We start from the raw sequence: 63,707 nt of genomic DNA, 5'->3' as shown, positions 1-63,707 counted from the left end.
CTTCCTTCCTTCCTTCCTTCCTTCCTTCCTTCCTTCCTTCCTTCCTTTCCTTCTCCTCTTTCTCCTCCTCCTCCTCCTCCTCCTTCTTCTTCTCCTTCTAGAAAGATGGAGGGGCAGAGAGAGAGAATCTCAAGCAGGCTCCATGCCCAGCACAGACCCCAACTCGGGTCTCAATTCCACGACCTTGAGATCATGACCTGAACCAAAGTCAAGATTTGGGTGCTTAATTGACTACACCACCCAGACTGACTAAGCCACTCAGGCGCCCCCAAAGTCAGTCGTATTTCTATATACTAGCAATAAATAATCCAAAAATGGAATTAAGAAACCACTCCATTGAGCACCCGGGTGGCTCAGTTGGTTAAGCGGCTGCCTTCGGCTTAGGTCATGATCCTGCAGGCCTGGGATCAAGTCCCACATCTGGGCTCCCTGCTCAGTGGGGAGTCTGCTTCTCCCTCTGCTCCTCTCCCCGTTTTCTCTCTCTCTCTTTCTCTCATTCTCATGTGCACACGCACACAAATGAAGTAATTAAAATCTTAAAACCCACTCCATTTACAATAGCATCAAGGAATAAAATACTTAGGAATATATTTAACCAAAGAAAGGTAGAGGGAGCCTAGGTGGCTCAGTCAGTCTGGGTGGCATAGTCAGTTAAGCATCCAAATCTGTCTTCGGCTCAGGTCATGATCCTGGAGTCCTGGGATCGAGCCCCGCATTGGGCTCCCTACTCTGCGGGGAGTCTGCTTCTCCCTCTCCCTCTGTTGCGCGCTCTCTCTCTCTGTCAAATAAATTAAAAAAAATTTTTTTTTAAAAAAAGGTAGAAGTTATACACTGAGAACTACTAAACACTACTTACAGAAATTAAAGTAGATCTAAGTAAGTGGAAAAACATCAGTGTTCATGAATTGGAAAACTTACTAGTGTAAAGATGGCAGTATTCCCCAAAGTGATCTATAGATTCAATGTAATTCCTATCAGAATACAGCTGGCTTCTTTGTAGAAATTGATAAGCTGAGTCTTAAATGAATATGGAAACTCAAGGGACCCAGAATAACCAAAACAATCTTGAAAAAGAGGAAGAAAGTTGGAGGATTCACAGTTCCTGATTCCGAATCATCATACAAAGCTCCAGTGTGAAACTGGCATAAGGATAGATATATAGAATAATAGAATCAAATTGAGTGGCCAGAAATAAACCCATGTAGCTATAGTCAACTGACCTTTGACAAGGGTGCCAAGACCATTCAGCAGAAAGAATGGCGTCTTTAACAAATGGTGCTGGGACAACCAGATATTCACATTGGATACAATGAAGTTGGACCCTTATGTCAGAGGAGAGGGAGAAGCAGGCTCCCCACGGAGCAGGGAGCCCGATGTGGGGCTCGATCCCAGGACCCCCAGATCATGACCTGAGCCAAAGGCAGACGCTTAACTGACTGAGCCACTCAGATGCCCCTAAAAACCATAGAATTCTTAGAAGAAAATGCAGGGGTGCATCCTAGTGGCCTTAGATTTGGCAATGATTTCTTACATAAGATGTTCTTAAGTGTCTGCCTTCAGCTCAGGTCATGATCCCAGGGTACTGGGATCAAGCCCCGCATCAGGCTCCCTGCCCAGTAGGGAGTCTACTTCTCCCTCTCCCTCTGCTGCTCCCCCTGCTTGTGCTCTATCTCTGTCAAATAAATAAAATCTTTAAAAAAAAATACCAAAGTACAAGCAACAAAAGAAAAAATAAATATAAATTGGACTCGATGAGAAAGAAAACAACTTTTGCATCCAAGGACACTACTAAGAGAATGAAGAGTCCAGAATGGAAAAAAATATATATTTGCAAATCATATCTGATAGGTGTCTAGTATCCAGAATATATAAAGAACTCCTACAACTTAACAAAAAGACAACTCAATTAAAAAATAAGCAAAGAGGGGCCCATGAGTGGCTCTGTCCGTTAAGCATCCCACTCTTGAATTCAGCTCAGGTCATGATCTCAGGGTCCTGGGATCAAGCTCTGTGTCAGGCTCCATGCTGGGTGTGGAGCCTGCTTGGGTTTCTCTTTCTCCCTTTCCCTCTGCCCCTCCCCACAAGGCGCTCTCTCTAAAAAAAAAAAAAAAAAAAAAAGGCAAAGAACTTGAATAGACATTTCTCCAAATGTAAACAAATGGCCAACAAGCACATGAAGGAATGTCCACTATCAGGAGTCATCAGGGAAATGTAAATCAAAACTACAATGAGATACCACTTCACACCTGCTAGGGTGGCCAGAATTGGAAAAAAAAAAAAAAAAGGGAAGTCTCAGTAAGGATGTGAAAAAATTGGAACTCTTGTACATTTCTGATGGCAATGTAAAATGGTGCAGCTATTGTGGGGGGAAAAATGTGGTTCCTCGAAAAATTAACCATAGAATTACCATGTGACATAATTCCACTCCTAGGTGTGCATATCCCAAAGAATTAAAAACAGGTACTCAGGGCGCCTGGGTGGCTCAGTTGGTTAAGCGACTGCCTTCGGCTCAGGTCATGATCCTGGAGTCCCTGGATCGAGTCCCTGGATTGAGTCCCGCATCGGGCTCCCGGCTCGGCAGGGAGCCTGCTTCTGCCTCTGACCCTCCCCCCTCTCATGTGCTCTCTCTCTCTCATTCTCTCTGTCTCAAATAAATAAATAAAAACAATCTTAAAAAAATAAATAAATAAATAAAAGCAGGTACTCAGATACTTGTTCAAGAATGTTCCTAGCAGCGGGGCGCCTGGGTGGCTCAGTTGGTTAAGCAACTGCCTTCAGCTCAGGTCATGATCCTGGAGTCCTGGGATCGAGTCCCACATCGGGCTCCCTGCTCGGCGAGGAGTCTGCTCCCTCTGACCCTCCCCCCTCTCATGCTCTCCCTCTCTCATTCTTTCTCAAATAAGTAAATAAAATCTTTAAAAAAAAAAAAAAGAATGTTCCTAGCAGCACTATTCACAATAGTCAAAACGTGGGAGCTCAAATATCTCTTATTGGATGACTGGATGAACAGATGTGGTATATACACATGCAGTGGAGTAGTGTTCAGCCATAAAATAGAATGATGTATGGATTCAGGCTCCAGCATGGAGGAACCTCAAAAACATGCTTCGTGAAAGAAGCCATAGTGAAAAGGTCACGTACTGTATGGTTCCCTGAACATGAAGCACATCCAGACCAAATAAATCCAGAGATGGAAAGCAGATTACTGGTCGTCAGGGGATGGGGGAGGGAGGAATGGGGTTAGTGCCAGTGGGGAGGCAGTTTCCTTTAAGGGCGAGGAGAATGTATGGGAACGAGTTGTAGGTACAGGCTGTACAACATTGTGAGTGTACCCGATGCCACGGCATTGTCCGCTTTAAAATGGCTATTGGAGGGGCGCCTGGCTGGCTCAGTCCATGAAGTATGGGACTCTCGATCTTGGGGTTGTCAGTTCAATCCGCACTTTGGGTGTAGAGATGACTTAAAAGCTTCAAAAAATTTAAAAAATAAAGTGAATGGCTCATTTTGTTACGTGAATTTTACCTCTAAAGAAAAAATGTTGGGGCGCCTGGGTGGCTCAGTCGTTAAGCGTCTGCCTTCGGCTCAGGTCGTGATCCCAGGGTACTGGGATCGAGCCCCGCATCGGGCTCCCTGCTCTGCGGGAAGCCTGCTTCTCCCTCTCGCACTCCCCCGCTTGTGTTTTCTCTCTCACTGTCTCTCTCTCTCTCTCTGTCAAATAAATAAATAAAATCTTTAAAAAAATAAACAATTGCTAGGGGCGCCTGGGTGGCTCAGTTAAGCGTCTGCCTTTGGCTCAGGTCATGATCTCAGGGTCCTGGGTTCAATTCCTGCATCAGGCTCCCTGCTCAGCCGGAGTCTGCTTCTCCCTCTCCCTCTGTCTCCCCAGCTCATTCTCTCTCTCTCATAAATAAATAAAATCTTTAAAAAAAAAAATTACTAGAGGGGTGCCTGGGTGGCTCAGTCATTGAGCGTCTGCCTTCTGCTCAGGTCATGATCCCAGGGTCCTGGGATCGAGCCCCGCATCGGGCTCCTGGCTCAGCGGGGAGCCTGCTTCTCCCTCCCCCACTCCCCCTGCTTGTGTTTCCTCTCTCACTGTCTCTCTCTCTCTCTCTGTCAAATAAATAAATAAAATCTTGAAAAAAGAAAAAAAAATGTTGAGCTCATCAAACCACTTTGTCAACAGTGCCGAATGTTTACGATCTCATTCAGTTCTGACAACCAACCCGGTGAGAGTGGATTGCCCCCTCCCCACCATATTGTCCTCCAAGCTGAATTCTAATTCATCTATATAAATTATACCTGCACCAGATAGTGTTTTGAGAGGAGGCAGGAGGTACCTAGACCGTAAGTCTGTTTGTTGAAAACCAACCTCATTGGTCTCAGTGTCCTTGTAAAAGATAAAGGAAGTGACCCAGTAATTTTTCCTTTTTTAAAAATATTTTATTTATTGGTTTGACAGAGAGAGAGAGCACAAGCAGGGGGAGCAGCAGAGGGAGAGGGAGAAGCAGGCTTCCCGCGGAGCAGGGAGCCCGATGCGGGGCTGGATCCCAGGACCCTGGGATCATGACCTGAGCCGAAGACAGACGTTTACCTGAGCCACCCAGGCGCCCCCCCAATACTTTCGCAATGGTCCAAGAGCTATCGGTATTAAATCAGTGTAAAGCCACACCGTGGATTTCCCACTCCCATCTGTTTACGAAATGCTCCAAGGAGACTACTTCCAAAAAATGCTAAAAGGCTTATCTGTTGGTTCTGAAGTTCTACTTGAACTTCACTGTGCCTGTCTAATCACTACTGGACACACTTCTAGTGAGCAAGGACCACTTTCAGCCAGGTTGTTGGGCAGTGGAAATGGTTTTTTTATGATCCAAAATTTAATTGGAGAGGACTTGTAATACTGTGCCCTTTTTTTCTTGAGAGGGGGAGGGGCAGAGGGAGAGAGAGAGAATCCCAAGCAGGCTCCATGCCCAGTGAGGAGCCCAAGGCCAGGCTCAGTCTCACGACCCTGGGATCATGACCTGAGCCGAAATCAAGAGTCGGACACTTAAGTGACTAAGCCCCCCAGGCGCCCCAGACTATGCACTCTTTTACTTTTAGTAATCTCTACATATAATGAATGTGGGGCTTGAACTTACAACCCTGAGATCAAGAGTCACCTGTTCTCCCAACTGAGCCAGCCAGGTGCCCCTGATGTACTCCTGAATGAGGACTTTGCTCATTACACTGTGGTGTTTACCCTTTAGCAACTGTATTAATTTCATAAAAACCCCAATGAAATCACACAGGCCCACAGTAGGATTACATGAAGCTGACATCAGGCTGCCATTCCTAAGATCTTTCTGCTTGGGAGTAGCGGGGATTGCCAAATTCTGTAAACCGTTTCATTTATTTTTCTGAAGATTTTTATTTATTTGAGAGAGTGCAAGCAGGAGGGGGGAGAGGGAAAAGCAGACTCGATGCAGGACCTGATCATGACCTGAGCTGAAGGCAGCTGCTTAACCAACTGAGCCACCCAGGTGCCCCTAAAACTTTTTTTTTTTTAAGATTTTATTTATTTATTTATTTATTTGAGAGAGAGAATGAGAGAGCATGAGAGGGGGAGGGTCAGAGGGAGAAGCAGACTCCCTGCCGAGCAGGAAGCCCGATGCGGGACTCAATCCCGGGACTCCAAGATCATGACCTGAGCTGAAGGCAGTCGCTTAACCAACTGAGCCACCCAGGCGCCCCACTTTTTTTTTTTAAGATCTTTTAGTTATTTGAGAGAGAGCACAAGCAAGGGAAGTGGCAGAGGGAGAGGGAGCAGACTCCCCACTGAGCAGGGGGCCCCCTGGGATCATGACCTGAGCTGAAGGCAGACGCTTAACCCACTGAGCCACCCAGGCACCCCAACCCCCAAACCTTTTTAAATAAAGGTGCTCTATATAAAGTTCATGGCCATTGGTGTCTCACAGATCTGTGTATTGATTTGGGTTATCTTTGATAGATGACCCTAGAAGTTACTGAACGTTCCCCTCTGGTTTCTCCTCTGCAAGTGGGAAATGACAGAAGACAGCTTGCAGTTTATTCCTGTCCCCTCAGGAGACAGAAGGGCATCCCTTTGTGCAAGCCAAGGAGTTACGCCCATCTCGGGGAACGAGGGCCTCGTTTAAGCCAAGTTGAGAAGTAAAATGATTCGTGTCCTTCCACATTGGGTGAGGGGGAAGAACCGCTGTGAAATTTAGATCGGTTTAAGGATAGGCCTTGGATTACATTTACAAGAGAGACAAACCAGAGCAGTTTCATAGTTCTGTTATCCTTTTTGAGACTACGGATGTTCAATGCCACCAGCCTTTTTGCCTCAAGAGAAGAAACTTCAGAGGGCACGCACAACCGGTGACTAAGGCCCATCTATGTAACAGCAGTGACGACGGGCGCAAACAATTCAGAGACACCATTTTTTTGCTTACTGAGCAATTTATTGGTTTCTAATTCTTATATGGACTTTTCATAAATATTCATCTCACATCTCTAATAAAGGTCCTTGAGAGCAGGGCCCATCTCTTACTTTTATCATGAATTAGCACCTGGTACACAGGAGATGCTCGAGTCTTTTACCATCTAGTAAATTCCCTCTGGCCAATGCTTCCCCCAGTGAGACGGTTCAAGGGTTTGCAGGGAAAACAGACCCAGCAGTATCATTTCAAGAGGGAAGTCATCTTCCACTTCTTTGGATTATATGAGAGTGTAACTGTTGTTGCTTGCTACCCTTTAACACATGCTACCTTTCCTTGCCCACAGATTCAGAAACCTCCAAAGGAATAGTATCCATCTGAAATGTGTTTATTTCACTATATTCATTTCTTACAGATAGCATCTATCTATAGCAATTTATGTATCTTCCATTCGTGGGAGTGACACCAAGTTGTTTTTGTGTTGTTTTTTTTTAATATATTTAAGTAGTAGTAACTCAATTTAAAGGGAAAACAAAAACAAAAACCCCTCAAGTAACAGAGGTGGAACACAAATGAGGTTAAAAAAAAAAAAAAGACCAACACAAAAAACCTCCAAACAAACTATAAAGGTGATTCGCCGAAGACTGAAGATTGGGAAAATAATGCCCAAGGCAAAGCGTCCTCTTTCTTGAGGGGCAGTGGGAGGGCGTCCAGGGGTGCAGGCCTATCAGATTCACGAGTCTCGTGAGGCCCACACACCATACGCGGTATGCTACCAAAGCAGGTCAAAAACCGAAGCCAAGCCCATTCTTAAAACTTAAAAAGAAAAAAAAAATCCTGTATAAAGCAAGATATATCCCAATACTGAGCTGTTCTCAGAAAAAAAAATAAAAATAAAAAGGGCGTTCAGCCACTTGCTGTATTTAACAAGTGAAGTATCATCAAAATCTAATTAGCCAACTTTTATTATTTCATCTGCAGCGCAGAGACTTCACAGCCACTTGGGGGAATGTACAACTTCTGCAGCCTGCGAACCAAGGCCGAAAAAGCCATACAACTCTAGAAGACAAGCCCACGAGGTACACTTTGTTGAAGCAAGTGGCCGGGTCTCCTCACCGAAGTTTCCAGCATGTTCCAGTAACACACACCCTAGTTCTGCTTACAAACAAAAGGAGAAAAAGAGCAATGCGTTATGAAACCCATCCCTTGCAACAGGGACGAGGGTCATTCTGTGGGAAGGACAGCTTTGGGTTCTGCATCAGTCTGTTCTGCTTTGGCTTCAGTGACGGCCGGGGCCGGGGCCGCGACCCCCACAGTGCCTTCTGCCTCTGCTGCGGCCGCTTGCACTTCCCGTCCGGCCTCTGCGGCTTCCCCTCCGGCCTCCGCTTCAGTGCTGCCCTTCTCGGAGGCCCCGCCACCCGGCGTCTCCACTTCCAGCGGCTGTTCAGAGTGGGGACCGCGAGGGGCCTGGGCCGCGTCCACAGGGCCTTCCCCTTCGGCCAGCGTGTCACTGCCTTCCGGAGCCGGCGCTCCTTCCCCATCTACCGCTCTCACTGCTGCCGTAATGACCTCGGCCAACACCTCCGCGGCCACCTCCTCGGGTGTCTCCTCCTTCTCCTCGCCTCCTAAATTGTCATCCCCTTCGATTTCTGGATCGACAGCCTCACTGGTGAAAGGGTCTTCACCCTGGCCAAGAAGAGCAACATGTCAGTGCAAAGGGGAGACTGAAGGGGGCCCAGGTTGCTGGGAATCCGTGTTTTTAGGCTGAAGAGCCAATGAGAGAAACACGTCCCACTACAGGTGAGTGTTCCCATGGGCGCTCAGCGCCTTCAAATTCAGAAAAGGTTCTCAGAAAAGCCTCACCGCAACCGTTTTCGCACCTTTTGCCTTTTAGCTTTTATTTTCTTACTTAGTTAGCTAGGACCTAGAGCAGAATGAGAAAGCAGAATCAGGGGCTATTCTTTTTTTTTTTTTTTTTAAAGATTTTATTTATTTATTTGACAGAGAGAGACACAGTGAGAGCAGGATCACAAGCAGGGGGAGAGGGAGAGGGAGAGGGAGAGGGAGAAGCAGGCTTCCCGCGGAGCAGGGAGCCCGATGCGGGGCTCGATAGCAGGACCCTGGGATCATGACCTGAGCCGAAGGCAGACGCCCAACAACTGAGCCACCCAGGCGCCCCTCTTGTTTTTAATACTAGTAATTTTGATATTCGCAATGGGTTTTTTTTTTTTTTAAAGATTTTATTTATTTGAGAGAGCAAGAATGAGAGACAGAGAGCACGAGAGGGAAGAGATCAGAGGGAGAAGCAGACCCCCTGCCGAGCAGGGAGCCCGATGCGGGACTCGATCCCGGGACTCCAGGATCATGACCTGAGCCGAAGGCAGTCGCTTAACCAACTGAGCCACCCAGGCGCCCTGCAATGGGTTTTTGAAAGATGTACTTCTCCCCCCTCATTCAAAGACTTTTATTTTTGAATGAAGTATTTACAAATATTTATTATTTATTTTAAAGATTTTTAGTTATTTATTTGAGAAAGAGAGAGAGGGATGCCTGGGTGGCTTAGTCGATTAAGAGTCTGCCTTAGGCTCAGGTCATGACCCCTGCTCAGTGCGGAGCTGGTTCTCCCTCTGCTGCAGCTCCCCCTGCTTGTGCTCTCTCGCTCTTTCTGACAAATAAATAATATAATCTTAAAAAAGAGAGAGAACAAGAGAGCGAGCATGGAGGGGAGAGGCAGAGGGAGAAGCAGACTCCCTGCCAAACAAGGAGCCCGATGTGGGACTCAATCTCAGGACCCTGGGATCATGACCTGAGCCAAAGGCAGACGCTTAAGGGACTGAGCCACCCAGCCGCCCTGATTTACAAATATTTAATACAACTGCCCCCGTTTTGCACTTTTTATTCAAGCATATAATAATGAAGAAAAGTTCAAAAAGACCTAGGATTTCTTAACCCAATTGAAACAAAAAAGCCTCGTAACAGGAAGTTAAGACTATTTTAAATTTTAGTTTCATTTAAGCACAGCCCTGGTTATAAGGGTGCCCCATTTTGCAGATAAGGAAAGGAGACTCAGCAAGTTGCCCAAGGCCACACAACTGTTGAACACCAGTCAGGAGGAATCCAAGTCTGACTCTCAGAAGCCAAACTTAGGCTAAAAACGGTCTCTAGTTTAGAAAATGTAAACATTATCATCGGCAGATTAAGAAATAGGTTTTAAAATACAGTATTTAGGGGGCACTTGGCTGGCTCAGTCAGGGGAGTGCACAACTCTTGATCTCAGGGTCATGAGTTCGAGCCCCACATTAGGTGTAGAGATTACTTAAGAAAAAAAAATATCTTTAAAATAAAAAAAATGAAAACAAAACACTGACCAGTCACGGTTCTTAAATTGGTTATTCAGAGTCTATGCCTTTAACTGGCTGGCAGGAAGTGTCAAGTACTGAAGGGTTTAGTAACTGAGAAGTGGGCAAACGGGTCCTCGTAGTAGGGCCCTGACGGCGCTTAACTACACACTCCCCACATGGAAGTCTGGGGCTGAGCGTTTAGCACGTAGGGCTTCCCCAGAAGGACCCAGGGGCTCTCCCAGCTGGACTTCTCTCCAGGGTGCCCTCTTTGGGATTCTCTATTACTCTGCTCCCATCACTAAGGCTCAGTAGCTGCCGTACCGCTGGCTCTTCCTCCCCCCTCATGTTCTTGGCTCATGGCTACTGGTCTCTGCCAGCAAAACCTCTTTTTGGCTTCTTTCCTGGACAACCATTATCTAACCTGGATCTCCCTGTAAGCACCTCAGCATCACTTGCTCAGTATTTTGTGGGTATTCGAGGTTTCTCATGGTGAGCTTGCACCAGCAAACAGACCAATCAAGCAGGACCACGTCCCAGAGCCAGGGCGAGCAGGGAGGTGCAGAAAACCCACCCTGATACATTCCTGCACCCCGTCCATTCTTCTTAAGACTCAGAAATGCTAAACACTGCACTCTGCATGCAACTCCACACTCGCAGAGTTCATCCTACATTCCAGAACCTTTTCCCGTCTGCTGCACTCCTAAGCACAAACCTTGAGGTATTTTTCCAGCATCTTCACTATGTGTCTGTTGTTCAAAACACTCTTAGCCACATGGAGACTGGTCTTCTTGAACTGTTCAGCAGCCAACTGCAAAGGGAACCAAAGGGACTTTTACACATGGGATGCACAGAGGAGCAAGAACACCAACTAGCCAGGCTCCACTGAGTTGCCCTGGGATCAGCCCAAGACAGAACAAGGACTACCATCTCTCTCCACTGTGGCAAATCCCAAGATGCCAGACTCTAATAAGGAGAGAAAGAAGGCCCTGGAGGGATACCGGAACTGAGACCGTGAGGCAGTGCAGGAAAGTCTGATAAAAGATAAAAAGCACAGGCATGCCACGGACATTCGGGTCCCGCGTGCATGAACAAGGATGGAACAAGAACACTTACAGACGACGGGTGCTATGTGGGCTGGGTATGGCAGAAGGGCAAGTTTTTTCTTTTCAGTTTTCGGAGTTATAGTGACCTTACAAGTAAATTCAGCTGCAGAAGTAGGAATGCTGCAACCATTTGGCTCTTTTAGAGCTTGACCCATTCAAACGGTAATCCCTTGTCGGTATAGTGCTCTTCAGATGATCTTTCATAAGCTAGCAAGTGCGCGGGCAGGACTAAGGATAGGTGCTGAATCAGGGCTCAGCAAGCTAGAGCCTATGGGCCAAATGCGGCCACGCGCATGCTTTCTATCTGGATTCTGCTGCCTCTGCCCACCAGCAGCGGACCTGAGGTGGTAGAGACCCCGTGGCCTGCAAAGCCAAAAATGTTTGTGATTTGACCCTTTATAAAAGAAAAAAAAATCTGCGCATACCCTGAGCTAGCTACACACCTAGCCTCGGGTCCCATCAGCTAATTAGGACCAAATCAGTTAACTCTGGGTCCCCTAGGCCACTGTGTTCTGAATGGCCCTCAGCCTCCGCTCCCAGAAAATCCAGTTTGTCAGCAACTGGGAAACTTACCTGTGTGGTTTACCAAGGAACATTCTCAACCAGGAGAATTTCAGCTACTCTATTTAAGTCAACCCTAAGCAACACACTTTTTCACATTTTAGTAGAAACTGGGATCCCTTTTACAACCCATTGATGAAATCACAGACTTGGTGGACTCTGTTCTGTCAAGAGCTTCTAAAGATGCTAGCATTCCCCACAAGACACAGAAGGCTCTAGGCCCCACTGCTGGCCGCCTGCAGGTGCTCGCCCGGCCCGGCCCAAGGAGGGGACTCACCCTGCGGTTGTGATTGTGGTCCACCGAGTGCAGGTGCCGCTGGAGGAGCTGATGCTGTGCGGGGATCAGCATGTCACAAGCCAGGCAGTGAGCGGCCTCTATCTTCTTGAAAAAGTGCTCCTGGCCAATCCCTGTAGACACAACCCAAGTCTGGTGCGATCTGGGGCAGCAGGCAAGGGATGCTCTCCTCCTGCCCCCCAAAAGGGCCCCAATTTTCTGCCGGTAGTCCCGCAGGACCAGGTGAAGACCGAATCTGTGGGGGACATCACCTGCCCTCCAGCAGGAGCGTGCAGACAGAAGCACCTCTACACCTGGGCATCTGACTCTTCAACTTTTTTCATCCTTCTGGTCATTTTTATTCACACAAGGGAGGAAAAAACACCAGAAGGCTTCATGTCAGTCCAATATGCTGCCAGCAGAGCTGTGACATTCATTAGGCCACGCTCACGGGCTTCTTTCCATGGCCAGGCAGCCTGCCTGAGGATCTTCCTGTCCCATTCTCAGCAGCCCTGCGCTGGGCTGGCTTTGCACCCAGCCGCACGCCTTGGCAGCATGTGGAATAGTGTGCCCCAAGATCACAACTCACCTTTGAAAGGATCTGGCTTGGGTTTCGTGCTTTCCTTCTCCATCAACTCCTGACGCCGCTTCTCAATTTTCTTGTTCCTGTTTACGATGTACTCCTAGAGGAGATGGCACCGAATGAAACGAGGACAGCGTGGTGCGTGGGCCTACCTTTCAGCTGCCCCAAGGAAGGGAAAACGGCTCTCAGAGCAGCTCTGTGGGCGGAACTCATGGGGACTGCAATGGCCGGAGCGCTAGGCTCTCCCTCTGACCTGGGACTTGTTCGCTGTTATTCTGCAAAGTCCAGGCCTCTTATTTCCCTTCCCTTTCCCTTCTCTGTGAGGGATCCAATTCCTGCACGACCATCAGGAAACACTGTGATTGAGGACGAGGGTGCTTTACCTGGAGGAACTCCACCGTCTTGTCAGGGAGTTTGGTACTGATAAACCTCAGCGTCTCTTTGTGAAATTTGCTTTGTAGATGCTTCTGGATTTCTTCATCTTCAAAGCTACGAAACTTGCACACCGAACAGGCGAACTGAATCCTGGAAAAGGAAGACGGAAAGAATGATGACATAGGAATAACCAGCTCATCTCTGGTTGGAACAGAAATGGAAACAGGAAGCAATTTCTGTACCAAGACTTCTGACTTTGAGTGGGGCATCAGAGTAGCAGATGCCCCAGGTCCCTCCATCCTGAGAATGGGGATGCAATCTTGAAAGTGTTTTAGGAAAACGATTCATGCACCACACCAGCCTTTTTGGCCTAAAGGCCCACAAGAGAACACCCTAAGGTGGAGACTTTCCAAACTGTGGACTCCCTAAAGGCCCCCAGACCACTGCTCTGGGGGGCGTAGTACCTAACTCTGTAACTTCTTTCTGTAGCCACCAAGATAACACACGGGAGCCTCACTTTAATGTGAGGGAGAATTTCCTGAAGACTTTCCACCATCTAAAACTCACAAAACTCAAGATCAATTTTCTCACGGGACTCAACATTAAGACCCGTCATATCAAATTCTATGGCTAAAAACTGACCTCTTTGTTGCGTACTTTCAAAACCTCATAAATGCAATCATGCTGTAAGGCAAGGGGAGAGCAGCCCGCAGAGCCTTATGCCTCCAGAGTGGGGCGCTGCTTCCCTTGGCTCTGCCCAGGAGGCTTTGGTGTATCTGGGCTAACGACATGGGTCCCTTGACACTCAGGATTCCTCATCTACCAACTCAGACTTCTGCCAGCTCTCAATGCCTGGCTTCTGACCTCTGGACAAGGCACCACAAAACACCTGCTTTACATATACCCTCGACAAAGGAGTGAAAAGAAAAGCTCTGGGGCCCTATATGTATGAATGGGTATCAGGAAGCTACCAAAGAAATGCGGGGTTCGTGCTTCCTGCTGCATCTTTACCTCCCCTGTGACAGTCTCTCCAAGTCTCTCTGAGGGCCCTCTGTCCCTAGGGTGGAGTCTAAAGACTCCTCCTGGAAAAAAGTCATCTCAGTTCTCCTGGGGCATGAAAATAATCTGATCTAGCCATCATGTATTCATCTGTTTGAAAACAAGCATTTTGATGAATTTCTGTTTAGCACTTGGAAGCTCCTACCTTCTAATTCCTGGCTTTCTTGCTCTACTGTTGGCTTTTTTGCTAACATTTTTTTTTTTTTTTTTAAAGATTTTTACTTATTTGACAGAGAGTGAGTGAGAAGAAGCAGTAGAAGGAGAGGGAGGAGGCTCTGCGCCGAGCAGGGAGCCTGATGCGGGGCTCAGATCCCAGGACCCTGGGATCATGACCTGAGCCTAAGGCAGACGCCCAACCATCTGAGCCACCCAGGCACCTCAGTTTCTTTTGCATTTCTTTGCGCAGAAAAAGCACCACCCCATTTGAGCCTTAAGGGCAAGGATTCCCCCTTAAGTCAGGAGAGCCTGTGTGTGGAGAAAAACCACATGTGGTCAAGGCCTGAGCAACCAAGGGCTCCTGTGGCCACCAGTGGTTTACATTTCTAGTCAGCAGTCACCTGATCACTGGAAAGACAAGAGAGGCACATGGTGTGGTCACACCAACATCCTTTGCGCTTTTGCAATTCTTTTTCTATCTAGAGACAAAATCTGTAAGGTAACATCCATGCGTATATAATTGCCATGTTGAACTCTAGAGGTGGTCTGGGTTTGGGTAAGGCACCCAAAGCACCTTCTTAGCAGCTTTGCTGAATGAAGTTCACTTATCTGGGGTGACAGATCCAAGCCAGGGACAAGGAAACTCCCCACAGGGGAGGAGAGCAAGAGAGCCCCCTGCTGGACACATGTGGGCCACGGAGACCCCCTGGCAAGAACAGATGCCATCTGTGTTTCCCAGGTTTTGTCTCCTCACGACCTGACTCGATTTCCTGACAGACTCCAGAGGCAGATCAAACCGGGCTGCTCCTGCATTGTGGAGTGAAAACGGATGAGCTCTGGAGAACCCTGACACTTCCCACCTTGCCTGCCTCCTCACCTGTCAGCTGCTCGGTCTCGCATCCGGTCTCTCCTCCTTTGCTTTTCTCTTCTCTTCTTTACTTCATCATCCTCATCGTCCTTCTCCCCTGCAACAGAGAAGTTCCTTCGAGATGCCCTGAAGAGCCCGCAGAGGAGCTGAGCACCAGGGCCTTGATGGGGGGGGCCACAGCTCGGCCACCACACCCCGTACCTGCCGCTGCCTCTGCACGGCAGGGTCAGGACACCCTGAGGCACCAACAGTCTGTCAAAGGCTCCCAACAGGGATGGGCCTTTGATGAGAACCCGTGGGAGTTCCCAGGGAGTCACCTTACTTCCCCCCCATGGCCTGCTAAGGCTGGGATAGGCCAGGGACCCAGCCCGCCCATCCCGCTCACACCATGCTCTCTGTCCTTTCCTATCCTGCTTTTCCAATCCAGTGCCCTATCATTGGGTCTTCTCCCAAAGTCACTTAAGGAGAGAGAAGCAGTTCTTCCCAGATAAAGAGGCAGCAGCTGGAAGGCCTCAGAAAATAAAGCAAGCCACTCTACCGCCCTCCGTCCCACCTCCAGGTGGACCATGACGACTGTCCCGTCAGCCTCCTCTGAACTAGGGCCTCAGCAGGTCTGACAGTCCTTGCTGGCCCAAACTCTATCTTCCACTCACAAAAACCGTCCATCTAGGGTCTTCCCAGGGCTACGAGGGAAGCAGTCCTAGAAACAAAAGTGGGAAGAGACCAACTGGTCCTCCGTCGCCCCCTGGGGCCAGCGCAGGAGCTCCTCCGAGAGCCGTGCAGCCCAGCGTCCCAGCGTGAGGCCAGACACTGAGGAAAGGTTGGATAAGCATCTGAACTGTAACCCCTACCCCTGATGCCAGTCACGAGACTGTCCCACGAAGATGGCGACCGGCGTGCGCTGCTCAGAAGCCTCTCAAAAGGGCGTGTGGGGTTTTTGGCAAGAGGTCACTGCCTGAAACTATTACTGCTGTTTAATAGCAAAGTCATCCCGGGTAGGCAGCAGGACCTGTGCGCAATAAACATGTCACCTTTGCTTTAGCATTTGCCCTGCTGCACGAGCTGCTAAATGCTCTGTGTGGTCCCAAGCTACAGGCATAACTGCTTCAGTATTGAGGTGGGAAGACCTCGGTGGGTGGCTGAACACACGGGAGAAGGAGCATCTAAGCCAGGGGCCCGCAGATTTACGGGGGCAGAGCCACAAAGGAGTCGGCCTGTGATTCCTGGGGAGACCAGCTATGGGACAGACCCATGGGAACAGGAAAAGAAACAAATGGTTTTTGGGTGAGCTCAAGACCATGCTGTCTCATGCTACTTCTCCATGGCCCCTCGAAAAGGTTTAACTGCTCTGCTCTTGCTGCTTACTTTGGACTCTTAGGTCCCCTGGAAGGGCACTGGTGAGCCCTGCTGAGCAAGGATAGTCTCTGGAGGATCCCGGGCTTGGGTGTACCTGACAGGTCTCCCCTCCCCCCACCCCCAGCTCCCAACCGGGGCAGGTGTCTGAACTCCGTCCCACACGGCAGGGAGCACTGCCGCTGCCGGCATTCCCACCACAGAGGCTGAGGGCACAAGCCTGGGCTGGTAACCGAGGAAACTGCGAAAAGAAAGAAGCCCAGGAGAAGACAGTACAGGGACCTGCACTGGCCAGTAGGTAACAGAGAAGACGGGCTGAAAGGTGCCTTTTCTTTTCTTTCTTGCATTTCTGAGACTCTCCCTTCCCTATCACTGCAAGCTCTTGCAGACACTCAGAAATGAGGTGTCCCCCCCCCCCCCCCCCCCCCCCCCGAGCCTGCCATCAAGTGAGGCAAACAGACCTGTTTCCAGCAAGTGCCGGTCTAAGCATTGGAGTAAAGCCTCAAGGTGAGCACCATGGCCAAGGCCCACCCGGTGGCCATGGCCCCTCTTCTGCCCTGAGCTATCAGTCCCCTCCATCCAGGCCCCAGGCTTGCTCAGAAGGCCAGCCAGGCTGGGAGCTGAGCAGACACAGGAAAGCTCAAAGGGACACCAAACAATGCCTACCTCTCTGCCTCCCGGGGTCGAAGAACTCATCCTCCTGAAAAAGGGAACACACAAAGTCGGGACTATGAGGTGGAGTTTCCAGAACTCTCCACAAACGACCCAGCACCCTGCCACCACCTGGTCACAATGTGTCAGGACAAGTCCCAGGACAGTGGGAAAGGCTGAGTGTGTCCTGTCACTGCTCCTGGTTGCCTTCTGAGATTCTGTAATGACCGACGTGCTTTTTAATTAAAGTCACTGGCCCTTTCCCAGTTCTTTCTACAGCTAAAGAATTGCCCTTGGCAAATGTGCACCTGCACAGTTCTGCAGGTGGGAGTGCCAACAGCCCATCCATCAGCTCTATGTCAAGAAACCCCGACCGGTAGGATGCGAAAAGGGGCTTTACCACATTCCCCAGCCATCTGTACATATTTACCAAGGCTGTAACAAAACAGGTGTAGATTAAAAAATGCATCTAACTGAAAATCAGAACACAGCCCATTTCTTAGGCATTGCGCTCAAGATTAAATAAGTCACCAGCAGAGACACAGAAGACACCCAGACTCAAGATCTAAGCAAATCAAATAGGGAGCGAGTGAGACCCTCCCCCTCCCCCACCTGACTATCAGAAGCACTTGGTCGAAGCCTTCATACCCAGGTCTCCAGGCCCTACCCCAGACATGGATCAGAATGTGCAGGGGCGGCAAAGGCTCACCACCTAGTGCTCGTGCATGGTCATGGCTCAGAGCTGGCCTTTAACACCCGTCTCCCGTGGCTGGCCCTAAGGGCTGAGTGACGAGGAGCACCAGAGCACCAGCACAGAGCCGGCAGGACCGGAATCCTCAGTGCGTATTCGAAAGCCCCCGCCCACACAGCCCACTGCACTTGCCACGCGTGTGGCTATGCACGTCACTGAGGACTCAGGAATGGCTGGGGAGAGGGCTGGGGCTATTTTCAAGAAGAGGATTATCATGAGTGCAAAACTCTTAGAAAACTAGCTACAAGGCAGGCTACTAAATCCACTCGCAAAGCAGTTAAGTCTACCACAGAAGCTGCTCCTGCCTCTTTGGGAGAAAGAGGCTAAAGTAAAGAAGAAATCCCACACCAGAGAAACAAAGAAGGGTGACCAGTGAAGACAGACTTACACCCCTGAACTCTTCATCTCCAGACCGGAAGTCAGCAGCTCCATCATCTACCAGACACAAAGAAGAGGGAAAGTCAGCCCCTTGGGACTTGGCCCACTCTGTTTCACCCTCCCAGGCTCACTGTCCAGAGTGACCGCGCTTGTCCTGACTGCAGTGGGGGCCGAGGGAGCATGGGCAGGCAGAGCACCAAGCAGGAAACAGATTCATCTTACACCCACCCAGGGCCTACCGTTTTCAGAAAAATCTCCTTCGCTGTCAGCCCTGGCCAGTTTGGCATCCGGCTCATCGTAGATCTGCAACTGCTTCCGTTTCCTGCCCATGCCGTCTGGGCCACAGCGGTCAAACCCTCTCCGCCTGGGCTACGGACACAAGCACATCTGATGTACCGCTTACCCGGACCATTTAGACAGTCCAGAGAAACAAGAAGAGCGGAGAGGTTGCAAGATCAGAGAACAGAGGCAGAAAAGATCTTTTCAGAAAATAAAGGGAGATGACATAGTTGAACCCTGCCCGCTCCCCCAGTTTCATGCCGAGCAGAAGTCAGACACAAGAGGCCACATGTTATACGATTACATTCGTATGAAAGGTCTGGGAGAGGCAACTCTACAAAGACAGAAAGCAGATTAGCACTTGCCAAGGCTGGAGGCGAGGATGGGGAGTGACTGCTAATGGCAGAGGTTTGTGTCTTTTCCAGTTGGTGGAAATGTTGTAAAATTAAATGGTGGTGAAGGCTGCACAATTCTGTACATTTTTTCTAAAATTCGATTGTGCACTTAAAAATGAGCAAATCCTACAGGATACAAATTTGCCTCTATTCAGCTGTTTGAAAAGGCAGATTAGAACTTCCCGAAGGCTTACCCGATCCCTGATCCGGGTCTGTGACCGGCCACATCCATAGGACACCGAGTTGTCATAACCGCCAGCCCCCTGCATGCTCATCACACCGAAGTCAGGGGCCATGGACTGGGAGAACAGGGAAGGAGGTGGCCGGCTGGGGGAGGGGCCTCCCAGGCCCCGCCCACCCACATAGTTCAGCTCAGTCCAGGGAGCAGACAGGGGCTCGGAGGAGGCTGCAGGTGGCATGTAAGGGTCGCTGCGCATGAAGGTGCTGGGAGTGCTCCGGTCCTGGAAGCGGCCCTGGCCCTGGCCCCGGCCCCGCATGAAGCCATCAAGGGAGCCCCGCTCACGGGCTGGGTCCCGGCAGTCGCTATACTGACTGCTAAAGCCACCATTTCGGTCAGGCCCCAGATCAAAGTCATAATCGTAGCTATAGCTGGGGCGATAGGAATGGTGCTCGGGGAGGCAAGACCTGGAGTCATAGGACTCGAACGACTGGAAGCGGAAGGAGCTGCAAAGGAAGCATAACCGTCACTACAATCCAGGTACAAGCCCAAGTGTCCTGCAAAGCTGGGTTCCCTATGTTCAGAACAGCACACCACCACATAGCCCCCCTCAATGCTTGAAGGCACAACAGACAAACCCCCTTGAATGCTGCTGAATGAGCTACATGGAGCCTTGGCTACAAGAACGAGAGGGTCTACAGGCACCTGATGCAGAAATGAGAAGTCTAGCGCTAGCAGCACAGTTTAGCTAAGCCCCACCACCCCGGACACCAACTAGTCCCATTACAATGCCTCTGCCCCAGTAACTGCCCAACTCATCTACTCCACACTCAAGAGGGAGCTGGGGAAAAGCCCTCCCTGGAAGAGGGGCTGCCCACTGCCAACTGCACAAAGCCGGGGCGTTGGGGGGGATCCCCAGGGAAGGGTTCAGGTCCATAATCACCTCTCCCGGTCCTGCATGCCCTCCCCACCGCCGCTGCTCCCGCCCCTGCCTCCTTCCTTGGACATCATGTCCAAACGCTGGTTGATCTTGGCAATGAGGGAGTCGGAATTGCTGGTGCACGGCTCTGGGCCATAAGAAGCCATGTGCACAGCAGGGCCCCCAGCTCCCAGGCCATCGCTGGCTTTGGTGGCCTCCCACGAGGCTGGGCCATAGCTGTAGGTCGCTCCTGTGGTGACGCTGGTGTTCTGGGCGCCATAATAATTGTAGTTTTCATAACCTGCCGTAGGGAGGAAGAGCCAAATCAGATCTCAGTAGCCACAAGGTCAGTCTATGGCAGCCACGTCTGGGGAGAAGCACCCACTACCCATACAGAAGGAAGAGTGTCAAGGAATCCAGTGTCGCTGGCATCACCCCACATCGTGCACATCACCTGCCAAAGGGCAGCAAGAGAAGGGCAGGTGCGCAGCCTCAGCAGTGAGCCGCGGGCTTTCCGTGCCAGATCCAAAGTCTTGTTCCCACCCAAAGCCAGAGGAGGCTGAGAGCCCACGAGTGGCAGTGGGGGCTGCCACTCCAAGAACACAGCCACAACCCCCAGCCTCCAGCAAGTTCTCCTTGAGAATGCCTGGACCCCCCAGCCTTCAGGAGAGCTAGGGGCACAGCTAGAATGGGAGATGGGTATGGGAAGTCCCTGCATCCCAGCCCTTCTGGGTGGCTGACCGGAGGAACGTCCTGCCCACCCACAGACACCCAGAGGCCTACCTTGCCAGCTGGCCACACCGGTTCCATAGGCACCTTAGAGGGAACAAAAACACACAAGAGCTTTGTATACAGAGTGAAGGTACCTGAGATAGCCCCTGCCAATCGTCACCTCCACTATCTGCAGGGCCAGGACCGCGGGCAGCTGTGGCACTGCTGGGGGAGGCACCCCTGGTTGTCCATTAAGGCCAGGAATGGCTGGGCCCACTAGCTGTAAAACTCATTTCCTACGGTGTACTCAGCTAAGCATGACCAAGATTCTCTCAAAGACAAGCCTCATCTCCCCAGCAGGACAAGCAGAAAGGACGCTGCAGCGTCCCCAGGAAGTGTCCAGTGTGGGCCACCAGCCAAGAGGCCAGATCCCCTGGCAGAGCCCTTCAAAGTGCCAGTCCTCGCCAGTAGCCAGAACTCAGGCACCACTAACACAGACAATACATCAGTGGAAAATCATGTCCCCAACTCAACTGAACAAGGGGACATTATGTACCCTAGTGACATGGAAGGCCTCCTCCTGGCAAACTTGGTGATGGGTGAAAAAGTGACCCCACCACCCGCAGTGGTGCTAAGGGCAAGTTCCAGGCTCAGCAAACAAAGAGAGCCCTCATCCCATCCCCTGGAACAAACGCTGGCAAAAAGCAGAAAACCTCACCACCAGGGAGGACATTCTGGTCCTTCAAACATACAGAGCATCATGATCTAGATCCCAGAGCAGGAGCAGCAATCATGCCCCCATGCCAAATCTAGCCCATTGCCTGTTTTTGTACGGCCAACAAGCTAAAAATGGGTTTTACTTTTTTAAATGGTTGGGAGATTAAAAAAAAAAAAGAAGAATATTTCATGACATGAAATGCATTCTTTGCATCGTCCTTTATATACTTGTCAAAACTCACAAAACTGCGCAACCAATGACTATTAACTGTGAATCATAACTAACAACAGAGTATCAACACTGACTTGTTACTGACAATAAATGTATCCCACTAACGGAAGATATTAATAATAAGGGAAACTCCTGGGGTGAAAAGTAGAGGGGGGCATATGGAATCCTGTACTATCTGCTCAATCCCACAAGTCTAAAACTATTAAAAAATAAAGTCTATCAATCATAAAAATCTTCCATTAAACCCTCGGCTATTTACTTAGAATAACCCAAATTCCTCAAATAAAGACTATCACATATGAAAATTATATGGTATACAAATTTCAGTGCCCTAAGTAAATATCACCGGCACACAACCACATCTATTTCTTTATAAACATCTGTGACTTTTGCATTGCAGAGACTGTGTAGCTCCCAAAGCCAAAAAAATTTTACTATGTAGCCCTTTACAGAAAAGGTCTCCGGATCTTCCGGCTAGTCCCAGTCCTTTTGTCAGCCTCTCCAGGTCACAGTTCACCATCCCTAGGTTTGTCATGGTAGTTCCTCAGATCACACCTCTGGGGGTGGAATCTGTGCCTCCCCATACGGTCTCACCTTGGGTGTTGGTGGGTCCAGCACTCCATGCCCCATAGCCTGTGAAGAGAAGAACTGTGAGTTAGGATCCTATTTGTCACACTAGACAACAGGTGCTTCTGAGATGTTCCGAGGAGTCAAAAGTGAGCCCCTTGAAGGAGAGTTCATGCCGGTCTCACAAGGCAGCAGAACGACAATGTCCCTCTAAAAGTCCTTCACAGTTGGTTGACTGCATTACCATACTCCATCTGCCTGAGGTCCAAGCAGAAAAGAGCTGGGGGGACTTGGCTTTGAGGGACCTTGACCTAAAGTGTCAACCCACAACTCAGGAGAACACAGGACAAACCTACAGCTGGCCCAGTAGTAGGACACAGTTGTGTCCGCACCCCTGGGCAGTTTGGCTCACCAAGCAGCCTTAAGTCCCCCATAACCGAAAAACAAAGTTCAGAATTTTTGAGACAACAGTGTCTTTGTAAGCCTCATTTCTTTGTGTTTTGGACCCTCCAAAGCTCCCCCGGGTCTTCAAGTCCCAGGGCTTCAGCCTTCTCTCGTGGTGGCTTCCCTTGCCCCTGCGGATTCCCATGACAGCATGTCTGGGCCCTCTTCATCTCTGTGTCCCTGGAACCTCAAAACAGAGCTGGGCACAGGCAGCTATCCACACCTGTCAACAATCCCCAACATTACAGAAATAGGAATACACCCTGTCTCTCTTACCAGAACCTAAGCCACTAGCTAAATGTCCAGGGTGTGCCAACACACAACAGGCACTGAGCACACGTTAGTGTCCCTGAATGCCATTTACAGATGAGAGAGCTAATGCTTAAAGGTTAGGGGACTTGATCCAAAGACATGCTGCTGCTGTTTGCCCTCTGCAGGCCAGTCTCCCCATGCCACACAGCCTACTACGTGTGTGAGGTAGAAAGACGGAGCAGTGATTCTATCAGCAAATGACCAACTACAGGGCACTAGTCTAAGTAGCATATGTTAATCACATAACCTCACAATGCCCCTTTAGATGGGTAATATTTACCCTGTTGTACCCAGAGGCTCAAATAGCTAGTTGCCACTTGCCCATGATCATGAAGCTGGAGAATGGAACTGGAACGTGAACTCAGATCTAGGTGCCTCCTACAGCCAAAGAACAACTATCAAGACTCAGTAAGTCCTGAGAAATAACCCTAGGTGGCAAAGCTACAGAAGGATTCAGGGAGGCCCAACCATCTAAACTAAGCCTGAAGGGTTTTGGCAAACAGGAAGGGAGGGGAATAAAACCTCTTCATGCTCAGGGTGTGCGTGGGGCAGGATTACTGTCTGAAAGATCTGGTGGGAAGTTGGCAAAGAATTGTGAGACCCGGTCAGACTGCAGAAAAGACCGGAAAAGGCAGGGTGCGGTACGCCAGGACCCTGGAGACACCCCAGCACACTGTGCACCTCAGGACCTCTCGCAATTCCTGCTGCTGGATCCTAATACGGCCACCTTTCAAGATCTGTGCTCTCTCCAGCTGTTACAGCCAAGATCAGACTGCTTGCTTCCCCAACCTCATATACTTGGATAAGGACTGCACCTGGTCAAGCCCTACCCCACGTATTCCAAAGTTCGACTGCTCCCTGCGGGCAAACCTGGCTTCCAGCACAGAGTGAAAGTCTCCTAGGAATCTCTGCTTCTGGATTCTGAGACCGGGTCGCTCGAGAAGATCCGTCCTGCCGCAGGGCCCCGAGGCCCAAGGGGCACATTCCCTTTTTCACAGCCCTCAGCCCCCTCCACGCCCCCTCCCCCCCCGCCCCGCGCACATCAGGTTTCGAACTTTGCGCAGAAAAATACCCAACACCTGACCCCCGAAGTCTTGTCCCTAGGCCATCACGAGTCATGCACAGGGCAGGAGCCCGCCGAGACTGACCCCTGCAGAGGCCGCGCTCAACACCGCTGCGCTGCATGGCGGGGCTGGAGATGAGAGGTCCGACCCCGCGCGGCCTGGACGGCTTCCGGGACCGGCGCGACGGACCACGTGCACCGCGCGCAGGCCCCCCGCCAAGCCCCACAGCCCGGAGACAGGCAGCCGAACTCCCTCGGCCTCCAACCGCGGACCCCGGGCCCCACGAGCTCTCGCTGTGGCTCCGCCCCCGGGCGCCGCCATTTTGTGGTCTTCCGAAGGGGAAGGCGGGCCTCCGAGCGGCGGGGTCGACCGGCCCAGCCTCGCCGGGGCTGAGGGGCAGAAACGGCCAGGACAGCCGAAGGCGCCCCCCGAAGCCCGCCGCAGCGTCTGCCCGCCAAACCCCGCCCGCCTCCTCAAGCCTCGCCGGCCAATCCGCATGCAGCGCCCCGGGAGCGACGGCTCCGAGGTCCAATGAGCAGCGCGCGCGCGCGCCCAGGCCTCCTCTCCGCTGGGTCGGGTTGGAGTAACCGCGCTCTGGCGTAGGCCCGGGCCCGCGGCCCTCTACGCAGCAGGGGCTGCGTTGTCCAGGCAGCGCCCGTCCGCCCCACCCCGCATTGAACCACCCAAACGAACCTCCGTAGCCCTGCTCCATGTCTTCAGCTCGGCCCGCCAGCAGCCCCTTTTTCTAGGCTGCCACAGAACGCATGCGCTCAACACACCTTCCGCTGTCCGCTACTGGAAGACCAGGAGCATACGTCACTCTTTCTGCACACCACCATTGGCTGGCTTTCACTGCGCACCCGCCCCTGTCGCCCTAGCGGGCCTTCCGGTTGCTTGGGCTCGGCTTCCACAGCATCTTGGGAGTTTTGGTGCGGCCACGGAGTCTTACTGCGCGCAGGCGCTCCCGTCTTCCTTCCCGCCGCCAGTGCGCAGGCGCACTCCCACCCTTTTCTGGGTCCCGCGCGGAGGCGCATGCCGCTCCTTCCTACGCTTACCGTGCTGCATACCAACAAACTAACGAGAAATAAGTGGGATGGGAAGAGCTTTATTAGGCTCGGCTTCCAGATATGGCCACGCGGGTCCTGCCCGCCCGGAGCCCGGGTTACGGTGCGCCCCCGCCACCCTCCTCGTCGTCGTCGGCCTCCACATCGAGGCCCGGGATACCGCGGATCTGGCGCTGAAGCGCCCCACCCAGCAGGGGCACGGCCTCCTCCTCTTCCTCCTCCGGGGGCGGCGGTGGTGGTGGGGACGCGGCCCCGGGGGCCGGCTCCGGGGGCACTGGGGGCTGCGCCGGCGCGCCCTCTGCACCCTCCGCACCCCCTGCCGCGTCGACCAGCGCCCCCTCGTCCAGGGCGCCGCCCTCGGCCTCCTCCTGTTCCTTCTCCTCCTCGGGGCTATCGGTGAACGGGTTCTCACCCTGTGGGGAAGGAGGCGAACGCTGAAGGGAGGGAAGGACCCGCGGGGGCCGGCGGCCAGGGGCCGGCGCGCCTCACCTTCAGGTAGCGCTCCAGCTTCTTGCTGATGATTTTGTTGTTTAGGATGCTGCGGGCCACCATGAGCGAGGACTTCTTGGACTGCTCCATCATGAGCTGCAGGCAAGGCAGGTAGGGCTGGAGAGGCTGGTCTGGGCGCCAGAAAGCCCCCCTCCCCCACCCCACTAGATCTGCGGAGCCCTCCCAAACCCCCCTGCCCCGAGCTCAGCACAGCCAAGCACTCTAACCACGTGCTGAAAGTGTACAAGTGTACCTTGGGTGCAAGCGTAGGGCCACTCTACAAGCACGGAGCCAAGACCTGATCTGATCTTTGCTCGAATGCTCCATTCTTCCACACCATACGTACTGTGTGTAATTGATTAAAGACATACGTCTTTACAGCTGTACAGCAGAAATCTGATGTGCTTACATAAAAACTACAAACAGTGAACAAATTAGGAAACCTAAAAGCCAGAGGTGCAACCCATAACAAGAAGCCAACTGCCCATATGCAAGGAACTCTTTAGGATCAACAGGGAGGATATAAGAGCAGGAATACAAATGCCAAACAGTACATTTAAGTGATGTACCTCCTTTTAACCCATAGAATTCCCAGGATGAAGAATTATACCCCAAATGGCAAAAGTGAAGAGAGACCGTTCTACCCGGACGATGACAGGGTCAACTGTTTACTTACTTTCTGGGAAGCAGTCTGATAAAATGTATCAAAAGTAAAAGTGTCTCAAAAATTTGTCTCAGTAATTCTTTACAAGACTCTAGCCTAAGTTTAAGACTTGGAAACATTCATGCACATAGTTGAAGTAGTGAAAAACTGGAAAGCACCTAAAAGTTCTGTGAAGTAGTTAAATAAAACATTCAAAAGAACACCATGCAGATAGGGCTCATCTCGGGGGCTAAATCGGTTAGACGACTAACTTCAGTTCAAGTCATGATCTCACAGGGTCTGGTCCTAGGATCAAGCCCCATGTGGAGTTCTGCACTCAGCGGGGAGTCTCCCTCTCCCTCTGTCCCTCCCCACCTCTTGTGTGCCCTCTCTCTCTCAAGTAAATAAAATCTTATAAAAAAAATAGGGCTCATCTCCTCCTGTGTTCTGAGAAAGGTGTGTGATGGGCCAGTTTGCACAACATGCCAGAGCCTTTTTGTCTGGAAGGATTTACACGGAAATGCTAAGTGGTTTCCTCAATGGTTTAAGTACAGGCAAATCTCACTTTCATCATTATGAAGATAATGTATGTGTAAAGCCATAAGCTGAAAGAAGATGATAAAAGCCATTTTTGTTGGCATGGGGGAACCCACCCCCAGGAACCCTATGGCTGCACCCCAGCCAACTCTTTACATCATCCTCTCACTTGCTGTTTCTATTCCCTTTTCCCACATTCACCTTTCTTTCTTTACTCATTTTCTCTACTATTTGGGGAAAATATGGATAGCCCTCATGCATGATCAAAATCAAACAAGTTAAAGATGCACAATTAGGATGCTAGGTCAGACCATTTCCTCTGCACCTCCTTACTTGCCAACACATGATCCTCCTCCCTTGTAGGCATAGAGATGGACACACAACTCCCAAGGGAAGCCCACTTACATGGTTTCAAGATTTTTGCTACAAGAACCAAACACCACCAGAATAAACTTAAATACTTCCATGTTGGTGCTACCCAACAGGTTCCCTCAGTACTCTGCAAGAAAGTTGTGTTAAGTTATAGTAAGTTGGCTTCCTCCACCTGTATTAAAACAATGTACTTATCCTTTTGCCTCCTCAGCAGCATCAGGTGTTACTACTGTTGGATACTTTTGTGGTTGAAGGAAAGAAAAAAGAAGGATGAGGCCTCTTGTGGCATTTCCCGCCCATTAGTGAATGTGAGTGATCTAATACACACATGGGGCCACCTGCCCAGCATTCTAGGAGGTCATCTTCTCCACGACCTCTGGGTTTCCTGGCTTGCTCAGGAAGGCCTTCTGTAACCTTAAGGTAAACAATCTTCTAAATTTTGCTCTTTTATTTTTTACATTATTTCTGGAATTTAATATATGGTGGGAGGTTAGGGGTCCAGCTTTTTGTCCCAGAAATTAATGAGATAAATTGTTTCTCCATTAAATTGACATATGGGTCTATAATAATCCCTTCTCCACAAATCTGAAATCCAGAGGAAGAGTTTTCTCCTAAGCTCCATTGTATATGTATGTATATACGTATGTATATATTTATAAGATTTTATTTACTTATTGGTCAGAGAGAGAGCGAGCACAAGCAGAGGGAGAAGCAGGCTCCCTGCTGAGCACGGAGCCTGATGCAGGACTCGATCCCAGGACCTTGGGATCATAACCTGAGCCGAAGGCAGCCACTTAACCGACTGAGCCACCCATGCATCCCTCCATTGTGTTTTTATACCATCTTTATTTATCCCACTTACATAAGTCATTTGAGGCATTATTGATGGCTCAACTACAAGTCATTTTCCCAGGTCCCACTAGGGATGTTAGTGATCATTACCATGTAGCTGTTCTGAAATCCAAAAACTAATTTGAAAACATCTGGCCCTAGAGTTTCAGATAAGGAACCTGTACTGACTTTGACAATTACTAAGTTCCAAAACTTACTGGCATCTTTCATTAGACTCTATTCTGGTTCCACTGCTTTATTACTATGCCAATATCACTTTTTGTTTTTAATTGCAGTGGCTTTGAAAAAAGTTATATCTGCTAAACCAACTCCCTGAACTCAATTACCACCGTTTCTATAATTTTCTTGACTGTTGGGGCGCCTGGGTGGCTCAGTTGGTTAAGCATTTGCCTTTGGCTCAGGTCAAGATCCCAGGATCCTGGGATCGAGCCCCACATCGGGCTCCCTGCTCCGCGGGAAGCATGCTTCTCCCTCTCCCACTCCCCCTGCTTGTGTTCCCTCTCTCGCTGTGTCTCTCTCTGTCAAATAAATAAGTACAATCTTAAAAAAAATTTTTTTTTCTTGGCTGTTGTTAGACTTAATTCTACAACATAAACTTTAAAGCAATTTCATCCAGTCCCCCTCGCCAGAATATGACTGGAATCCCATGAACTGTCCACACTAATATGGGGCGATGTAGTGTTTGTTTTGTTCTGCTATTAAACCTCCTATGAAGAACACCATTATTCCTCTATTCATTGAATTCTTATTTCCTATCCTTGGCGTTTCTTCTTAAATCTATATTCTTAGTTATTTTATACACTTTGTGGTTACTGTGAGTAGATTTTTCCCCATTTTCATTTTTAACTGGGTATTACCAGAATGGAGAAAGGCTATTACTTTCTGGTATTATCTTGAATTCCACTCCTTTATTATATTCGGTTAATTCAAAGACCATTTTGTTGGAATCATTCAGCTTTTCTAAGAATATAATCACGTTATTTGCATATAAAGTTTTCATTTCCAGCATTTCATACTGATACTGTTGCTAATTTCTTACTGAACCATCCTTGTATTCCAGAAACAAACTTTACTTATAGTGTAGTACACAGTTGAATCACTACCAGATGGGTAATTACTAATATTATACTTACCACATTTATTCTTTAATAATAAACTAATCTACAGTTTCATTTTGGCATTATCCTTATCAGATTTTTGGAATTAGGTTTAAAAATCTTGCTAAAAACACATCAGAGGATAGACTTCCAGCATGACAACTTGAGAAGCTATGTGAACCTACTCCCTAGTGAAACTGATGAAGACTATAGAACAACACAACCCTTTAAAGTCAAAGGAAAAGGTCCTAAGGACATACAGCAAATGAAGAAACACTGAGTAATGAAAAGCTACCAGGCCCAGGTTTTACCAAGGGACAGGCCTTAAAACAGTGAGCTCCCAAATCTCTTTCCAAAGGAACTTATTTTATTCACAAGTGTGTAAGGAAGTTCAAGACAGAGGGCTCTCTCAAAACAGTGGAGGGTGTGGGGAAAAGCAACTAAAAGGAGACCGGTAGATTTGATACTAATATAAGCTAAACCATCAGCTGTCCCCGTTACCAGAGAGAACCAATAAAACAGCTAAGAAGAGCCTCCAGGGCTCAGAACTCTCAATGACCTCAAAAATAATCTGTATAAAAGAGCCTGGATTTATTTAATTGGATCAGATTGGAGAGCAATTTAATGCCTCAAGGCATTGCTGAAAACAACACAGCAATCAACCAACAATTTGTGTAGTTTATAATAGTTAAGTTTAGTCTGGGAAAGAAAAAAAGAGAACCCTGTCAGTCAAAAACCACTGTTACCCCAGGGTGGCTGTGCACTTGCCCATGGCTTCCTCCTCCAAGGCACCCTAGCAAAGGCTTCAGATTGTGGGGATGAGGGAGCCTTCAAAAAATAATTTGACTAGACAAATAAGTACAATAACTGAAATGAAAAATTCACTAGATGGGCTTAATGGTAGATTTGAACTGGCAGAAGAATTAGAGAATCTATAGATTGGTAGAGCTATGATCTAAAAAACAGAGAACAAAGGAAGAAAAATATTCTCAGACAACCTTGGGACACCAGTAGATGACCCAACACATGCATAATGGAAACACCGGAAGATGAGGAACAAGAAGCAGAAAAAAATATATGAAGAAAAAAATGCATGCAAACTTGATAAATCTGGTGAAAACCTTTAATCTAGACATCCAACAAGCTCAACAAACTCCAAGTAGAATAAATACAAAGAGATCCACAAGAAGAGTCATCATAATAAAAATGCTGAAAGCTGAAGACAAGGGAAAAATGTTGAAAGCAGCAAAAGAAAAATGAATTATCACTTAAAAGGGAATCCCAATAAGGTTAAAGGTTGGCTTCTCATGACAAACAATGCCAGAAAGCAGCAAAATAACGTATTTAAAATGTTCAAAGAAAAAAAGTGTCAACCAAGACTCCTATGCCCAGCAAAGCTATCTTTCAAAAATAAAAGTGAAATAAAGACATTCCACAATCAAGAACACCTGAGAGAGTCTGCTGCCATCAGACCTTGTAAGAAATACCAAAGGAAGTTCATCAGACTGAAAGCAAGTGACTCCAGACAGTAATGCAAATCCACGTGAAAGACCAATAAAAATAATTATAAAAGAAACTATAAACGTGTAATTCTTTGCTTGTCTTCTCAACTGACTGAAAAGAAGTTGTACAAAGCAATATATACACATACAGAGACACACAGACACACTTGTACTGTCTGGCCTATAACATATAGAAATACAACAAGTTTAACAATAATGGCACAAAGAAAGTGGGGGGACTAAAGCTGTATTGAACTAATAAGGAAGTGACTACAGATGCTAACTTAAATCCACAGGTAAAACTCAAATGAAGAGAACCAAAAGTGAGAAATAAGAAGGCTAATATAACAAAAACTAGAAATGTGTAATTGCTCTCATTTCTTCTGTAAGCTTCCTTAAAACACATAAAATTACATAAAGTAGTCATGATACTGTATTATACTATTGCCTTTGGGTTACTGGGATTATAACATACAGATAAAATACTACGTACAACAGTAATAACACAACAATCTTCTATGTAGAGAGAACTATATAGGAGTAACTCAATCCCACTGAAATTATATCTGAAAAAGATCCTGAGAAATTAATATGTATAAAGCCTAGAGAAACCACTCAGAAAATGATGCCCCCCCCCAAAGAATGTAGCACACACGAAAAATCATTAAGGAAATTAAAATGTTACACTAAAAAATTTAAAAAACCAAAAAACCAGTAAAGGGGGAATAGAACAAGAGATGTAAATCTGATAATCTCAGTAGTAACATTAAATGTGAATGGATTAAGCAATATAATCAAAAGATAGTCAAACTGGATTAAAAAAGAGATGGAATCAAAAGATCCAAATTAAAAGAGCTAAAACTTATAAAATTCTTATGAGAAATGCAAGGGTAAATCTTTGTGACCCTGGATTTAACAATGGATTCTTGGCCATGACACCCCAAGCACAAGCCAACAAAATAAGTAACTGGTCTTCGTCAAAATGAAACTTTTGTGCTACAGACATATCAAGGTGAGAAATCAACCCACAGATTGGGAGAAAATGTTTGTAAAGTGTAGGTCTGATAAAGGATTTGTATCTAGAATTTATAAAAAAACTCTTTTTTAAAAGATTTTATTTATTTATTTATTTATTTAAGAGAGAACAGAAGTGGGAGTGGGGGGGGAGGGGGAAGAGAAAGAGGGATAGGGAGAGAATCTCAAGCCGACTCGTGCGGAGCCCAACATGGGCGGGGCTTGATCTCATGACCCTGAAATCATGACCTGAGCTGAAACCAGACCAGGCGTCGGACATTTAACCAAGTGAGCCAGCCAGGCGCCCCTAGAATATATAAAAAACTCTTTAACTCAAGAAGACCATACAATTAATAAACACAGGATCTGAATAGATATTCTCCAACTTCCAAGGACATAGACAAATGGCCAACAAACCATTAAAAGATGCTCAACATCACTGTCATTAGGGAAACCCAAATAAAAAATAGGGGTGCCTGGGTGGCTCAGTTGGTTAAGCGTCTGCCTTCAGTTCGGGTCGTGATCCCAGAGTCCTGGAATCAAGCCCCACATCGGGTTTCCTGCTAGGTGGGAAGTCTGCTTCTCTCTCTCCCTCTGCCCCTCCCCACCACTCATTCTCTCTCTCAAATAAATAAGATCTTTTTTTCTTTTCTTTTAAGATTTTATTTATTTATTTGAGAGAGAGAGAATGAGAGAGAGAGCATGAGAGGGGGGAGGGTCAGAGGGAGAAGCAGACTCCCCGCCGAGCAGGGAGCCCGAAGTGGGACTCGATCCCGGGTCTCCAGGATCATGACCTGAGCCGAAGGCAGTCGCTTAACCAACTGAGCACCCAGGCGCCCCTAAATAAGATCTTTAAAAAATAAATAAATAAATAAACAGTGGATACCACTTCACACCCACTAGGAAGGTTAGAATCAGAAAGTCCTATAATCAGTGCTAGAGAGGTGTGGAGAAATCAGAACCCGCACACTACTGCTGATGGGAATATAAAATGGTGCAGCCACTCTGGAAAACATCCAGCTGTTCCTCAAGAAGTTAAACAGAGTTACTACTGGACCTAGACATTCCGCTTTTAGATATGCACCCAAGAGAAATAAAAACATATGCCCACACAAAAACTTGTACACAAATGTTCAAAGGCTTGTAATAGCATAATTCATAATAGCCAAAAGGTGAAAACAATCCAAATGCCCAAATTAATGAATTGATAGACCAAATGTGGTATATCTATGCAAGAGAATATGATTAGGCCATACAAAGGAATGAAGTTCTGACACATGCTACCTGGATACACCCTGAAAACATTATGTTGAGTGGAAGCAGCTGATCACAGAAGACCACATATTACATGACTCCATATACGTGAAATGCCCAGAATGAGCAAATATACAGAAACAGACAATAGGTTAGTGGTTGCTTAAGGCCAGGGAAACATGGCAGGGTGGTTAGGGAGTGATAGCTAAAAGGCACATGATAAATTTATCTTTTCTTTCTGAGGTGATAAAAATGTTCTATAGCTGATTGTGCTGATGGCTGCACAACTGTAATACACTAAAAGCCACTGCACTATAGAGCTTAAATGGGTGAATTGTATGCTATATGAATTATATCTCAATAAAGCTGTGACCAAAATAATAATTAGAAGCTTTCCATTCATTCCTACAGTCTGGAATCTCTAAAAATACAGTACTTAAATTATACTCAAATCTCTATAAATCAACAACCTCTGGTGCTAATTTCTAAGTATCTTCCGTCTTTCCTCACCCTTCTGTACCCCTTTATTAGCAGCTATGGCTTTTTCTTTTTTTTAAACTTCTAAGATCAATTTGAGTTTTTTTACTGGCTATCACTCATTTCACCTAGATTTCCCACATTTTAATATCATGCACTGCAGTCTGCTCTCTTCCAACAGCCTTATCAGATCCCAGTTCTAGAACCTGGTGTTGGCAAGATCCCCACAGGATCTCCTCCACCACCTACCCCCATCCTACTGTTGAGAATCAGTGCATCAAGAAAGACCAGAGATGAATTTGATGGCCGTGGAAAAAGGTTGAGAAATGCTATTTCCTATGCTCCCCTTGGCTGCCATCATCTGTACATAAATCCCCTCTGCCTCCTCCAGGGTGGTGGCAGTCAAGCCTCTCCTGGCCCAGACCTGGTCCTGGAACTCTCAAGCTCTCTCCCTGTTGCACAGCAGCGCCCCCCCCTCCCCCCGCCTCCCCCGCCGCCAGCCCCACCAGAGCTGACCTCTAACAGCCACCTTCAGCCCAGCAGGTCACCCCCTCAATCAGAAAACACCTCCTCTGGCTTGTGTGCTAGGCACTGATGATACAATGGAAAACAAGACTGAATTTGTTTACTTTCTTGCCAGACTCACCCCTTTCCCTGTACCATATCCCTACCCCGTTATCTTAGCAGCAGCTCTGTCTACCTAGTTACCCAAGCCAGAAGCCCGAGACATCCCAGACTCCTGTTCACTTCCTTAAACAGTCCTTCTGCCCAGCCTTTCTCATCACTCCCAAAGTGGAGGCACTCCGGTATCTTGGTACTGCAGCAGTTCCTCGTGTGCCCCTCACCGCCCCCCCGTCCGTCTCCCTCCACACCAGGTGCCACACCAACTCTAATCCTATTAGTGCCGGACTTAAAAACTGCTGCCTATAGGAGTGAGCCCAGCCCCTCAGCCCAGCCCTCATGAACCCCTCCTCCAGCAACACGCACAATGTACACTTCCTCTTGGGTTTCTGAATCTCTTCTGGCTTGTGGCCCCTATGCACACGGAGGTCCCCATATCCCATAGCCTTAAAGGTCCAGCTCTAATGGCAGAGTCCCCGTTCCCCTCCCCTCTCCCTGCAGCTGCACTGATTACACTGCCAGAAAAGTCTACATCTGCCTGCCCCGCCACATCTCCTGCAGTTCCTCACGGGCAAGCAGAGGTTATAACCCCAGGACCTCCCCGCAAGTCAACCCACAGGACGGCGGAAGGGCACTGGTGGCCACTCACCCTGCGGTTGCGGTTGTGATCCATGGTCTTGAGGTGCTTCTGGATGATCCCAAACTGCATGGGAATGAAGAGGTCACAGGCTGCACAGTGGGCTGCCTCTACCTTCTTCACAAAATGCTCCATGGCAATTTCTGCAGAGGGGAGAAGGAGGGTCACCACCGGCTCCAGGTGCCTGAGACAGACCCAGCAGTTTAGGGAAAACACCAGACCAGCTCCTCACCTCGCCCTGCCATTTCCACGTGGGCCTGAGGCTGTTCTCACTGACCCTCCCTGGGGGAACAGAGGGGTGTTGTGACCCCACTCTGAGAACCAGAGGAGGGCAGGCTGAGTCTCTGCCTGGCTGGAGTGGGATGGAACCTCCTCACCTTGGGTTAGATCCTGGTCTCTGTAGATCTGCTGAATCAGACCATCAAGGTCCTCCACGGTTTTCCGGAGTTCCTCTGTCTTCTTGGTCTTATTGGTGACATACTCCTGCCGAAGATACCAAGGAGACACCAAGGTTTGTGCGGGCTGCTCTATGTTCCAAGGGGTCTGAGAAGCTAAGAGCAGCCGTCCTGCTGCTCTAAGGCCCACCTGCAGAAAGTCGGCTGTCTGCTTGGGGAGCTTGGTGCCTACGTATTTAAAGTGCTCCTTGTGGAACTTGCTATCGAGGTGGCTGGCCATCTCCTCCTCGTAGAAGGTCCGGTATTTGCAGAGAGAACACACAAACTGGATCCTGCCACAGGAAAGAAACGAGGGGCTGAGGCCTCGAGGGTCCCAGGGAGCAGTGCTGCCGCCTCACCCAACCCAGCTGCGAGCCCTGAAACAGGCCTTGCTCACGGGCCTCTGAAGTGCGGTCCCAGCAGGGGGACAGGCTGGGACCAGTGGGGTCGGGAGTAGAAAGGGACAGAAAGTCTGCAGGCTGCAGTTACTGCAACGTGGGGGGGCAGGGGAGGAGCTCTTCCTTCCCAGACAGGAGGCTGAAACCCGAGGCAGCAGCTGCTGCAACAGGCAAGGAGTCGCTGGAAGGCTGCCGGTGGGCCTCTCTACCAAGGCTGGGCACGAGCGTGTGCACTTGGCCCAGCTGGGGACCGGAAGGAAGGATGCCCTGGCGTGAGCCAGGTGGCCCTGAGGTGCAGACTGGAGTACGCAGTCCCGAGGCAGGGCCCGAAAAGGTGCTGCATCTTCCTTCTGGGTCTGGGGGACTGAAAGGCCCAGCCCATCCTCTGCTCAGAATGCTTGGGGGTGGTGTCGGGAGGGATGGGAGGCAAGCAGGCCTGGGCTCCTGCTGCCTCATCTTCCTCTTCCAAGAAGAGACCAGTCTGAGCTGGAAGGAGGACGCCCGCCTGGCCTGCCAGAGGGCAGCCTGGAGTCACCTGAGCGAGGTGCTCTGTCTGGGCCTGGTGTCCACAGCAGAAGCCCGGGGTCTGGGGCCTGGGCTGGAGCAGGCCGCCGTGGCAAGGGGCGGAGGAGGCCAGCCGCCACCGAGGCCTCGGGGCGGGTCCCTACCTCTGCCGGACGTCCTTATCTGGGCCACGGGGTCAGCTTTGTCTGGAGAGCCCAGGGGCCGGGCGCCGGCGAGGCTGAGGAAGGTCCAGCAAGAGCAAGAGTCTGAGGCGGAGGAGGAGGCAAGCGCCAGTGCGGGAGCCCTGAGGGCAGACAGACCCGACCAAGGGGCGTGAAGGCCTCAGCCGCAGACAGGCCCGGCCTGACAGGGCCGGCGGGCAGGGCAGAGGGCAGGCCCGAGGCTGCCACAGCCCACAGGTGCTGCCATCTCTCCTGGGCACGACGGCGGCCTCTTGGCAGCTAGCTGGGGTGGCACAGGCGCCTTGGACCTCGAGTCTCTGATGAGCTGGCCCCCTCCCGCAGGGGCATCAGGCCCCCAGTGCACCTCGGGGCTCGTGCGCCGAGTGACCTAGCGCTGGAGCTTCTGGGCAACGGTGCCGAGCAGTGTCGGGTCTCAGGTCAAAGACGCTAGCGGTCGCCAGGCGGCCGCAGTGGGGCAGGGAACGAGTCAGGCCTTGGGAGCTGGGCCTGGCGGGAAGCAGGGTCCATGCACGGCCGAGCAGGTGGCAGCTCCCGAGGGAGGCCAGAGGGCGGCGAGGCGGCAGAGCTATGGCCCTGCTCTCCAGGCGGCAGCCCCAGAGTGAGGCAGAGGCAAAGGAGTGGAGGGAAGACGGTTACCTTTCCACCATGCGGTCTCGCTGCCGCTTTTTCTGCTTGTCCTGGCTCTTCTTGCCTGCCTGCAACTTGCGCTTGATCTGGCCACTATCATCCTGGGTGCTCAGGGCCCCTGTAGAAATAGAGGAGTACAGTCACTGGCTTGGTTCCACCAGGTCAGGGCAGGCCCTAGGGCCTCCGGCTGGATCACCCGCCTTCTACTCCAGACAATCCATTCTGAGAACAGCCGTTCGAACAAGGACTCCGGCCATGAGCAGGGCTGGGCACCCTGGGCTGGGCAGGGAACCATTTTGGGCCTAGGTCCCGAAGAGGGGAGGACACAGGCTGACCCCACCGCTCTCCAGAACACCCATACTCTGCAGAGGGCCACAGGGAGGCTGGAAGGCAAACAGAAGCTGTCTTGGTGGGGACACTGGCACAAGTTCAGAGGGGCCAGGCAGCGGGATGCAGGGAGGCCATGACTGAGGCCTAAGTGCAGCCCCCAGAGGTAAAGACCCGAAAGCTCACAGGGCTCAGCCCACCCCCCCACGGCGCACCGCGGCAACAGTGGGCTGAGGCTGGATTTGCTGTTAGGTACCTGCTGGCGCTCATCACTCAGGTAGGGGGACACGGACTCCCAACAGGGGCTGGAGAGGCGCTAAGGGAGAGGACACGCAAACCAGAGCCGTAAAAACTGCACCGAAGGTCCCAGCTCAGATACCAGCCACTGAGGACTTGGAACTGTGCACTACTGAAGGACCGAGGGCAGGGAGTATGCCTGTGGTTCCCCCCAACTCTTTTGCTTACTGCCCCCACCGGAAGGTAAAACCAATGCCGTCCACATTTCTGTCTCAACCCTGCCCTCGGCTGGATCCCTCCAACTGTGAGCGCCTGGAAGTCTCCGCGGCATCCAGGCCACTCAGAAGACTCACCCTTTTCTGCATCCTCTTTGCTTTCTTCTTTGCCTTCTTCTTTTCCCTCTTCGTCTTCTCCTTCCTAGGACACCATTTCAAAAACCCCATGTTAAAGCGTGTACAGTTGTTTATAATGGCTCTGAATGACAAGGCCCTGCTAAGTGCCAGGCACTAAGCCAAAAGCCTCACAACCCCGCAGCAGCCCTTGCACAGAGGGGCTCATTCTACCGTTTCCTGATAAAGAAGCCCGGCCTCCGGCTGGATGGCCTGCCTACAGCCTGTGCTCTCTCCACCAGACCTCCACCTCCCTTGTGCTGTTCACACGTGCATGATCAGGATGGCCTGTGGCCCCCGTGGAGAGCCCTGCTCTGAGGCACAGGGGCTCAGCCAGCCCACTCTTCACAGGCCCCACCTGCTGACAATGCACAGAGCCCAGCCACTTACTGCTCTGGAGCCCTTCTCCACAGCCTCGGTGCCTTCAGTGCCCTCTGCGGCCTCCCCCTCAGTGCCCTCATCTGAAAAGTATGAAGAGACAAACTCAGCCCAGGAGCCCCACAGGGTGGGGGGGCAGGGAGCAGCAGGCCAGTGCCCAGCTCACCATTGTCTGAATCACTGTTGTCTGAGCAGTCTGTCCGGGTGGCTTTGCTGTCTGGCTCATCGGGACTGCCACACTGCTTTCTCTTCTTCTTCTTGGTCTGGGTTGGAAAGAGGGAGCTGGGTCAGGGCAGGTGGCTCCATGCTCCTCGCTCCTTGCTCCACCCAGTCAGGGGCCAGGAGGGATAGCCTCCTCCACTCACCCGGAAGTCGGCCGTGGTCCAGGTCTTCCAGGTCCGCCTCATCTGCTTCATGCCATTGCCAAACCCGAAGCCAAAGCGGGAGCCACCTGGGAAGGCGCCCCCGCCACGCATGCCCTGGAACATGCTGTACTCGGGGATGATGTTCTGGGAGAAGAGGGAGGGCAGCCGGGAGGCACCAGGCATGCACTGGCCCCGGGCCCCCATGGGGTCTTCCCACATGCGCCCATAGCCCGAGGCCATCGGCCGGCCACTCCTGGAGTCCCGGGCCCAGCCCTGAGCCCGTGGGCCAAAGGTGTCGCCGCCACGCATGCGGAACTGGTCGCGGTAGGCATCGTATTGGCCCTCGTAGGCCATTTCCATCTCGGGGTCAAGTTCGCCATAGTCGTAGCCTGACCGGTATAGGTCGCGCTCGCTCAGAATGGCCCTCGAGTCACAGGCCTCATAGGAATCATATCTGCAGAAGCAGGTGGCAAGCATCAGGGATGCCCTCAGGTCCCATTACCCTTGGGTGGAGCCTACTGTTCCTGCCTTTCCCCAAAGCTCCTTGTCCTGGGGACAGGAAGTCCTACTCTAGCACCTCCGCCACCCTGTCAGAGAGGCTCAACGTTCAGGAATGCCAATAAAAAGGCCTCTCAGGAGCCTCTGCACCAGCTAGGGGACCCAAAGAAAAACTGACAACGGGATGGAGTAGGTCTCAGATAGGGGCAGAGACACCCTGCAGCCCTTAGCCCTTTGGAAGCATGTACATATTTGTGGTAGCCACAATGCCCAAGGCTATTCCTAGGGGGCAGAACCAAGCACCCCGGCGTCCTGTGGTATGCGGCAGTCAGGCACACAAATACTTGTCCAAAAGGACTGATGATGCCCATGGGAAACACTGTGCTGGTCTCATCCCTTTTGGCTGAGGGAACTTCCAATCCTCCAAAGGCCCTCACCATCCAAAAGGAGAAGGGAGACAAAGTGGAGAGTGTTTCCCGGGAAAGTCACTGTGATTCTGCCAAGGGACTAGAAAATAAGCTCTATCACATCAACCTTGTGGGATCAAACCCTCCACAGCAACTGGGAAAGCAGGCCAAACCTCCCTCCTGGGAGAAAGAGAGTGCCACAGAAAGCTCTTCTAACAGTGGGTGCAGCCCACATACCCCAGTCCCTAACCCCACACATCTCACAGGCACAGAGGCCCCTCCGGCAAACCTGGGCAGCCAAGAAGTGCCAGCAGCTGTGGCAGAAGCAGCCAGCACTACCCAGTTGTCAGCCCTCCCTCACCCCTGCTCCCCAGTTCTAGGCTGTAACAAGAAAGTCCACAGGCAGCTGGCACCAGCAGCGACAGGGTCCACACAGCCACTGAGCCAAAAGCCAAGCCCCTTCTGCCTTAAGCAGCCTCAGCTCCAAGCACAGTGGCTGCCAAGCACGAGGGCATGGGGTATGTCTGGGGATCCCCCCCACCCTTTTTGCTTGCTACAGAGCCAATGCGTGCAAGTCCCTTTGGCAGCCTCTGCCCCCAGTGGCCCTGGGGCCTCACCCGAACCCACCAGTGCCTGGCTCGACCCCTCCTTACTCTCCTCCCATCTGTCAGCTGGAGCCATTAGGATGCTCCACGCCAACATGTGTCCTCCTCACTGAAGCCTCTCACTAGGGTACAAGGACCTCTGAGCCAGCACCAGTTTAGAAAGTGAGAGACAAACACAGCATGATGCTGCGGAATAGGGCACATCTAGGAGGCAGGCCCAGTGCCACCACCTACTCCTGGGTGCCTTCAGGCAAGGAGTGTGACCTCTTGTGTTTCAAGAATGAGGATGACAACAATTCCTTACAAAGGCACTTTTGAGGCCCAATAGGCACACCTTTGTCAGGCTCAGAAGAGTGGCCTGGAAGTATCCACATCTGCTCTGTCTCTTATGTGGGGACAGCCCAGCTCACTGTGGTCAGCCCCAAAGGCTCACCGCCCTGCTTCATGCCCAGCCCAATCTGTCCTGCCCTGACACCATGTGGGATACAAAGTCTCATGAGAACTCCAAATGGCTGTCTCCAGATGGAGGGGCCACTTCACACTCCGGTCCTGAGTGAAGCTGGCCCAGTTGGGGCTCGTTCCTCCCCCTACAAGCTGGGGGAGAGACTGGCCACCAGGCAATTGCAAAGGGCAGGGAGGGGGCCCGGGCCGGAGAAGGGAAGCACAGCAGACCCTGAGCAGTCTCTGGGAGCCCCAGCAGTAAAGCAAGGAGACAGGAAGGCAACACAGGAGGCGGGTCAGAGAGGGAGGTGCAGGCAGGCAGCAGGCGCCCCGGCAGAGCCACAGCCCTGGGCAGACAGCTACTCACCTTTCTCCGCCTGAGCCGTACACGCCTCCTTGTATCATGTCTGTCTCCAAGTGTGGCACCAGATCTAAGCGCTGGTTAATTCTGGACAAAACGGAATCGGCACTGGCGCTACCCGCAGCACTAGGGTTTGCATTTGTGTCAGAGTTAGGCATTTCCCAAGAGTTTGAAGTGGCCATACCATACCCATAGTTGGTGGTGTTATCCTGGCCATAGCCGTAGCCATAGCCATAGTTCTCGTAGCCTGCAAGGAGGAAGACAGAGACGGACAGACAGAGATGGCAGGGATAGGGAGAGGATAGGCAGACAGAGACAGACAGAGAGACAAGGACATCTTCTGTCACAGAGACAAGCTGGGGACCCTAGCCACCCGAGGCTGGGTGGGTTTGGCCATTCCGCTGGGTGGGTCCCAGCCCAGGACCTCCTGTGAAAGAGTAGTTGGCCCCGGGGCCTCCAAAGGCACCTCCCAACACACTCTGGGCAAGCTGGGCAGTGTCAGAAACACACAGCCAGTTCAATCCCAAGAGAGAGGAGAGCAATCATGGGAATACTTGCCTCTGTTTGTCCCAGAGTTCCAAGTTCCATAGCCTACAAAAAGGAAAAGCACAATTACACCTACAATTGACTATAACAACAAAAGCTTAATTCAGGCACAAAGATGATGATTCCCAGTATCTGACTGGTGACAGAAGAATGAACCTCCCCTGAGAAGCCTTGAGCTTAAGAGCACTCCATAAACAAGCCAGGTCACCCTGTGCCCTGGTGTCTGAACTTCTGTGGCTCTGACCGTCTGCTACTTCCAGGGCCCCCCTTTGCCAACACCGCCAGCTGAGGAATCTGGCTCTCATACTCCTCCCTTGAGAAGCCAGAATTAGATTACCCCCACTTCCTGCTAAGCACCAGTCAGAGGAAGAGGAGAATGGTTTCTGGTGCCTCACACAGACTACGCTGTACAAGAAGTTCAGCACAGAGCCCACATCCACCATGAAAATCATGTCATTCAAATCACCCCAAAAAAGCCATATGGAACAGAGAAACAGACTATCCTAGTCCCCCAAGTATATCCCTTAACAGGGAGGGCCACCAAGCCCTTGAATCTCGAGTGTGCTCTGCTGAAACACGTTAGCAGAGGTAAGGACAAGACAATTCCCAGCTTGAGGAATGCTATTGAGAAAATAATCTGGATTATAAACTAAATATGCTCTGGATTTTATCACAGCACACAAGAAAAATTCATCCCTTCAGAAACATAAAGCCAGTGAGAACTGACGAAGTGCAAAGCCAAGTGGGAATTCCAAGTCAAGCAAACATGGTTCCTGCCCAAGGGAGTCCACCAGAACTTTTCCAGTGTCCTGGAGTCCCAGGATCGAGTCTCCTACTCCCTATTATCTCTACCCTGCAGACAGACAAGACATGCTCATCCCAGGGCAGGGACCAAAGCTCTGAGATGGCAGCGTGAGGAATGACAGAGTCCAGTCACAGGAGAGCAAGAGTGTATAAACTTGAAAAGAGGGACAGGGGCAGGCTGAGGTAGGTCCTACAGTTGGGTTCCTCCTTAATCCAGTGCATAAACAGAATGGGGAGGTGTCAGAAACCAGCAAAGAACCCCAGATGACCGTGATGTTTAATGCACCTTGGGCTCCAGAGAGCTCACAAAGCAAAAATCCTCTTGGTTGGGGAAGTCAAAGCAGAGGCTTCTCATTCATTCCTTTATTTAACAACTATCGTCATGAGTACACAGAGCAGTGGCTGGCAGTGCTGGGCAGCCCAGAGCACTGTCTGTTAAAGGAGACTCTTTTTTTTTTTTTTAAAGATTTTATTTATCTGACAGAGACACAGCAAGAGAGGGAACACAAGCAGGGGGAGCGGGAGAGGGAGGAGCAGGCTTCCTGCTGAGCAGGGAGCCCAATGTGGGGCTTGATCCCAGGGCCCTGGAATCATGACCTGAGCCGAAGGCAGACGCTTAACGACTGAGCCACCCGGGTGCCCCTAAAGGAGACACTTCTAACTAGAAAGCAGCAAGGAAGGGACGGCCGGCAGCAGGAAATCACATACAAGACGAGTGGCAAAAGAGGAGTTCTGACAGGCAAAAAGAGAGGCTGCCAGAGGCAACCAAGGAATCATACACACTTAGCCCCAGCAACTAACAAGAACCTGGTCACATGGTGTTTGCACCAGGAACAGTGGACACTGGCTATTCAAAAGGAGACAGGACTGGGAAGCAAAGGCAGACCCACTGGGACTCTGCTTATGAGGCCTGTGTATGGTCCTCCAGGGCTTTAGCTGCTAAAAATCTGCCAGAACAGAGCAAGGAAGTACAAGGAAAGGAAGCAGGAATGGATGCTAAACTGTAAACACAAGGACAGACAAGTGGACAGGTAGGTGATGGCCCTGTGACAGACAGGACTCAGAAAGCACTCTCCATGTGCTAGTTGCTATGCCCAGAGCAAATCAGACTCCCTGAAGGAGGCTTCTCAGCCAGGTCCCTTCGAAGGGGAAACCTTTATATATATTATGAGGCCTAGGGAGTCCCCAAGACCTGCCCCTTCCAAAAGAACATCAGAGCTCACTTCCACCTCCAGAGGAGGATGAGACCAGTGTTGACATAGGAAATTTTAGGGACATAATTTTTTTTACGATTTTATTTATTTATTTGACACAGAGAGAGAGAGAGAGAACAAGCAGGGGTAGTGGGAGAGGCAGAAGCAGCCTCCCTGCTGAGCAGGAAGCCCGATGCAGGGCTTGATCCCAGTACCCCGGGATCATGACCTGAGCCAAAGGCAGACACTTAACCAACTAAGCCACCCAGGCACCCTGGGATGTTAATTTTTTTTAGCAAGAGAAAAACAAACAGAAGAAAAGTAGATGTTCACAGTAAGCAACACTTATAGAACAAAAATATAAAACAATGTAGGGGCGCCTGGGTGGCTCAGTTGGTTAAGCAACTGCCTTCGGCTCAGGTCATGATCCTGGAGTCCCGGGATCGAGTCCCGCATCGGGCTCCCAGCTCGGCAGGGAGTCTGCTTCTCCCTCTGATCCTCCCCCTCTCATGCTCTCTGTCTCCCATTCTCTCTCTCAGATAAATAAATAAAAAAATCTTTAAAAAAAAATATATAAAACAATGTAAATGTTCAACTTCAAGGAAGTTATAGCCTACCTTCTTTCTCAGTGACATACCTCATACAGGCATCAAAAAAGAATCCATTAAGCCTTATGTAGTACAAGGAAATGCTTCTAACAGTAAGCAAATCAAGCAGGATACACAATTCTATCCACCTATAAATTATTCAACTACTTAGAACAGGAATGCTGACGAAAGTATTAAAATGGTGGGATTGCAGTTGACTATTTTCCAAAATGTAATTAATTAATTAATTAATTTATTTATTTTTAAAAGATTTTATTTATTTGATAGAGAGAGACACAGCAAGAGAGGGAACACAAGCAGGGGGAGTGGGAGAGGGAGAAGCAGGCTTCCCGCGGAGCAGGGAGCCCGATGTGGGGCTCGATCCCAGGACCCTGGGATCATGACCTGAGCCGAAGGCAGATGCTTAATGACTGAGCCACCCAGGCGCCCCCAAAATGTAATTTAAATATTGTTATACTGCTCTTGCAATTTAAGCCAGAAGAAAATATAAAACCATTTTTATTCTTTCACACAATTGCCTACATAAAAAAACCTATACGAATTACAAAAATAAGTGAGCTTAGCAAGGTTTATTAGAAGGTCGATATATAAAAATCAACCCAATTTCTCCAAATTAGCAATGAACAACTGGAAACTAAAGTTTTTAAAAATACCATTTACCTTGGCACTAAAAATATGAAATACTAAGGTACAGATATAACAAACTATGTGCAGGATCTGTGTTTTGAAAACTACAAAACACTAATGAAAGAAATCAAAGATCTAAATAAATCAAATGACATTGTATTCATGGACTGGCACACTTAATGTCGTTAGCATGTTAATTCTCCCAAACGAATCTATAGATTCAAGGCCATTGGACTCAAAATCTCAGCAGGAATTCTTACAGAAATTGGCAAACTGATTCTAAAATTTATATGCAAAAAGAAAAGAACTAAAATATCCAAGTCAATTCTGGAAAAAGAATAAAACTGGAGGACTTGAATTAACTGATTTCATGACTCATTATGTAGTAATCAAGACGGACTGGTACTGGAGGAAATTCAGATACACAGATGACCAAAACAGAATTTGAGTCCAGAAACAGACCCACACATATAGGTTCAATTGATTTTCAACGAAGTTAAAAAAGAATCTTGACCTACACTGTATACCTTGTAGAAATACTAACTAAAAATAGATCACAGAACAGATGGAAAACATAAAACTAGGAAGCACCTAAAAGAAAACTCAGAAGACAATCTTGGTGACCTTGGGTTAGGCAAAAATTTCCTTCCTTCTTTCTTTTTTCATAAAGATTTTATTTATTTACCTGAGAGAGAAAGAGAGAGAGAGAGAGAGAGTGAGCAAGCACACACAAGCAGGGGGAGCGGCAAAGGGAGAGGGAAAAGCAGGCTCTCCGCCGAGCAGGGGGTCTGACATGGGGGCTCAATCCCAGGACCCTGGGATCTTGCCAGGAGCCAAAGGCAGACGCTTAACCTACTGAGCCACCCAGGCACCCCTAAGCAAAAATTTCTTAGATGCGACCCCCAAATCACCATATATTAAAGAGAAGACTGATAAATAGGACTTCATTGGCAGTATCGTAGCCAATGAAGTTTATCCAAGGCCCAATTATTGCTGATTGAAAGACACTACTGACAAGAGACTAGACAAGCCACAGACTGGGAGAAAAGATTTGCAAACGGTGCATCTGTTAAAATGCTTGTACCGATACTATGTAAACCAGAGGGAAAAGAATTCAAAAAAGCTGTGCAATCTGGGACAGTTTGATTAAAAGGGGTGAGGCAGATAGGGCAAGATAGGGAAGCCATACACACCAAGTTTCTCCTCATTTAGGAAACACCTGATACCTCCTTACTCAATTTCAAAACATTTTAAGTCTCCTTCTCCCCCTGGGACTGGCTGCTAATACTTCAGGGAGTTTATGTCCATGTATTCAGTGACTTTTGAGGCAGTGTCACAATGTAGGTTCAGTCTCTCCCCAGATCCTAGTAGTACAACAAGCTACCCACCTCAGCAAGCAAAGCATTATCTTTATTAATTCCAAAGAGGGCTCCTTCTCAGACATCTATGGTCACAGACCACAGGAAGTCCAGCATTTATTGGCAGTTAGGGGTTGCCAGAGCATACCAAGAGAACATCTACGGATTCTGTCGAGTGGCTATTTCTGAATTAGAAATTTAGTATGTCTGATCATGACTGAGAAATTGATTGGACATTTTCCTTCAACCCTGTGTGAGAAGCCTGCTGGCTTGAGATGGTCTGACTGTCTCTAAAACCCCTGCTAGATTCAGACAGGCAGCTTCTCTTTCATACAGGTCCCACACACTACCCTGAAGCTAAACTGATGGCTAGGTTTCTGATCAGACCAATCCTTTGGACTTTGATTGGCTACTCTCCTTCCCAGGCCCTCAAGGGGATTTTGTGAAGCCAGACCTTTGTCACAGACCATATGCACTTCTAACAACATGTTACAGGGTCAAAGGAACCAATCATTTACAGCTCCAAGAACTCCAGCTTACTCCGTAAGCAGGCATCTTTCCCATTACTGCCTCCAAGGGAAGCACTAGCTATTCTAACAGCCCACCACACTGTTTTACACAAGACTGCGTTTGGACAAGCAAGACAGTGAGAGCAGAATCAACGGCAACTGAGAAGACACGAGGCTGCTCTGCCACTAGAAGGCAGAGCACTCACCCTCTGGTTCCCAGGGGCCCACACTTACCATAATCACAGGTGGGCTGAGCGCTTGTGTCTGAGTATGTCGACTGCAAAGTGGTTTCAGATCCCTGGACAAAGCCTAAATACATGCACAGTGTGGTTAATTTCCCAAAACAAGCCACATGGAGATAACCTAAGACTACCCTTCAGTGTAGCCTGGCTGGCAGGCCGCCGCCCGCCCCCACAGTGGAAAGCCTCCAAACACTCTAGCTTCTCAACACTTTAATTATACCTCCAGAACATATTAGCTAATGAAAAGGCAGGCTATATTTAACTTGCTACACCAGAAGAACTGGATAAAAATGTTCAAACTTTTTAAACCAGTATTCAGTTTCGATAAATGAGTGCCCAAATTATTCAGTTAAATGAGGAAAATACTTATTTATCAAATGACCAAAAGGTGAGCTGCCTCCAATTCAAACAAGGATGGGGGTTGGTTCTGAACAATGTTAAGGCAAATATTACCCCTTCCCTTCCCCCAGATCTGAAACCAAAACTGCTCTGTATTTTTTAGTTTTCCCATTAAAAAATGTGTATAAAATGCAATTACTTGGGGTGAGCATGTTTTTACCGAACAATGTTATGCAGAGTATGCATATTATTTCCTACTTTCTCAACTTTTTTTTTTTTAAGATTTTATTTATATGCCAGAGTGTGTGTGTACAAGCAAGGGGAGCATCAGAGGGAGAGGGAGAAGCAGGCTCCCTGCTGAGCAAGGAGCCGGACTCGGGGCTCCACCCCAGGACCTGAGGATTATGACCTGAGCCAAAGGCAGACACTCAACCGACTACTGAGCCACCCAGGTGTCCCCCAAACTATTTCTTGACTTAAGATGAATTAGTACTAAATAAGGAAAACTTGAACCTTTATCAGAAACTATTGCTCTTAAATGATGAATCCTGACACTATCTTTAAAATTACATTTACAAACATTATTTTTAAAAGATTTACCCTTAGCACTGGAACTACGATGGCTACCATAAGAGGCAATATTTGCCTATTCTCATCAGAGCCAATTCATGACCTAAAAATTAAAGCTAGTACCTTTAATAGCCCCCCCCCTTTTTTTCTTTTTTACAACGAAAGCATACACCAAGTGCCTCCCCTGGGGTAGGCAGTTACATGTTGACAGTCTCTCTAGCTCATCTTTTAGGACCATAGCAACAAAGATGACCACAACAAAAGCCAACACTGAACAAGTGTTTCCCCTGCAGGGTGCTAAGAGCCTTATCTGCATTATTTTATTTCATCCTCATCACAGCCAACAAAGGGAACAGGGCCAAGATCCCTTACCCTGCAGTTCCCAAGTCCAAAAAGTCTGAAAACCAAGTGTTCTCCTCATATGTGGTGCCAACAGTCATTGTGGGACAAAACTGACCTGTGAGGACAATTACAATTTTTCTTTACCCAACCTAGTATAGAAAAAATGCATTTAATTACAGGGTGCTGCCCCAGACCCCAGTGGGGGTGTTGTGGAATGTCCTTCTCTCAAGCTAGAATTCCAAAATATACCCAGCTCCAAGGGTTTCAAGTAAAGATCAGTGGACCCACACTTTATCTTTACTTCCCAGAGAAGGGAATTGAGACTTGGTGCTGGGGAAGGAGAAAGGCAAAAGTAACCACGCTAACCTTTTTTTACCTTCCCTAATTAAAGAGGGTAAGTTACAATGGATTCCCTCCAGGGACCAAGGACCTTCCCAAGATGCCTACATCCTAAACAATGTCCACAAGAAATACTGAAAGCATGTTTTGGATGGTTCATTTGTGGGGAAGCCCCACAGTGTAAAAATTAATACCCTACACCTACCTTCTCCACTGTTTGCTTAACTAGCTTCCGGAAACCTGTCTGTTCAGCAATACAGCCACCAGCAAAATGGTTCCAGACTTCAGGTAACATGGTTTAAACATACTGCAGCTGCAGCTGGAACCACCACACCCTGACAGGAATACTAACTGGAACATAGTATGAAAGCTGCAGAGCAAAGAATCTATGTCTATTCAAGGGAGAGGGGCCCTCCTTCTTCCCTGGGAAAAAGGAAACATAATCCCCCAAACCTTCAGAGGTCAATGGCAACCTCTGCTCTAGTTCTGTCCTCCCCATGTTAACATCTTTTTGCACAGTACTGTCTCCAGAGCGGGATCTTCTTTAGCAAGTTATGCTTCAATTATGAATAAATTCTTATCTGGCTTGTAAATCCTTCTCTTCTTGGTTTGATTTACCACCCTGAACAGCTCTGGGTGAAAAAATAAGTGTTTGGCCCTAGAAAGCTAAGGGGCAGACCATGGATTTATGATAATTACACACCATAATCCCTCCCTCCCTCTTGGTTAGACTGTGACACCTTTTTCACTCAAAAATACACAAAGCTGGGGTGCTGGGTGGCTCAGTTGTTAAGCGTCTGCCTTCGGCTCGGGTCATGATCCCAGGGTCCTGGGATGGAGCCTCGCATCGGACTCCCTGCTCAATGGGAAGCCTGCTTCTCCCTCTCCCTCTCCCACTCCCACTCCCCCTGCTTGTGTTCCCTCTCTCGCTGTCTCTCTCTGTCAAATAAATAAATAAAATCTTTTCAAAAAAATACACAAAGCTTCTCAATTTTATTCCTTTCCTTCTTTTTTTGAAAGGGGATTCTTTGAAGAAATGACAGAAAGTGATAAAAACTAGAGGACAACTGGAATGAGGTTAGATTGACTCCAACCTCTACCATCTGGTGGTAACCAGCCTCCAAGATGGCCTCTACTGATTATTGCTTCCTAAAATTGCTGTCCCTTCCCAAACTAATACAGGTAGCCAGTGTAACCAGTAAGATTGCAGAAATGACTGAGTAGGACTTTCAAGGCTTCTGCCTTGCTCTCTTTTAGATCATGCACTCTGGGGGGAACCAGCCACCATGTTGTAAGGACCCTCAAACAGGCCTGTGGAGAGGCCCACATGGTGAGGAACCAACAGCTAGCATCAACTCGCCAGCCATGTGAGTTTGAGTCATCCTGGAGGTGGATCCTTTAGCCCCGATCAAGCCTTCAGATGACTATAGTCCCAAGTGACAACCAAAATGTAGAGAGATCCCAAGCCAGAACCATTCAGCTAAACCCCTTACACACTCCCAACACAAACTGTGTGAAATCAATGTTCTTTTATTCTTATTTTTTAAGATTTTATTTATTTGACAGAGAGAGACACAGCGAGAGAGAGGGAACACAAGCAGGGGGAGTGGGAGAGGGAGAAGCAGGCTTCCTGCTGAGCAGGGAGCCCAATGCAGGGCTCGATCCCAGGATCCTGGCATCATGACCTGAGCTGAAGGCAGACGCTTAACGACTGAGCCACCCAGGCACCCCCAAATCAATGTTCTTATAAAAGGTTTGGTAGTGTTTGAAGGCCTGATTTTAGATTTTTCTGTCCTATTTTCCCATTGCTCCCATCCTTCCCCTCAGTGCCAGAGAGGGGAAGTACACATAAAGTAACTAGGTTCAAAAACTGGACAAGTTATCAAAAAGATAAATTATTTTAATCACCTCCTATGCTTGATAAAATAATGGTAACATTTGCTTCAAGGCCTCCAGAACTCCTTCTTAAAGGCAAAGAAATTGTTTGAAATGTGACTTAAAATGTTTTTTTTACTTTAGTGGTCTGCTTCTTAAAAGGGAAAGACTCACATTATAAAGCTGCTATGGTTTTTAGTTGATCAAGATCAAGGAAAAAATAATCATTATCTCATTACCTTGGTTCCCTCAGTGAGCCAAGAATTAAAGCCTACAAGATCTGGAGTTGAAATTCAGACCTGGCCATTAGTGACCTCTCTAACTCTAGTCTCCTTGTCTATAAATCTAAATGCTCCATTATTAAGCTACTTCACAGCACCCAACCATTCATCTTCTGTTTTTTTTTTTTAGCAGTCCTGTCTCTAAAAACCAACAAACCGTCTTCGAGTTCTTGGTCAGACTTGGTGAAAAGGATTACGTCTCAATTCCAGAGATGGCAGCAACAACCCTACTGACTTTTCTCCTGAACCAGGAAAGCCACACCAAAGGCTGGGGCAAGGCTGTCCAACCTTGGAACTACTGATATTCCCGGCTGGATAATTTATTGTGGTGGGGGCCGCCCTGGGCATTATAGGATGTTTAGCAGCATTCCTGGCTTCTATCCACTGAATGATGGTAACAACTCCACTCCCAGATATGACAACCAGAAACACTGCAAACAATGCCAAATGTACTGGGGGGTGGGGGCAGGAGGGCAGAATCACCCCGGGTTGAGAACCACTGGGCCAAGGGGTGGTTGCTTGAAAAACCAGGGTTCTTGCGAAGCTCCTCACCTGGGGGCCAGAGGAGGGACCCCTGGCACTACTTCTTTGCTGAGTCTAACATAAAACAGCCTACGGAACAGCACCAGAGGAGGATCCAGTATCATTGTCAGTCCCGAACATTCCAAGGAGAATGCAGGTTACCCAGCAACCGTACTTGCTCGGGCCTAATACCCCCGTCAAAGGGGAGGCCTAGTCTACGGCTCCCGGCTGAGAAGCTTCATGTGTTACTGCCAAGGCAAACCCAGGCGGCCTTTCAGATTCCTCCCGGGATAAATCACAACCGTCCAAGCATAGCCCAGGGCCCCCTCTCCGATCTCATCATCCACCCTTCCCTCTTTGCTCAAATCCCACTGGCCTCGCTAGCTGATCTCCTAACAAGCCAGGCGGCTTCTGCTCCTGGCTCTTCATGCCAACGGCACCGCGGGCCAGACATCCTTAACTCCCTCACTCCGTTCAGGTCTCTGCTCAAACGTCACCTCTTTACGTTGACCCCAATCCCCCCCACCCCACCCCACCCCACCCCCGCAAACGAGCAAGCCCCTCGGCTGACTGAGCGCGGAGGATATCCTACATTCATTGGTTTTCCTGTTAAGGTCCGCCCATAAGCTGCTTGAGGATTTCCTGTCAATTTCCCAGGGCCTGTTCAGCACCTGATGCTTTGACTCTGACAGATGGTGAATGAATTAATGGAAAAGCCGGCCATTCCTCTCAAGGCTCAGGCTCAGCCCCAGCCCCCTGGGCCCAAGGTTCCCTCGCTCATCCCCTGGGGCCTGGCGCCTCTCCCAGCCTGCGGCAGGCAAAGGGGCTGGGGGGTGCGTAGCTGCGGCATTTTGCAGGGAAACGGCGCGGGGTAGGCTGCGGCAATGGCGACGGCAGCCCAGCCCGCTGCCCGATCGGAAGGGTTAAGGCCTGAGGAAGGGCGACCGGAGGTCCGTAGATCCGAGGAGACCGGACCTAGGCCGGAGGTGAGGGGCTCAGAGAACGCAGACGCTCAAGCCGGGGCCCTCGGATAGGCGACAAAGGCCAAGACCTTGGGCGGCCGGGAGCCGGACGCGAGGCCCGGAGCACAAAGAACTGAGGCGCCAAGGCGTGAGCGGGGCGAACCTGAGGCGACGGACCCGCGGCGCCATTTTGTGACCGCAGAGAGGGCAGCGTCCCGGCCCCTGGGGAGGTGCGGGCGAGCACGGTGCGGCTCTGGCACGTCCCTGTCCCTCCCCACCCGAAGCCCGACCCCAACCCTGCGGGCCCACCTGTATAGCTCATGGCAGCAGCGAACACTGCACCCGAGGACTCAGGCAGCTGTCCCACACGTCCGACGCCGGGATAGCGGCGACAATCCCGAGTCCCTTCTAAGACGACCGAGCCCCACCTCCCGGCCCCATTGGCTCGCGTCGGACTCTGGATTTACTCCTATTGGATGAGAGCGCTGTCTATCCCAGCCCACCCTCACGTCAGAGACTGATGGTGCTGCCGGTCTCGTGAGAGCCCCGCCCCCCGTCATCCCAAGCTCGCGATGATTGGCTGAGAGAAGAGGGCCGGGAGACGGAATCTTGCAGAATTCGAAGGGGCGGAACTGTGTACTACGGGAAGACCTGAGGCCCAAGCGCGGCTGGGCTCGGGGAGCGCGGGTGCCCTGGAGGACCGCCAGAGGGAGCCGGAACTACCGCCCAGGGCACTGTTCCAGTCCCGGCCCTGCTACTGAGGTGCGGTACAAACCTAGGTTGTTAACTTCTCTGGCCTTCAGCTCCAAAAACGAGCACGGTATGGCCATGCTGGAACGAAAATTACAACTAAGCGCCAAACAAGATGCTCGGCACACGTTCAAACATACGAGATAATGTATGTAAAGAAATCAGTCCAGTGCCGGGTGCACTGTTACCTTTTGTTGTTAATCGTTACATAATGATAACGGATAAATTTATATAGCATGTTTATATGGTATATGTAATAAATATATATGTATTGTTTATCATCTCAAATGCTCCCCTCATACCTGCAAGGTCCTTTTTTTTTTTTTTTAAAGATTTTATTTATTTATTTGAGAGAGAGCGTGAGCACGAGGGGGGGAGCGGGAGAGGGAGAAGAAGACTCCCCGCTGAGCGGGGAGCCCGATGCGGGACTCGATCCCGGGACTCCAGGATCATGACCTGAGCTGAAGGCAGTCGCCCAACCAACTGAGCCACCCAGGCGCCCTGCAAGGTCCTTTTTAAAGAATTTCCCATTTAAAAGATAAAACTGAGGCTTGGAATTCATGACTTGCCCTAGGTCCTTGGTACTTAGGTGTTAAAGCTTGAACTTCAGGACTTTAGAGATCTTGTAATAGAGCAGCCTGGCGCCAGCCCTGTCTCCTCAGCATCCTCATTGGATGTGTGGAATCCACTTTCCGAGACTAGGAGATGATTTGACAGAATTGCAGACATTGAAAACGGTATTTACATCTGTTTGTGAAAACTCGTCAAACTGAGTACAATTATGGCTTGTACGTGGTTTTTTGTTGTTTTGTTTAAAAGTTTGCTTTAAAGTATGAGCAATGTTGCCGACTTCTTGATATTAAGGAATTGTCAATCTCTTTAGGTGTCATAATGGCATATTTAAAAGTACCTATCCTTCAGAGAAAGGTTGAAATATTAATTCACATAATGACAAGTATGTGTTTCACCATAATTCAAATGGGAAAAGGGAAGGAGGGTGTGGAAGGCTTATAGATGAAGAGCTTGGTCTTGAGTTGGTAATTGATTAAGTAGATGAGGGTTCATTTTACTATTTTTGTATGGTTGGGATTCTCCATAAAATATTTTAATAAAACAACCCCTCCCCTAAAAATGGTTTATGCAGAACTTGCTGCCACATGGGACAAGGCTAATGATGCGTTGAGAAACTCCAAATATGAAGCACATAAAACTGATTAACGTGCACAACAGCCTTGGGGCTCACTGAAGTGTCATGCTCAGATGCCTGCCTGTTCTCCAAATTAAAGCTGAGCCCCCAGACACCTCTCGTGGATCCTACAGCTTCCTTCATGGCGCATACCACAGCCGTTTTACCTTCATTTGGGTGATTTTGTTAACATCCTATGCTCTGCCTCTGAGACAGAATGGCCTGAGAAGGGAAGGGGTATGCTCAAAATTTTAGGAAAAGATCCCTCTGAGCTAAGAACAGTATGCCACCCTTTCGAGGACCTACACAGCTATCACTGCATGTGTGGGTGGGGAGGAACTTCCCATGTTACTTTATAAGGTCTTGTGCCATTTGAACTTTTTTTTAAATCCAGCTTCCATCACTTTTATGTTTTTAAAATAATTTATAAAAAGCTGAAAGGGGAAGTGCCTATGGGCCAGCTCTCATCCCAAGAGATGCCCTCCCTGCCTTCAAAGTCTTGGACATGCCCACTCACAGCGTGGGACGGACAGAAGTGGTTGAGTCCTTCCACCAGGTGAGATGTGTGCCCCAACCTCACTGGACCAGAAAAGCCAAGAGTGCAGGCCAAGACCACTCTCATGGGCATGTTATCGCAGCTTGTTAGCCTGTCCCTCCCAGGCAGGGGCATGGTGGGAGGCCTGGGGCAATAGCATTGGGGGTAGAGGAGGCCTCTACACTCCATGAGGTTATTCCCACTTTCCAGCCCTTGGCCATCGAAGTGAAAATGATGAGCTGAAAAACCACATGCAATAAACAAGAAGGAGCAGCCAACAAAATCTCTTAAAATCTCAGAAATGTTCAATAAACATTTGCAGAGCGAGAAAATAAATAACATTGCGAAGGAGCCAACAGCTCCGTTTTCCCCTCGTGTGATTCGGGTTCAGGGTGCCTGTGTCTCCAGACAAGTCACATGTCTTGAAGGCAGGCTGGCCCCAGTTCTCTGAAGGCTGCCAGCAACTGTGCGCCCTCCCCCCACCCGGCAGGTCCCCCACACCCTCACTGGACAGCTCCTGCCCTTGGAGAGCCCTTCCAGCTTCATCACTTCATCCTGGCTCCCTTCCTAGACCAGCTGCCCAGAGTCTTGGTTCCTCTCCACTGCTCACGGGAGCTGCTTCGCCAGCCAGCCAGCTAGCCAGCCAGCCAGAGCCCCCCACAAACCATGCCATTGAGGGCCAACAGCTGGGGACTTGGGCTTATCCCCAGCTGGGTCTGGTCAGCTTGGCAGCCAACAGGAAAACCCAGGGCCTCCAGGGGCTCTGGGAGGAGGCGGCTCGATCCCAGCCCTGGCTGCCAGGCGATGCCAGCCTGTCCACTCGACAGAGAAACACACGCTGGCCGCCTGCCCTGGGGTGTTTCCAGAAGAGAAATTTAATCTAATTTACATACTTCTAGGTACATCGATAACCAAAATGTGGCCACTGAAAAAAGTTAAAAGGTCAATCAGCTCCCGGTCTCTAGCTGGCCCAGGATTGCAAAATAAAAAGATCCACGTTCCTTATTCTCTACACAAAACGCGTTTTTAAAAAAGTGAAAGGTCTAGGGAGCTATACATAGAAAGCAACAGTGAAAAGAGGGAGGGGAGTGGGGGTGGGGGAGGAGAGTCCCATCCCCACCCCCTCCTGGGCCCCGGAGTCCCCCAAGGCTGTGGGGGGGCCTTGACATGGCAGGAGGCAGCTGTCAGCTCTGAGCTCTTCCAGGCTGGGAAGGCCCCTCTGGTTGGGGGGGGCGGCCAATAAGGATTTCCGTGGCATCATGGGCTCAGTGGGGGGCTCCCAGGCCCCAGCAGGCCCTCAGAGGGAGCGTGCCTTCCCCTGAGCAAGCACCGTGGCATGATGTGGTCGTTTGACTCAGGAACTGGGGGGCTGGGGCAGATCCCGGGTCTCACGAGGTGCGTGTGTGCATGTGTGTGCCGGTGTGTGTGCGTGTCTGTGTACATGTGTGCGAGGATATTCACAGGGGCAAGAGGGAACCAAGACAGGGGTCTTTGGGGTCTTTGCAAATGGCCACGGATGGCAAACAGCCCCGCCTGGCTGCTAGATGCGGGGGGAGCGCTGGCCTTCCTCCCCTTGACCAGATCAGCTGCCACCACAAGAGACCTGGCCTCTCCCCCTGCTGGACCAGGTGGGCACACGCTGAAGGAAGATGCGCTGTGTGTGGCCCCAGAGCCCTCGGGCTGGGGGAAGGGCCGCTAGCTGGCTCCTGGTGCCCCGGCTGTAGTGTGCCCGGCCCCCAAGGGGTACCGGTTTGAGGTTTTGGCTTGCTCCTTTGGAAACGGAAAAGAAAGAGGGAGGAGAGGGTGGAAGAGACGGAGGAGAAAGAGACGGAGGTGGCACGAGAGGGAATTTGGAATGCTTCTGTGTTAGGGCGCGTCTGCCGCCGCTGTCTGTGCCTGCAGGGCCCGGGGCTCCTCAGGCGGGGGGTCCGCTTTGGAGAAATTCATCTCCAGGATGTGCCGCTGTAAGTGCCGCACCCACTCCTCCTGGATAGAGAGGGGCCCCTGGAATTCCACCTCACAGAACCTGTGTGGAGGAACAGAAAAAGAGAGAAGAATGGCCACTGCATGAGGAGAGGCAGATGTGTAGGCCTGCCCCTGTCCCTGAGCATCGGGCACTCCTGCCACTACTCAGCGTGGAGAGAGCCAGCCAAGAAGTTCAGGGACGGGGACCCAGACGCCACATGTTTCCTCACAGACAGGTACCTGTACCCATCCCAGGATCACGGTAGGGTCCCCTAATTACCCCCATCTCTACGCTCAGGGCAGTCTGCTGGCTCTGATGCTGGGGAAGTGCCATCGGGCTTCCCAAGTCCCTCTGCCATCTGACTGAAGCATGTGATCTGAAAGGGGAGAGAGCCCAGAGAGGCAGGCCCTACCCCGCCAGGCTCCAGGACAGAAGGACAGCAGCTGGGGAAAAGGGGTTGGGCACTAACTCACACCCACCCTGCTCATGCACCCAACTCACCAACTCCCTGCGCTTGAGGGAGGCCTCAGTGAACAGGGGCCCAGGACCTGAGCTCGTGGCTCCGAAGACTTGAGTTCAAATCTTGCTTCTGACTTGGCCTATGTGGCCTGAGGCAGGCCACCTTAAGTCTCAGACCCAGTTTCCTGGCCTGGGATGTACGCCTGGACTTTGGTAAAAATGAACTAAGACCTAGATTTTCCTTAATCAGGCAAACACTCACTGAGTGCTTACCCTATGTTAGACATAGTTCGAGTGCTTTATAAATATTCAATTTTTTTAATCCTCACAGCAAATCTGTTATTAACCCCATTTTATAGGTGGGAATATTGAGGCATGGGGCAGGAAGTCCTTGCTCAAGGTCAACCCTCAGGGTCCCAGCTTAATGCTCTGAGGTGCCGCTGTCTGTTGAGAAGTCCTTAGCCTGGGTCCAGCCACACTTTAAGGCAGTCCTTGAGGCTGTATCTCCTGACCCCCACCAACCCATCTTGTTCAGAGGCTCTGGGTGACCAAGCCCCAGGTGGGTGGACTTTCTCCCCACTGCCCCAGGGGGCTGCATACCTGCACTTGAGGGTGTAGATGTTGCCAACAAATTTGACCAGTGATGTCTGGGGGGGCCGGGGTACCAGGGAGGGGACTGGCCGGACCCGGGGCGGGGGCTGCCGCACCTCCTCCAGCTTCTGCTGTAGATCATTGGCCTCTTCGCCTCCCCGGACCGCAGAGGCCTCTGGAGGGCGGGCTTGTCGGCGCTCAAATTCTGAGGTGGGGAAAGGTGAAGGGAGGGACAGGAGATAAGCCAGGGGGCAAGACTCCTGGGAAAGTTCCTGCCTTTAGCAAGCAAAGGGTGGAGGCTCTGGGGAACTGTAAGACAGGACAGCTGGTGACTGGACGCTGCCTGGGCCTCAGGACAGGTGGGATGGTGCCCAGAGGGGAGAATGGGTGAGCCACTGGGGAAGTGACTAAGGGCAGATGCACAGTGGAGAACCCCGGTGGCAGGTGTCCCCCACCCTCAAAACCACCTTCCACCAGCACTCACTGTTGATGTTCTGCCGCTGGTGCTCCTCGGCCTTCACAGTGCCTGGCGGGCTGGCTGCCAGAGGCCGCTCACCACTGTCAGCTGCCCGGCCAGCCTCAGGCCCTGGCTCACCCCCAGCACTGCGGCCCACCACAGCCAGGCCCCCAGGTGCCAGCCCTAGGGGCGGCCGCTTGTCGCTGTCACGGCCATGGCCGGCACTGCGGAACTTCTTGGTGAAGGGGCGGCCGCCCTGGATGTAGCTGCGGTAGGCCCCCACCTTCTGGGGCCGGTGCTTGATCCACTCGCTCAGTGTCTCAATGGGTGAGCCGTTCACACACCACTCGGTCACGCCAAATTGCCGCAGGTGCGCCCGCGCGTGGCTGGCCAGGGCCTTGCGGTTTTCGAAGTAAAGGCCACACAGCTCACAGCAGGCCTCAGTGGCTGCAGGCAGAGGGGGTGCTGCTGAGTCCCAGCCCAAAGGGAACAAGAGTACCCAGAAGGCCCTGCCCAGGTCAGGAGTCAGTCCCGCCTCCCACTGGGGCCTTGCCATGGGCCCCTGCTGGGTGTCAGTGTGTGCGTGGCACTGCCAGGCCCTGCAGGCCCCAGCAGATGCCCTCCCAGGACCCTGCCACCCACTGCTTACAGGAGTGGGAGGTCTTCTCGTGAAGGGTCTTTGCCTTGAAGGGCAGTTCGGTCTGGATGTAGGTCTTGGCCTTGACCTCTGCTGGGAGGAGGCGGTCCTCCTGCAGGGGCCGCTTGGCTGCCACTGAGCCCAGGTAGCCAGTGGCTGCGGGCTTGGCACCGGTGATGGGTGCCAGGCTGAGCTCTCGAGGAACCTGGGCCGGCCCAGCTCCTGGTTTGCCTGGGCGGCCCGCCATTGGCGCCAGTGGCAGGGGGGCCTGCACAGGCCCAGGAGCAGCCGTGGGAGCCCCATCCTCAGCCAAGGCAGGGGCCAGGTCTCCGGCTGGCGGCTCTTTCTTGATGAGGCACGGTTTGGACTTCTTCTTGAGGATCTCCCGCAGCGTGTCGATGGGCGAGCCGTTGACAGACCACTCGGTCACGCCCATCTGCCGCAGGTGGGAGCGCGCATGGCTCGACAGGCCCTTGCGGTTCTCGAAGAACTCACCGCAGAACTCACAGCGGATGTCACGCACAGGCTCTGCCCGGGACGCTGCAGGGGGTCCAGGGTGGAGGGAGGGGGAGGAGAAGGAGGCGGCTGCTGCGGCGGTAAGCCTCCAAGCTCAAGGCTTATGTTAAGTGCCTGGCTGTCCCGTCCATGCAGCCCCAGACCCAAATGACCCGCTCCCTCATCCGCTTCCAGGGGCCCTTGTGTACATTCAGCCCTTCTGCTTGTTCTGTCACCTCAAATTCTAGCTGGCTTCAAGATGATTCCCTGTGACATCGAGAAGCAGTGAGGAGCAAGCACTTCCTCGATCCTGGGCTCAGACACCAGCTTGGCTGTGACCCCCCTATGTTACACTGGGCAAACCACTTCCCCTCTGAGCCTCAGTTTCCTCCTCTACAAAATGCAGATGAAAACCTCCACCTGGAGGGAGCAGCTCCAAGCATGTGGCACACAGCTGGTATGAAATACACCTGAGCACTGAGGCAGAGGCCTGGGCCATCCTCACCTGCTCAGCATACAACTCAGCCAGCTGAGCAGAAAGAACAGTGACAGGGACAGTACGACTACTGACTCCTGCATACACATGGCTTCGTTTAAGCAGGCACCGTCCTAAGTGCTTTACACCACTCTGGAACTATACAGAGCTCGGACCATGCTTATCTTCTACTTCCAGAAAGAGGAAACTCGCCCAAGGTCACATATTGCTGGAGTGGAAGAGCTGAGCACTTAACCTAAACCCAGCTTCAAATGTTAAACAACTTAGCGACCAGGAATGTCAGAAAGAAGGTGCAGCCTCCCACTTCCAGTCCCTATACTCCCGCCCATGGCAGACATCACTAATTGACCCCTGCAATCTTTCTCCCTAGGAACCTGGTTGGTAGACACTACCAATTGACTGATGGTGGCCCAAGAGGTAAAATCTTCTGGGCATAATTGAATGGCACAATTCTGCCTCCCCAGTGTGGATGGAGAATAAAGCAGCAGCTCAGCTGAGGGTCTGCATAGCAAGAATGCATAGCTAACCCCTTGTTCTCTGGACCTGTGTATCCTCCCTTCTATTTCTACCCTGGGTGCTCTGGGTACCCATGAAGTGTGGGTGTGGGCGGAGGGAGAACCCTCTACCTGCTCTCACTGCCCTGCCCCCGGGGTCACACTTACACAGGTTCAGGGGGGCCATGTCTTCCCGTGGCGCCACCCAGGGACCCTCGGATGGGTGTGGCTCCCCATGAAGGGCCCCTGGCAGCATCTCCCGTTTGATCTCCACCCGCATTTGTTCAGGCTTCAGCTTCTTGGGCAGGGAGGGTGCGGCCAGGCCTGGGAACATCTTCCGGGCCGTGGGAGGAGGAGAGGCAGTTGGTGAGTGGCCCAGGGGGCTGCCTGGTGGCGGTGGCAACTTCTTGGCCAGGGGTGAGAGGTGAAGGTCTGCGGGGCTACGGGCTTCCAGTGAGCTGCCAGGACCTCCGCTGCCCACCACCTTGGCCAGGGCTTTTGGGCTCGGCCCTGGTGGGTTAGCGGGGCCACCAGGCCGGGACTGGGTCCGTCTCTTGAGGATCTCCCGTAGTGTGTCAATGGGTGAGCCGTTGACATACCACTCGGTCACGCCCATCTGCCGCAGGTGCGAGCGTGCGTGACTTGATAGGCCCTTGCGGTTCTCGAAGAACTCACCACAGAACTCACAGCGGATATCTCGAGCTGGCTCTGGGCCCGAGGCTGCAGCAGGAGAAAGGAGTAATTAGCATCGTGGGTATCATTAGCATTCTTGTCTGTGGGTCTCCTGGTCGGCTGGGCATGGGCAGCAGCATGCCCACAGGCTGGGGTAGTGGTGGAGGGCAGGTGCAAGCGAGGGAACTGAGGAGTGGGGCAAGGGCCAGACACTCAGCAGGATTGAGGGGAGGCTCCAGGGAGCGCATGGGCCCTTGGTCCTGGCAGAGGATGGAACCAAGACTCCACAGCTCTGCGGGTCCCAGGTCCCGACAAGGATGGGGGCAAGAGGGCAGGAAGTAGTAGCCTAAGTGCCAAATACCATCCAGACCAGGGGCAACCATGGACACTTTCCACACCAAAAGGCAGCACCCCACCCTTGGCCTTTATTCTCAGGGAAGGTCACAGTCATGGAGGTCAAAGGCCAAGAGAGAGGGCCTAGTAGCCAACTGCCAACAAGATCTCTGGGCAGAACCAGCCCACTGCCAAGGGCCCCTGTCTACTCCCTGCCCCAGCAGGAAAGGAGTAGGGAGGGGGCTGCGACCCCCCCCGGGAGGGGCTCCAGGGCCCGCAGGGAGGAGGGAGCGGCTGAAGCGAGAACCTACAGAGGTTGAGAGGAGACGGCTCCACATCAGAGGCCCAGAAAATGCCGGCGGCTGCGGCGGCCGAGAGGTCCTGCTTCCCCCAGGGGCTGGCCGTACCCGCGGCCTTCAGCTTGGCCTTCTTGGCCGGCGGTGGGGGGGGGGAGCAAGGAGAGGGCCGCAGAGGTGGGAGGAGGCCGCCCCAGCTGGGCCAGGGTGCCGCGCCCGGGTGGGAGGCGGATCTGGACGCCGTCCCTCCTGATGAGCCCGTGGAGCACGTCTATGGGGGATCCCTTGGCGTCCGGGTCGCTGACGCCCAGGTGGCGCAGGTGGGCGCGGGCGTGGCTGGACAGGCCCTTGCGGGTCTCAAACCAGGCACCGCACAGCTGGCAGTCCAGCTCTCTGCCCCCGTCACTATCTAAAGCTGCGGAGACAAAACACAGGGGGGGGGTTCACGGCCGCCACCTTGGCCGGCCCTGGGGGACTGAGGCAAGAAGACCTGATATGATTCAAGGCTGCCCAGGCCGTTTGGGGATCAAGACTCATGCCGCAGATTTATTTTAAGAGATTTTGGGAAACAAAAGTCCTGTTCCCTGCCTAGCCCTTTCGCATCAAGGTGAGTGTGGAGAACTTAAGGATGTGGGGTGGAGAGGTGGTGGCCAAATTCCAGTGGCACAATCTGATGCTCCCAGGCACTCTTCCCTGGGACCCCAGCTGTGGGAGCTGTGTGGGTGCAAAGCAGGGGCCTCACCCAGCTGCCAAGCATCATACAGCCAAGGGCAGACCTGCTCAAGGCCTTGCTCCTGAAAGCAGAGCAGACAGTGGAAGCAGCTTCATGGGAACATGAGGTGCCAACTGGGGTGCCCCGTTGGGCAGGGGGCCAGACCCTGGGCTCACCCCAGGCTAACACCCACAAATGTGTGGGAAGGCCTGACTTCCTAAGGGACACCATGCTAAACCTGCTCACTGCACCGGGGAGGGAGGGGAGTGGTTCTTCCCAAACCCTTCTTTGTCATGCCCACAGGCAGCCCAGGAGGTATGGCTCCACCCATAGGCACATGAGAGGTGCCTCTGCACAGACGGCCAGGAAGATGTGAAGACAGGGCCAACTACAGGACCTCCTGCCAGGTGGGCCATCTGCCTGCCTATAGGACCCAAGATGCCCCTCGGGAGAAGCCAGGCCCACAGGAGTTCTGATTACCTTCACTGCCCCAACCCTTAGGCTCAGAGAAGGCCAAGAGTGCCCCTAAGTGGTGAGGATGACCCTGGCAGGCTCAGCAGCCACAGCCAGGCCTCCAGGGGGAAGAACAGCAAAGTACAGTGGGAGGCCGATGATAATATGCTGCATGGCCAGCCCAACAGGAGACACAGTGCTCTGACCAACATTCTGACCCAGCGGACCCAGGACATAGGAGCTGTAGTCCCCATTGTCCCCACCCTGGGCTCTGCAGCCCTCCCTGTGCCAGGACCTCCCTCAGCTCCCGGGACCCGCACTCACTGAGGTTCAGGGGCCCTTCGTCCTCAGACTGGGGCCACTGTGCCTTTGGGGAGGCTGGCCGGGGGCTCAGGGACAGCTGGGGGCTCTTGTCCTCAGGATTCTTGGGGGTAGGGGAGCCCGCCAGGGCCAGTGGTGCCTTCTTGAGGAGTGGGGAGCTGGGTGGGTGGGCCAAGCCCTTGGTCGAGAAGCCAGGAGGTGACTTGATGGCCTTGTTGACAGCAGGGGCATCCAAGGGCTTGGCCAAGGCAAGCAGGCCAGGCCGGGGGGCCCCAGCGACCACCTCCTTCGGTGAGTTGGACTTCTTAGACAGGCCCGGGGGCAGCCCGAGGGGTGTGTCGGGCAAGCCCTTCTGCTTCACGAGCTCGTAGAGGAGGTCAATGGGGGCACCGCTGCTCTCCGACTCGGCCACCCCCAGCTGCCGCAGGTGGGAGCGTGCGTGGCTGGACAGGCCCTTGCGTGTCTCAAAGCAGGCACCGCAGACCTCGCAGGTGGTCAGGCTCTGGGCTGGAGGGCGAGATGGAGGCCAAGAGAGCTGGCTGTGAGGCTCTTTGAGCCCTGCCCTCCCCACTTCTCCTCCTCCCAGGACCCCACTCACCCAGGCTCCCTGCAAGCCTCCCTGATCCTTAAAATGACCCTAATAAGGCAGAAATCAGCCTGTCCAGTTTGCAAATAAGGAAACTGAGTCTCAGAGAGGGAAGAGTTGTGCCCAAGGGCACACAGCAGGAGGCAGAGCCCTTCTGTGGTCCAGTCAGTAGAACGCCTTTCGGATATCCAACATACCAGGGTGTACCGGCAAGAGGTGTTCACAAAAACACTGACCTGCCAGTCACACGCTTCCCAGAACTGTCCTAGCCAGCCTCTGCAGCTCAACTCAAGCCCCAAACACTGGGTTGGATGGCCCAGCCACAGTCCCTGTGGTGCCCTACACCCTATTCTGCAGAGCCCTTATCACTGCCTGTCTCCTTCTCTGCCATCCTGCTCCCCAATTTCAATGACTCCAAGGACAAGTGCCAGGTCTGTTCCGCTCTCTCACATCCCTGGAGTCCAGCGCAGTGCCTGTCAACTACTCAATAATGATCTCAATATCAACATACAGACAAGACAGTATCACACAGAAGATCACACAGCTAATGAGGGCCAAAGTCAGCAAATGAACTGAGTCTAAGTGTGAGCTCTTGAAAACCATGCTGTTTCCCTGGATGCCCCTCCCCCACCCAGTGAGGGTACAGCTCAAGACCATGCTCGCCCAGGGCAGCAGAAGCTGGACAGAAGACAACCAGATGTCTCCTTAGTGCCTTG

At 51.1% G+C, this 63,707-nt stretch overlaps 3 protein-coding genes across 7 annotated transcripts in view; all 3 read right to left on the bottom strand.

Moving 5' to 3' along the window:
* Positions 1–7,378: 7,378 nt before the first annotated feature.
* On the bottom strand, positions 7,379–24,648 carry AKAP8 (A-kinase anchoring protein 8). Of its 2 annotated transcripts, none has more exons than XM_034997912.1 (14): positions 24,396–24,648; positions 21,910–21,948; positions 20,439–20,471; positions 19,680–19,956; positions 18,753–19,242; positions 18,124–18,253; positions 17,895–17,941; positions 16,771–16,804; positions 14,761–14,848; positions 12,677–12,818; positions 12,300–12,393; positions 11,714–11,844; positions 10,485–10,580; positions 7,379–8,117 (listed from the first exon to the last, which is right to left on the bottom strand). In XM_034997912.1, exons 1-14 carry the CDS (start codon positions 24,412–24,414, stop codon positions 7,656–7,658), a joined length of 2,082 nt encoding a protein of 693 aa, XP_034853803.1. In that variant the 5' UTR covers positions 24,415–24,648; the 3' UTR covers positions 7,379–7,655. The 2 variants fall into 2 exon arrangements, with proteins under 2 accessions (XP_034853803.1, XP_034853802.1); XM_034997911.1 differs by lacking the exon at positions 24,396–24,648 and adding an exon at positions 23,787–23,937.
* Positions 24,649–24,787: 139 nt separating this feature from the next.
* AKAP8L (A-kinase anchoring protein 8 like) lies at positions 24,788–51,975 on the bottom strand. 4 transcript variants are annotated; one of them, XM_034997914.1, is made up of 15 exons: positions 51,862–51,975; positions 46,315–46,389; positions 40,994–41,026; positions 40,625–40,682; positions 40,442–40,522; positions 38,124–38,577; positions 37,925–38,021; positions 37,771–37,841; positions 37,345–37,408; positions 36,437–36,545; positions 34,847–34,988; positions 34,639–34,744; positions 34,274–34,404; positions 25,256–25,351; positions 24,788–25,179 (listed from the first exon to the last, which is right to left on the bottom strand). In XM_034997914.1, the coding sequence occupies exons 1-15, from the start codon at positions 51,872–51,874 to the stop codon at positions 24,865–24,867; spliced, it is 1,845 nt and encodes a 614-aa protein (XP_034853805.1). In that variant the 5' UTR covers positions 51,875–51,975; the 3' UTR covers positions 24,788–24,864. The 4 variants fall into 4 exon arrangements, 3 of the variants coding, with proteins under 3 accessions (XP_034853805.1, XP_034853804.1, XP_034853806.1); XR_004677871.1 differs by adding an exon at positions 34,494–34,543 and having other exon boundaries at positions 25,041–25,179; positions 40,442–40,682; positions 51,862–51,967; XM_034997913.1 differs by having other exon boundaries at positions 40,442–40,682; positions 51,862–51,967.
* A 2,330-nt stretch (positions 51,976–54,305) lies between these two features.
* Positions 54,306–63,707, bottom strand: part of WIZ (WIZ zinc finger) — a 26,480-nt gene continuing 17,078 nt past the window's right edge. The window contains 8 exon segments of the mRNA XM_034996685.1: positions 54,306–56,049; positions 57,049–57,244; positions 57,524–57,943; positions 58,146–58,673; positions 59,787–60,338; positions 60,935–61,073; positions 61,075–61,334; positions 62,409–62,912. Coding sequence (XP_034852576.1) covers positions 55,890–56,049; positions 57,049–57,244; positions 57,524–57,943; positions 58,146–58,673; positions 59,787–60,338; positions 60,935–61,073; positions 61,075–61,334; positions 62,409–62,912 — 2,759 coding nt within the window. The 3' untranslated portion in view covers positions 54,306–55,889.

This window comes from Mirounga leonina, unplaced genomic scaffold (assembly GCF_011800145.1).
Source record: "Mirounga leonina isolate KUSES-001 unplaced genomic scaffold, KU_Mleo_1.0 Mir_94, whole genome shotgun sequence".
NCBI classification, from domain to species: Eukaryota; Metazoa; Chordata; class Mammalia; order Carnivora; family Phocidae; genus Mirounga; species Mirounga leonina.
This window is presented reverse-complemented; position numbering and strand designations above follow the sequence as displayed.

What these genes read in the sequence shown, in the direction of transcription:
- AKAP8 (XM_034997911.1), bottom strand. Translation starts at nt 23,823, where the DNA reads ATGCAGCGCAGCGGTGTTGAGCGCGGCCTCTGCAGGG. An exon ending in CAAGCCAGATCCTTTCAAAG is followed by an intron (nt 11,845 to 12,299) that starts GTGAGTTGTGAT and finishes TTGTGTCTACAG; the next exon opens with GGATTGGCCAGGAGCACTTT. An exon ending in ACCACAATCACAACCGCAGG is followed by an intron (nt 10,581 to 11,713) that starts GTGAGTCCCCTC and finishes TTCCCTTTGCAG; the next exon opens with TTGGCTGCTGAACAGTTCAA.
- AKAP8L (XM_034997913.1), bottom strand. An exon ending in GAACTCTGGGACAAACAGAG is followed by an intron (nt 40,683 to 40,993) that starts GCAAGTATTCCC and finishes TCCTCCTTGCAG; the next exon opens with GCTACGAGAACTATGGCTAT. An exon ending in CGAGACCGCATGGTGGAAAG is followed by an intron (nt 34,989 to 36,436) that starts GTAACCGTCTTC and finishes TTCCTGTGGCAG; the next exon opens with GATCCAGTTTGTGTGTTCTC.